Genomic DNA, 72,089 nt, shown 5'->3' on the forward strand with positions numbered 1-72,089 from the left:
GATTTGGAATTGGCTGCAGTAATATATGCTTTGAAGATATGGCGGCACTACTTATACGGCGTCCATGTTGACATCTACACAGATCTCAAGAGTTTACAATACATCTTCAAGCAGAAAGAGTTGAATTTGAGGCAGCGTAGGTGGCTTGAATTATTGAAAGACTACGACGTCGAGATATTGTATCATCCCGGTAAAGCCAATGTTGTGGCAGACGCTCTCAGCCGTAAATCAATGGGAAGCTTAGTACATATTGAGGCAGGGAGATGGGGGTTGATTAAAGAGCTTCATCAGCTAGCCAATATGAGAATCAGATTGTTAGACTCTGATAACGGAGGTGTTACTGTACAGAATACATCAGAATCATCTTTGGTAGCCGAGGTAAAAGCACGACAATATGAAGATCCTATCTTAGTACGATTAAGAGAAAGCATTCAACAGTGTAAAAGTATGGCTTTTGGGATAGGAAAAGATGGGGCACTGAGATACCAGAGTCGATTGTGTGTGCCTAATATGGCAGGGTTGCGAGAGAAGATTATGAATGAGATTCATCAATCCCGATATTCCATCCATCCCGGCTCGACAAAGATGTATCATGATGTCAAGGAGCAGTATTGGTGGGATAATATGAAGAAGTCTATTACAGAATTTGTAGCCCAGTGTCCCAATTGTCAACAAGTAAAGATAGAACATCAGAAACCCGGTGGATTGCTTCAAAATATAGAGTTTCCGACCTGGAAGTGGGAGGTGATTAATATGGACTTCATTATTGGATTACCTCGCTCTTATCATAAGTTTGACTCCATCTGGGTGATAATTGATCGACTTACAAAATGTGCCCATTTTCTGCCAGTAAAGACAACTTACACGGCTGAAGATTATGCGAAGTTGTATATCAAGGAGATTGTTAGGCTTCATGGTGTGCCCGTATCTATTATATCAGACCGAGGAGCTCAATTTACGGCTAACTTTTGGAGGTCTTTCCATAAGGGTTTAGGCACACAAGTAAATCTCAGCACTGCATTTCATCTGCAGACTGACGGACAGGCTGAACGTACCATTCAGACACTGGAAGATATGCTACGAGCATGTGTTCTAGATTTTAAGGGGAATTGGGATGATCATCTTCCACTCATAGAATTCGCCTACAATAATAGCTACCATTCCAGTATTAAAATGGCCTCATACGAGGCACTATATGGGAGGAGATGTAGATCACCAGTTGGATGGTTCGAAGTCGGTGAAACAGAATTATATGGGCCAGATTTGATTCACCAAGCTATTGAGAAGGTGAAAGTGATACAGGAGCGATTGAGGACGGCACAAAGCAGGCAAAAATCTTATTCTGATGTCCGACGTCGTGATCTAGAGTTTGAGGTTGGTGATTGGGTTTTCCTGAGGATCTCACCAACGAAGGGTATTATGCGTTTTGGGAAGAAAGGTAAGCTGAGTCCAAGGTATATCGGGCCGTATAAAATTCTTTGACGAATTGGACAGGTTGCTTATGAGTTAGAATTGCCATCCAAATTGGAATTTGTCCACCCGGTATTCCATGTATCTATGTTGAGAAAATGTATTGGAGACCCTTTTTGAGTCGTCCCTATCAAAGATGTACAAGTTACAGAGGACCTATCATATGAAGAAGTGACAATGGCGATATTAGATCGGCAAGTCCGCAAGCTGAGAACAAAAGATGTAGCTTCCGTCAAAGTATTGTGGAGGAACAAAAATATGGAAGAAATGATATGGGAAGCAGAAGAGGAGATGAAGTCTAAATACCCTTACTTATTCCAGAATGAAGATAACAAGGATGCTGGTGGAAGACAGGATACATTGGAAGGTGAAACGGCTCTATGAGGTAAGCAATAATTTGAGAATACTCCTCCTTAATACAAAATGGTGATATGTAGATAGTGTAAATACGCATAATGCTTTGTGTAGCCTTGTGAAGCCATATGTTGGGCTTAATTACTTGCAAGTTTTGCTAGTGACCATTTTATAGGGGAAAATTGATCGGAAATTTCCATTGGAATCCACGATGATTTAAACTCCCCATAAACCCTTACATTCGAGGACGAAAGTTCCTAAGGGGGGGAGGGTGTTACAACCCATATCCACATGTGTTAGTTCATGTCATATATTAGTTAACATAAATCCAAGAAGGAATTATCTTTGAGATGATAAGAAGTCAATCCTATTGGTCTTAAGTGATACAAGAGTGTATAAGGGTGATTAACAAGTATTAGAAGTTAAATGAATCAAGGATGTTGTAACTCATATTTTCAAGTAATCTAGCGGTGCTTAATAAACTTAAGAGTTCATTTATTAAGGTATTTTAATCATATAATATCCGTATCATAAGTCTTGTAGTCAAACGAGTTATGAAACAAAAGTCGACAAAACTTGTCGCAACTTAGGTTCATAATTTTACTTAAACATTAGGTCAAATGTTTCTAATCTTTTCTCCTAATTTACAAGGAATTACGGAGTGATCTACCAACAAAATTAAATATCTATGAGTCTAGTTTAAAACGCATTAAACCGTTCATCAATACGATCTCAGAGTAGAGAGATATTCGCGTTTTCGCGAGACTGCGCCAAGCACCTCTCTATGGGGCCCACTAAGGCGGTTTAAGATATTTGAACCTATATAGGATGCCCCCAACCCGTTTTAAGTCATTTATTCTCACTATTTTCAGACCTTAGAACCCTAGGAACATCCTCTCAAGGTTCTCTCAAGATTCAAGACCCAAAAAGGGGCAAACAACACAAATCAAGTGTCGGGAATTCCGTGGCGCTAGTAAGTCTCTTGTTCTTCTTGTTGTTGCTCATTTTTGTGTCGTTCCAGCTCGTGTGGGAGGTTATTTTAAAGGGTTTATGTTCTGTAAATACTCCCTCATGTTCTTAATATCAATCCTAGGTGATTTCAAGCCTTCTAAAGTGATTCTAGTGCCGAAAAACACTAATTGATCGCTAGTTTCGATTTTTTGTTGTTGTGGCAGCATTGGAGGGATATTTCATGGAAATTTAAGGTCAAATTGGAGTTGTTATTTCTATATAAAGGTAAGGAACCTCTTACTCTATATGTATTTAAGATTATCCAAGTTGCGGCTAAGCCATTGAAGCTAGAACTTGTGAAATATATATCGAAAGGCTTGGTAGTAATGTTTTTGTTTTGTGGACTATTTTGCGTTGATGTTGGGCTGCATATTTTACTACTGTTTTGTGGAGTTTTGGAGGAGGAAGGGTGTGGAGAAACACCATATATATGTAGGGTTATGGGCTGATAGTTATTCGTAACATTTCCAGGTTATTTGACACGACTACGGTGGTCGTCGTATGTATGGAGTGATTAGGCTGTGTGTGGACTATTTTGGGAGGCTCAATATGTTTATTATTGATGTTGTTTGGGCTGTTTGGTGACTGTTTTGAATGGTGTGAGGTCATATATATAGGGGAGGTGCTGTCCGTTTCATCGTAAAATAGGTTGTGGTCGATACATAATAGTTATGACGCTTAAATGATAACGATAGTATCGTTTCTCTTATTGTAGACTAAGGAGTTTTGACAATTGCATAGCTTGAGATTGGGGCAGTATATACAAGGTATGTGAGGCTATACCTTTCCTTCTTTTGCACGACTCCGATTGTACATAATGTAATGAACGAGCTTCCAAGATACTCTACTCTTAGAAGCTAGCAGTACTTACATTGTTTTCCCTCTTATGGAACGATTGATGTTAACGTTGCTTCTCTTATTCTTATGTTATCAATGTTGTTGGTACTTCCTGATTCTTATAAGGTTCATAGTGAAGAGTTAGTCCTAATAACGTGTATAGAGGATACCGACCTTACGTCACTCCAAAAGGTTTAGAATGTGATTCCATGAGTCGAGCATGCATTATATATATGTATCTATTTTACTCTACCGAGCCACGCTATAGTTGGCCGGGTACGGCACCTATTGTGCAACCACTGATCAGTTGGGTTTTACCGAGCTCCACGTGGCCGGGTACGATTCTACCGAGCCTTATGATGGCCGGGTACGTTTTTTTACCGAGCCTATTATGGCCGGGTACGATATAATGATGATGATGCCCACAGAGGCGAATGTTTTAAGGGTTTATGTATTTATACATATGTATCATGCATTTCATGTAAGTAGCCCTCAGAGGTACTAAGATGTTACAGGTTGTATATTCTCTATCCTTGCTTACATTACTGATCGTATTTATGGTTCCCTGCCTTACATACTCAGTACTTTATTCGTACTGACGTCCTTTTATTTGTGGACGCTGCATGTCGTGTTGCAGGTCCTGATAGACAGGCAGGTGCAGCTCCCCCACCACAGTAGGCTGTCCAGTTCAGCGGTGATTGGCGAGATCCCTTCTCCGGACTTGCCTTGGTCTTGGTATGCATTTTTGTTATAGACATTATGGGTATGTCGGGGTCCTGTTCCGGCTATGTTGCAGCACTTATGTTCCTTTAGAGGCTCATAGACAGGTGTCGACTCATGTATAGTTTGGTATGCCTTATCGGCTAGTTTTTGTTGTATAGTCTTTCATAGTAGCGTGGTAGCTCATACCTTATATGTAGTTTCTTGATTGTCTGGTCATCCTCTGCTATGTATGTTTATGCCGTCATATTTTATTGTTGGTTGTCCATGATCCAGGTCTACCATTTATATTGATCTCGTCAGCCCTAAAAGATAATAATGAAGGTTAGATGAAATGTACGTTGGTGCTCGGCAAGTGTGGTCGGGTGCTAGTCATGGCCCTCCAGTTTGGGTCGTGACAGCACCCCACCTTCATGAACCTGGTAGAAGATGTGTGGAACTCTAATATTAGTGGGAATGCTTTGTGGATACTTCAACAGAAACTTAAAAAACTTAGCAAAAGGCTTACACAATGGTCTAAGGAGGAGATTGGAAATGTGTATGAGCATGTTCAACACTAGGAAGCCAAAATGATTGCCCTTGAAGAACTTGATCTACAAAACAATACTGACCTATCTAGAGAAGAGCTTAATCGAGGGCAAGCTGAATACATCAAATGGATGACCATGCAAGACTCTATTCTTAAACATAAATCAAACATCAAGTGGTTCGAAGAAGGTGATTCTAATACCAAGTACTTCCATAGCCTAATCAGGGAAAGAAGAAAAAGGCTACAACTTCACAAGATCAAAGATCATAGAGACAGATGGGTGGAAGGTGATGATAACATTGTAAAATCCGCAATTAGACACTTCCACAAGAGATTCAACATCAAGCATCAATTCAATGATAATGACATATTGGAATGCATCCCCAGGATTATTACTGAAGAAGACAACATTGTCCTGACTTCCATACCTAACACAGAGGAAACCAGGGATGCTATTTTTGATATGGGAGCTAATAGTGCAGCTAGTCTTGATGGCTTTAACGATATCTTTTTTCAGAAATGTTGGGATATAATCAAAGATGATATCACTGACTTCGTGCAAGAAATTTTCAATGGAAAGAGACTAACCAAGTTCTTCTCCCACACTTTCCTAGTTCTACTTCCTAAAGTAGAATCTCTCAGTAGCTTTTCAGAACTTAGACCCATCAGTCTAAGCAATTTCACCGCCAAGATCATATCCAAAATTCTTTCGAGAAGGCTAAATCCAATGCTTCATAGAATCATTTCAGAGAACCAAAGTGGGTTCGTCAAAGGAAGATCCATTATTGAAAATATTTTGCTAGCACAAGAGATCACACAGAACATCAAGAATAAAAACTGCGGGGGAAATGTTATTATCAAATTAGACATGGAGAAAGCATATGATAGAATCTCCTGGAGCTTTATCATGTTAGTTTTGAGGAAATTTGGCTTCTCGGAGGAATGGGTTGACATCATTTGGGGTCTGATTAATGATGTCTGGTACTCTATTATTATTAATGGCAATAGGAAAGGCTTCTTTACCTCATCTCATGGCTTGAAACAGGGAGATCCACTGTCACCTTCTTTGTTCATTATTAGTGCTGAAGTGCTAACCAGGTCCTTGAATAATCTCTTCAATTGTGAAAACTTTACCCCTTTCAGCATGAATAACAGAGGTCCAAAGATCAATCACCTTGCATATGCTGATGACATTGTCATATTCTGTGGGGGTAACAATAAATCCATTAAACTTATCAAGAAACAAATCGGGAGGTATGAAAAGGCTTCGGGGAAAAAAGTCAACAATGGCAAGAGTTATTTCATCACTTCTCATAATACCTCTGCCTCCAGGATCAGTAGAATTAGGCAAGCATCAGGGTTCATGGATAAAAAGTTTCCTTTCAATTATCTGAGGTGCCCAATTTATCATGGAAGGAAAAACACAGTCTTATTTGATGAAATGTTAGCGAAGATTGTTAAAAGGATCAATGGATGGCAAGGTAAAATTCTATCTCCAGGGGGGAAATCACACTTATCAAGCATGTATTACAATATCTCCCCACTTACACTCTGTCTGCTATGAGTCCTCCCAAAGGCACTATTACTCTCATGGAAAAACATTTTGCAAACTTCTTCTAGGGGTCGACAGATGGGTCAAACAAATATCATTGGAGTTCTTGGCATAATATGTGTCTTCCCAAAGACGAAGGTGGCATTGGAATTAGGAAGATGCAAGATATTATTGATACTTTTAGTATTAAGAGATGGTGGAGGTTTAGAACATAGAACTCTCTATGGGCCACCTTTCTCAGGGCCAAATACTGCATAAGATCTCACCCGGTAGGTAAAATCATGGCTTCGACTGACTCTCATAGTTGGAAAAACCTGTTAAAGACCAGGCACAAGGTGGAAGTTCACATCAAATGGAGCATTCAAAATAGCTCATCAAGCTTCTGGTAGGATAATTGGATGGGTGAAGGTCCACTTGCTCACCAGGTCCAAGGTATCAGGAAATCGGCCAAAACTCAGGTGAAGGAATTTTTAACAAATGGGCAATGGGACATCAACAGGTTAAACCAGTTTCTTCCTTCTCACATCACTGATTTTATTTGTAGAATTGATATAGGTAATGATGCGGAAGATGATTTCCCTATTTGGACCTTGTCGGATGATGGAAAGTTCTCAAATAATTCAGCGTGGCATTTAATTAGATATAAAAAAACCAAAAAACAATTTTTTAAAGAATGTTTGGCATCAGGCAATCCCTTTTAAAATGTCCTTTCTAACTTGGAGAATTATGAAAAGAAAATTACCTTTTGACGACATGATTAGTAAGCTTGGTACTAATATAGCTTCGAGATGTTTTTGTTGTAGTGTCTCACAGGTGGAATCCATGCAGCATGTTTTCGTGGAAAGTGAAACTGCAAAGCACATTTGGAGGAATATTGGCAGCCCCTTGGGTATTATTCACCCAAATGCACCTATTACAGCGATTTTCAAGAATTGGTGGGATGCAAAAACAAAGAATAAAATTCATGGCTTGGTTCAACAAGCTGCACCAACTCTTATTTGCTGGGAAATTTGGAAATAAAGAAGTTCATGTAGATATGGCACACAAAGGAAATTTCATCTCAATGTCATGAAACACCAGGTGATATGGAACCTCAAATCCATAGTAACCAAGCTCATACCAAATGGAGACACCCCACACCACTGGCTTTCTCTTTGCTACAAAATTGAAGGATTGAAACCTGTCCAAACATGGAGGCAAGTTTAGTGGCATCCTCCGCTGCATGGCAAGGTCAAAATTAACACAGATGGAAGTTACATCAAGGAAAGTGGGAAAGCTGGTATAGGAGGAATCATCAGAGATGAGGATGGAAATTGTATCATGGAATTTGCAATGTCAATTGATTGTGGCAGTCATAACATGGCCGAAGCTCGAGCTGCTAAGTTCGGAGGAAAATGGTGTAACCAGTTAGGTTTCACTAATTTTGTTCTCGAACTTGACTCAAATATCATAGTAAACATGGTCAATCAAGATGGAAACAAGAACATGAAACTAAAGATGGTGGTGGATAGAATTACAAGATTGGTCCAGCATGCAAATGCAACAGTCCAACACTGTTATAGAGAAGGCAACCAGGTAGCTGATGCTTTAGCTAAAATCGCCTCCATCTCTAGCACGAATTGATATGCCAATCCTTCGAACAACTACCAAAAGAAGCTAAAGGCGCCTTCATTATGGATAAGTAGCAAATGCCTAGTATCAGAACAAAATATGAGAAGAACAATTTTTTTGTTAGTTGAATTTGATGTGTATATATAGTTATGACAGTAGATTGGTAGATTAATTTGCTGTCCTTTTTTGGGTGATAGGAATCACCATGTTGTATTTGGTTCTGAGGTAAGGCATGGCCCCTCTCACTGATCTTTTTTTGCAATACAACACCCAGACCTCTGTCTGGGGAACTTTACATAAAAAAAAAGAGTCAAATATGCATATCGAAAAATAAAGGGACCAAAAAGATCAATATCATCTTTTTTACATTTTTTTCATTGTTCTTTGGGGTGCTTTTCATAACAAGCTCAAGTATATGATACTCATATGAAGAGGAATATAATTTATAATTAAATTTGTACGTAGTACAAGTATGTGTTTACTGCAACTTGTCATGAATCGTAGCATTGACATGTGTTTCACACTTTAATTTGATGCATATTTCCAATTTATACGCAAGCACACAATGTAGCATAAGCTACTTCTAGGTAGACTAGAGTTGCTAATTGATGACACGGTCCGGTCCAGATTATGGGTATCTCGCAATTAACTTTTTTTTTACTTTCTTAGTACGAAAAAAAAAAATTAGGAATTATCAAACATGTAGCTAGAAAGTAGATTTTGTGGATAATTGCACCGAGTCTGTTAAAATGATACCACGGTAGAAAATGCGAAAATAATGAAAAAAGTTTAACATCCATGTAGAAACACAAAAAAATCTTATACTATTACGTACAATTATCCTTAAAAAATGGAATTCATAGTTCAGAAATTAATTAATACGAGTTTCCTGTTATAACAAGCACACGTATACTAGCATTACATTGTTGATGTTTATAAGTTAAAGCGGTAAATAGGAAATACACATGCCCCTACATAGCATAACTCTATAAAAGGCAGTGGAAGCAGAGGGTTGAGGAACATGTACAGGGAAAGAACAAGTTGAGCAAAGCTGCAAATACTTAGTTTTCTCAAGCTTTGTGGTGAAGTAACAAAAGAATGGCTACTAAACCTGGCATTCTCACAAAGTGGCCATGGGCACGCCTTGGGAACTTCAAGGTACTCTTTTTTGAATTCCCAACTATCTGCGACCTATACCTATCACATAATAGCGAAGGCGAACTTTTTACGTGTTTGTTTTGTATTGGCTGGTCTTTTCCTTACTTCTTCGAAGAATATTCTATACTGGAACGGAGATGTACGGTTAACCAGAAGAGGGAGAAAAATATTTCATAGACTACTTATATTTTACAATACCACATATCAGATTTCTACGTGCAACTTAAAATAATTTTGGAGCTATCCTTGCCACTACAATATCAACTTCTCTTGTGCTGAATGGATTCAAAGATTTAAATATTAGTACAAAAAACATTTGCTTTTAACGGGGAGTGTTCTATCGAATATCAAAATGCATGTAGCTCATGAGCCCTACTTCCACGCAAATATTTATTCTTGTTAATATTCTAGACTAAGTGATTCTTGTTAGGATCACACCGGGTATGTTGTTATATTCTAGACTAAGTGGTTAGTATTTTCAAAAGTTCTACTAAACTGTCTCTTTTGGAGAAATCCACATAGTACTCGTAAATCCCTCTGTTTCATATTAAATGAGGTACTTTCCTTTTTAGTTTGTTCCAAAATAAATGACACATTTCTAAATTTGGAAATAGTTCAACTTTAAACTCTTTCATTTTACCCATTTACTCTTAATGAGAAGCTTTTATAGCCACACAAATGTCATGGCCCCACAAACTTTTTACCCCTTAAGCTTTTAAGACCACAAGTTTTAAAAGTTCCTTCTGTTTTCTTAAATTCCGTGGCGAGTCAAACTACCTGAGAAATTTTATTCTGTATGAGACTCACCTATTATGTGGCAGACACAACTTATATGAGACTCCATTAGAATTTTGCCACGTTGATTTTGGGCCCCACTTTCAATAAAATTTTGTCAACTCCCCGTCGTTGCTCTTTTACTCTCTCCTCTTCCAAATTTCTGCAACTGCTTAACTCAATGTTTCCATCTACCAGACTTCATTGTTTTTTGTTCGTTCTCTAATTTTTCAAAGACACTCAAATATCAAGCGAATAAAACACTTTAAAAAAAGAAGAAGAAAAAATCAGTAGGGAAAAAAAAAAAAGCACCATTAATATTGATATATAATTAAGTTTTTGCATTGTCCATGAAACCAACAAATGCAGACACAACATATATCATCTTTATTTTCTCCCTTTTACTCTCTGTTTTATTGTTCTAATTCCTCTGTCCTCTTTCTCTTTTCTTTTTATCTATAGAAATAATGAAAAGATGTAGAACAGTAGAACAATACATCTGAAAAAATTTCAAATAAGATTGGTATATATTTTGTTTTCATTTTGATTTCACTGTTAGGAAGAGCTGGAGTAAAAAAAAAAAGTCAAATTTTTCCTCTCAATAAACATCTTTTTTTCTAAAAATAATTCTGCAACAAATTGACTTTATTTGGGTCAAGTTTCTCAAAACCTCAAGGAGTGGGTGAGAGAGACTCCAAGATCCCAATTAAAATAAAAATGCATAAGTAGTACCTCAAAGCGGAGGGAGTACTTTTTTGCGCCTCTAAGGTAAAAGTGACTAGTTAACATCATGTGACAAGTTAACATTTTCATAGAGCCTGTATTACGCAGTGCATGAAGTTTGCATTGTCAATCTGCTACGATACTCTACTTTTTATTATCTTCGCCCTGAATCATGAGGTTATTCTTGCTAGAATTATGCTAACTACTCTCTTTTACAAAATAATTTGTGTGGGATGAAGTACTTGGTTTTGGCACCATTTGTGGGTCATAGAATATACTCATTATTCATAAGCAAAGATGACAGAGAAAGGAGCATTTTTACCCGTACTCCCATTATTACTCTCGAGGATGGTTCACAATCAGATATGAATATCTCTATCCCGTTACGTGACTGCCAAGGGTAATAAGCGGATTCTTGATAGGAGCATCGAATTTGATCAAGTTGACAGAGAAAGCAACTGGTACCCACTTTTCACCCTCACACTTTCATTCTTCACCCGCTACATATATAGTAGTAAGTGCTAACATACTCACTATTGTTCTAAAAAATATTGACTTGCACTTGATGCTTACACCAAACCAACCAGTTTAACCTTTAGCAATTCCAAATTAAAGTGAAATTTATATAACATAACCATGGTGGAAGAAAGACACATGTTGTGCATTTCTTAATTTAGTGTAAACATCTAAGTGCCTGTAAATTTTTACCATTCTGGATTCCCCACTTCTTTCCACAAAGAAAGTTTAAAATGAAAGAGTTACTATTTTGACGAGCTGCTCTTCACTGCTTTGTACGGGAGGTTTAGGCAGCAAAATTGAACCCCTATTGGTTGTTAAGGCCCTTTACTATAGATTTCGTGTAAGCTAAAATAGTTTGAAAGCTTTGTCTCATAATATAAGCTTTACCTTAAAAAACCTCAACCTTGTGCTTGATATATAGTTTCTGTATCTACAGAGGGATCGAACAAAAGGAAAAGACACTGTACATGCATGATTGATTTAAGGTTGAACACATATATGGTTTTGTAGGGATGATCAGATCATACTTAATGGGCTGTTTTACTATATCGGATACCTGATGCTGGAACAAGCTCATCACATGCCTTTGTGGAGGACTGATGACATCATTATTATGGCCTTGCTTCATATTGGTCCTGTCGAGTTCCTCTATTATTGGCTTCACAGAGCTCTGCACCACCATTTTCTCTACTCTCGTTATCATTCCCATCACCAGTCACCACTCCTCCATTGTTACTGAGCCCATCACTTGTAAGTCGTCTTTCAAATGATCAAATTATCAAGAGTTAGAATGATCAATCCTGGAGAAAATGCATTACAGTTTTAGACAACAAAAGAAAAAAAGATGTCAGGTTAAATAAAACATATGAGAATGAAGTACTTTTAAAAAATTTCTTTCTCTAACATAAGTGACTGAATTGGTTCGGAAAGCCTTGAGGTTTAAAATTTTTGGGTATTTTATTATCAGTTCCATTTTCTTCCGAATATTTAGGATGTGGGGACATTTTCAACTTTGGCAACCTAAACAATGAGGCTTTTGGCCAATTTATAAACAATAGCATGTTACCTAAGACCCCCAACCCAACCGAAGGGATATAGTTAAAAGAAAAAGACAATCAATTACCAATTTGTGTGGAAGTAAATATTTGTATTCTTGCAGCTGTGATACATCCATTTGCTGAGATACTAGCATATTACACACTCTTTGCCATACCAACGCTCACAACTGTATTCACTGGGACTGCTTCTATAGCTGCATTTGGTGCTTATGCCACCTATGTTGATTTCATGAACAACATGGGTCATTGCAACTTCGAGCTCATTCCTAAGTGGATGTTATCTATGTTTCCCCCTCTCAAATACTTGATGTATACGCCCTCGTGAGTCTTCTTCCACATACTTAATAAGATTAAGTTCTATGATACAACGATTTTTACGCCATCATGTCATTTATACGATAATTACAAGTAAATTTTTATGATAAATTAAACACTAACTAGTAACCTGATAAAAATGGTAACTAACCTACTATTATGGGCTGTAAAAGATCTTTATCCTATTAGTACATATAATTTTTATCATATCTAAATTTTTATATTTGTTTCAAAAAAATTATGAGTACATTTCTATAGGATGGCTACACAGTTTACTAGACCTTTATGTAAGCCTGCAGCTAAGAAATTTTTTGGTGGAACTTCTGAAACATCTCGAAATTTATTTAGATATAGAATCACAGAATCAAGAATACTTCATGTTCATGGAACCCCAAGGTGTAACTAATCATGCATGTCTAAACGGTTGTACGGTGGCCTGATTAAAGTTACAAGAGAGATGCAGCTCTTGTACCTACTAAAGAGGGCACGGCCAGCAGGAAAGTTCTATCAAATTTGGCTTCTGCTTCCAACTTTACTTACTCAGGGAAATAAATAGAAACAGTAGAAATTAAATTCTTCTCTTAAAAGTACTTTTCCTATAGATTGAGCAGGTCAGGTGAAGTTTTTTTTGAGATGGAACAATCATTGACGTTTTGTATTTGTGAAGATCCTGTTTATTCTTTTGCCCCTAAGATCAATGTTTTGGTGGCACAGGTACCACTCACTACATCACACTCAATTCAGGACAATTCTCTTTTCATGCCAATGTATGACTATATCTATGATACAGCCGACAAGTCGTCAGACACATTATACGAAAAGTCACTTGAGAGGGAAGCTGAAGTGCCTGATGTGGTGCACCTTACACATCTAACAACCCCAGAATCCATCTACCATCTTCGACTAGGGTTTGCATCTCTGGCCTCGAAGCCTCACACCTCTAAGTGGTATTTCTGGTCACTGTGGCCCATCACACTATGGTCAACAATGATTACTTGGATTTATGGTCACGCATTTGTTGTCGAGAGAAATTTATTCAAGAATCTCGAATTACAAACGTGCGCTATCCCAAAGTATCGCATACAAGTAATTTATTATCATTCAAGGCTGCTTTTAGATTTTGCAGGTCCGGTGTTAAAATGATTATTTCACCTAACTCTAGATTTTGTTGCAGTACTTTATGAAATGGCAAAGAGAGACTATTAACAGTTTGATCGAGGAAGCCATCATTGAAGAAGATCAGAAAGGCATAAAGGTTTTGAGCCTTGGACTCTTAAATTAGGCAAGTCAAAATATATGCCTAAAAAGTCCAATAATACTCATCTTTACTTTATTTATGAGAAAAATTCATGATATATTCTTAACTGGTAATTTTCTTGCGAACTTCTCAAAAAATGTTTACTAAGCTACTACAATATTATTATTATGGAGAATTAAGATTTGAATAGAATTCACGCCTCACCTGATATCAATATTTGTAGGCTGAACCACAGAGGGGGTGGGCTAATACCTAAGCTTTTGTACAAATGTAAACTTTATAAATACAAATGTAACTTTCCAGGAAGAGCAGCTGAATAGCTATGGTGAACTTTACATAAAGAGGTATCCTCACCTGAAAGTGAAGGTGGTAGATGGAAGTAGCCTAGCTGTTGCTTTGGTCATAAAATCCATTCCTAATGGAACTTCCCAAGTTGTACTTCGAGGCCGTTTGTCCAAAGTTGCTTACTTCGTCGCCCTAGCCTTGTGCCTAGAAAGAATTCAGGTATCTCTGACTATTAATCTCCTCCTTCATTTTGGTTTCCTTTTTTCTCATTGGCTATAATTTTTATATATAGGTTCTTGTGTTAGATGAAGAAGAGTACAAGAGACATAAAACAAGGCTTAACCCCGAGGCTGCAACTAATTTGATCCTGTCAAAAACTTATTTATCAAAGGTATAAACCATATTACATTGAAAATACTAACCTCAATCTTGATAATTTATAACAATTCCTTTCGCCTCCCCCCTCCCTCCTCTCCTAACCCAAAGTTTTGTCATTTTGTCGAGCTTTCAACAATCCTGGAGTTTAGCAAGTCCAAATATAGAAAAGAATCCTCCCCCCACATCTCCTGTCTTCTGTCTATATATTTAAAAAGAGATTGAATGAAGTATTTTACTGCAGACATGGCTAGTAGGCGATGGATTGAGTGAAGATGAACAATTGAAAGCACCAAAAGGAACATTATTTATTCCCTTTTCACAATTTCCACCAAGAAAAGCTCGCAAAGACTGCTTCTACTTCAACACACCAGCCATGATTACTCCAAAATATCTTGAAAATGTAGACTCTTGCGAGGTTAGAAAAGATCATTTAATCTTCTTAATTCTCTATATCAATTTGATTGTGTTTTGATAACTAAAGAAATTCATGAGTGATTTTTTCCTAGAATTGGCTGCCAAGAAGAGTGATGAGTGCCTGGAGAATAGCTGGAATTTTGCATGCATTGGAAGGTTGGAATGAACAGGAATGTGGTGACATGGTGCTTGATATTGAGAAAGTGTGGAAAGCAAGTCTTCATCATGGATTTCACCCATTAACCATGACTTCGGCTGCTTATTCAAAGGGTTAAAATTATATATAAATAGTCTGCTCCTACTATTATGGGATCTTGGATCTATGGTGACTTAGAAGCTTGTAAAATATTTCCTCCAACACTTATGCAACAGAACTATTTTGTTGCACAAGGTGTTGCCTTCTAGAAGTTGTTCCAAGAAAATTTACACTTACATTGTATAAATAAAAAGTTGGTACAATGCTAACCTACTAGAGGCATGTTGTAGGTTAGCAAAACTCATATATATATATAATTATACATATCAAAAAAAAAAAAACTTATGTATATAATTATATAAAAGTTAAGGCATCTTGCTAAGATTTGGCTTAAGGCCACCCGAGAGGCCGCTGTGGTCCAGCTATCTCTTTCCCCAGCCCATGCTCCCCCACCCAACCCCCTACAGATGTTGTGACAATCTATGTTGCTCGGACTCTCTGAAAATGTGGCCGGATACGTGTCAGATCCTCCCAAAGTAGTGCATTTTTGAATGATCCGACACGGATGCGGCTACATTTTGGAGAGTCCGCGCAAACATAGGTGACAATTGGTTACTGTGAGCTACAATGCTTATGTTCTTAGTACAGATTGGCACTCACAACTGATAGAGTTTCACTTATTATGATTCAACATCATTCTTGTAATTGTACTAGATGCGTGTGACCCGTGAAGCTCTGCTAAAACATCAAAGCAACTATATTTATTTTCGGATGGATATGTGATGAAGCACTCATTCTTTTCATCAACTATATATGTTGTTCAACTTAAATACTGAGGTGCAGAACAAGTTCCAAGCAAAAGGCAAAGGAAAATCAAATAGATCCAACATCTAAAACATATTAGAATTCGCTCACTCAAGATAGACATGTGCATGACTCCTATACTTAAAAATTAATACTAGAATATAATTAATTAGACTACAGATGGGGATACGCTCAAAAAACATATTGCATTATAGGAATTAGGCTGACTAAAAGAAAGCTCAACTTTCTTGAATGTGGACAACAGGCCATGACAATTTGCACTTGTGATTATTTTATACCACCGTGAAGCAGGGCATATTTTAATTGGTATGAAAAATCGTCGTGATCCTATATATGGCATTTATAATTTACAAAGCACAAGGTGAAATTTCACCTATTCCAGTTGGACTTCAAATACAAATTTCTCTGATTCGTCATTCAAATTATGAAAAACAAAAGGTAGGCCTTTTAGCTCCACATAATATCCGAAGAGAAATATGGAAAACATAAATATTGGACCAAAAAAGATCAACTTTCTTTTTTGCTTCATCTACTGAACACGTACACAAACTCTGTTGGACAAAATAGAGCCAAAGGTCAATAACAAAGTAATAAGAAACAGAAGTTGGGGAAGCTTACCAGAAAGGCAAAAACGAGCAAATTGTAGGGAGTCGGTCGCGAGCAGCAACGGCAGAACACAGAGAATAGCAAAAAGAGTGATAAAGGATCAACAAAAGAAGGTCGAAGGGAAGAAGAAAATGGAGATACCAGAGGTGTTATGGGATATACGAAAGAAATTAGAGAAAATGACAAAACTGATCCCTTACTTTTGAGGAAAGGTTCAAAATAGTTTCTTAAATTAAATATACCCCTTAATAATTTTGGTACTTTATGTGTTGTCAAAAGTGAACATTTTTCGTCTCCAGCAAATATTTAACAAACTTTGTTTGTTTCATTTCATGGAAATTGTGAGAAAAATAATTAAGATGTAACAGGAATTAACATCTTGAGGTGTAGTTTTAACAGTATTTCTATTTCTAGTTTGGTACAATATTTAGAGGTGCAGTTTCTAGAATTTGACATGATTTTCTTGTCATTTTTGGTTACATCTTTTTTTCCTTTCCAAAGTTTAAATCTAACAGTCAATTTTGTGAAGTATTTAACGAACCAAATATGGTTACTTTCACTTAAACGACCAAAACTGGTAATAAGAAGTATATTCAAAGAATTATTTTGAACCTAGCTACCTCACACATAAGGACCTTTTTGCATTATTCCTTGAACTATCTTGAGACGGACGGAATCGAGGTTGAGATGGTTCGGGCATGTGAAGAGGAGAGATATAAATGCTCCAGTCAGGAGGTGTGAGGGCTTGTCCATGGCGGGTCTGAGGAAGGGAAGAGGTAGGCCTAAGAAGTATCGGGAAGAGGTAATTAGGCAGGACATGTCGTTGCTTCAGCTTATTGAGGATATGACCCACGATAGGAAGGTGTGGAGATCGAGGATTAGAGTTGTAGGTTGACCGATAGTAGTGTGTTCCTCCTAGACTTGCTAGTAGTACTAGGAGTAAGGTCTATCGGAAACAGTCTCTCTATCTATATAAGGTACGGGTAAGGTGTGCGTACGCACTACCCTCCCCAGACCCCATATATGGGATTACACTGAGTTTGTTGTTGTTGTTGTTGTTGTTATCTTCAACTGCTCTAAACATAGGACTAAGCAATACGCACTAAAGGATCGTTTGGCTGGTCGGATAAAGGATAACAATTCCGGGATAAAATGCAGGATTATTTTATCCCGTGTTTGGTTATGAGTATTAATTAGTCTCGGGAACCATTTTATACTAAAATGGTAGAATTAACTATCCTTTATAGAAGGTGGGATAGCTAATCTCATAGTATTGTCTATCACATCCTCGCAACCTAAGGACCCCTAAGGTTTTCTTTTTTGATAAGATGACCCCTAAGGTTTTCTAGAGGCGAATAGAAACACAATACATGCATGCTTTCAAGTATTCCACTAGAATTCATCTTCCTAATTAGGCAAAATCTCTAATTGAATCCCCTCACAAATTTAATCCCCCAAATGACCTTCTTCTTCCTTCAATTATATGCGCGAACTCTCTACCCTACCCCTTCTTTTTCCTCTTTTGGCTCTCTCTCTCTCAAAATCTAATATATACTCTTGTGTATCTCTCCCATTATCTTGAAAAGGAGAGAGAGATAGATGTATTGATCAAAAACTTTCCTAAAATTTAATTTGTATTATCGGAGTTTTACAATCTATCATGCATATGTTGAGCTAAAAAGACTCAATTGTAACAAAAACAGAGATGAGATTAATGAATAATATGATATTACTATTCACTATGTGAGTTGTATTCATTACCTTTATTTGTGGGTGTGTTTTTTCTATGACAAACAATATTTTTAGGGAAAATGACTTATTTTCTGAAAAATGTTTTATGGTATTCGATTGGGAGTGAAAAATATATTTCAAAAAAGTATTTACTAAAATATTGATAATATTGATAGCAAAAACAAATTATCACATTTTGATGTTCATGTCTAATTAACCGTTGATAGAATTAATGATATAAAGTTGAAAATTGAGATAGTTGTGAAAGAATATGTTTTCCACCCAAAAGTGGGTATAATCATTTCTTCCTATTTGATGGGAAAAAAAAATTTCACGTATTTTCTGAAATGTATCTTATTGATACCAAATGCTAAGTTGTTGTAGTTTGACATTTGCTTTAAACACACTAGTAGTCTAGTTCTAAAGACTGTGAAGCACAATTAAGCACTCGCAGCAACAAGTAGGTAGCTAACAAGCGGCGTTAGGATTTTAAATTTATGAATTTCTAAATTTTAATAAAGGTACTATTTTTTTGAATTCTGGATATATGCATTTTTAATACGAATACAGATGTTGAGTTCTTCTGAACTCTACGCGGAACTGTAGCTCCCCTACTCCTGTACCCGGTTCCCCCATCCCTATATTTTTCATCTCTCCTTTCGCATTTGAGAATAATAAATGTATGAATCAAAAGTCAACAATTTACAAAAATTGGTGCTAAAGGACGGCTATGTGTGAGCTAGAAAAGGGACTCACTTAAAATCTGTGTGCCTTTCAGTAGGTTTGTTAGTTTGTAAACGAGTAATTGGCTATCCGAGGAAATTTATTTTATACTAAATTAGACTTTTTCAAACGGTCACAATAACATTGATTTCTCTTGATATCAGTTAAATCCAAATAACATCTGATATTTTATTTAAAATATAAAACTCATAAAAATCTCAATGATACAACAATTTCTCATTTGTTAAACTAAACATTAGTAAGAAAATTGTTTTAACACCTCTACCTCTTGGTCGAAATATTTTAATCCGGGAGCTTTGAAAACTTTAACATCATTATTTTTTATCATTATCATTATTTCTATCATTTTAATTTGTTATGATGTATATTAGCCCCTTTTCCTGTTAGCTGCAACTTGAACTGGACCGCAACATTGATATGATCTAATACACTTTCAATACATAAATTTCAAACTTCCTACACAAAAACACACTAGATGGACTCAAAGTTGCGTATCCATTGGTCTCCCGGTCCTGAAAAAGCAAAAGGTTATGACTCAATTAACAATGACCAAGGGCTATAATTCCGACTTTCGTTAACAAGACAATTGAACAAAAACATTTGGTTAGAAAGGATATTTTGTTGAGATAGGTGAACTGCTGTGGTCAGACCAATGGTACATCATGCTTCAAAGTGAAATGCAAAAAGAGATACGTCCATCAGGATTGAGTTACAGGTAATTTGAAAGGACATTCGACACACTTTTAATACGTACTTCCAACTTTCTACGCAAACACACCATTAATGTAGCATAATCTATTGCTAGGTGGAGTTATAGTTGCTTATCCCCTGGTCACACCAACCCAAAGAAAGAAGGTTAAGCTTCATTTAAGCATGACAAGGGCTACAATATCTTGACTTTCATTAAAAAAATAAAACATGAATCAAGCTTGTACATAATTAGACAGGATATTTTGTTCCTGCATACTAAATTATCACATGGTGATTAGGATTGACTTTGAGAAAGTTCAAAAGAATATTATTCATTGGCAGAAGCTATAGGTTGAAAATGCAAACACACAATGTAGCATAAGCTATAGCTAGGTGGGCCCGTTGTTGGAAAAATAACACAGAAATAATATTCACCGTCTATGACAACAATATTAATGGAGCACTAAGACATGGTAATCAACAAGAATAGAAAGATAACAAAGGATAAAAAGATGACAAACCAAAAAGAACAAATTAACTACTATAGTAAGGAACATTACACTTGCTAGTCCCGAGTAAAATTCAAGAGACTACAGACTCAAATAAAAGAACCCGCTTTACTTACGAATTATTTTCTTACCGTGCTTGTGATACTTCTCACTGCTTTTGCTCTATCTCGGCGTGTCTTCAACTAAGGTCTGAGGAGAATCTACTTACATTACAGCTGAGCAGAGTCGTGGGCTCAAAGAATACTACCTTCCATCACATATACCAAACTTGGTCATCATGAACCTCCGCCAACCAAGTTAATTGGCACAGGCCAATTAACGAGTCACAGTTGCTAATTAATGAAACGGTATAGATTGTGGTTACCTATATAGTAGCGAATTTTATATAAAGCCGTGGAAGCAGAGGCTTTTAGAGAACAACGAATGGGGCAAAGCTACAACTAAGTACCTAGTTTCTCAAGATTTGTGGTGAAGGAACAAAACAATGGCTACTAAACCTGGCATTCTCACAGAGTGGCCATGGGCACGCCTTGGGAACTTCAAGGTACTCTTTCTTGAATTCCCAACTATTTTTTCTCCTTTCTTTTGCTGTCAAAACATGTTATGTTTAAAGTATATTCAAAAGCGCGTATTTAAAATGAGGTGTCTTTTAGAAGTAATGTCAGTATTGAGTTACATGCATCGCTTTCTTTTCTTTTTCTTTTTTTTGCTGTTGGAAAACATATTCCTCGATTGATGCATCAGTACTATGATCTTGCACTGAGTTATTTCCGGTCCCACATAAAAGTGAACAAGAAGATTGTGCGTGTTCACTTTGTTTTGCCTATTGTTTCCCTATTTCTTTGGGGGGAAAAGTACTATATTATCATGGGAGGATGATATATGGTTGTCCAGAAGAGAAAGGAAGAAAAGGACTTCCGTTTAGTGCTTCAATTCTAATATAGTAGTAATTAAATTTGACAGATTTAAGGAAAAAATTCTTTCTTATTAATATAAGTATCTGGTGTTTTCAAAACCTGTATATTTGCTGGCTGTTTTGATAAAATTCTTATAGTACTCGTAAGATATTACCTTTTCTAGCTTCTACTTTTTAAGGTAAAAAGTAACAACCTAATTAGCTCCATGCAAAACTTTAATGTTTTCAGATTATGGTTACGTTTATGTAGTATTGGCATTGACAAGCTTAATGCATTCAACTTTTGTATTCTTTTCTTCCTTCTATTTCTTTTTCGATACGATTTTGTGCTAAATATATCATGAAGTTATTATAGCTAGAATTTTGCTAAACTCTTTACTTTTTCTTTTTGAAATAATTTGTTGGGATGAAGTACTTGCTTTTGGCACCATTTGTGGGTCATAGCATATACTCTTTCATCATGAGCAAAGATGAAAGCCAAAGGGACATCTCATACATATTCATACTTCCATATCTACTCTCGAGAATGATTCACAATCAGATATGGACATCTCTATCTCGCTACAGGACTGCTAAGGGTAATAATCGAATTCTAGACAAGAGCATTGAATTTGATCAAGTTGATCGAGAAACCAACTGGTATGTACTTCCCACCCTCAAGCCTTCATTCTTTCACCCACTCCACAGTAGTAGTAAGTGAAATATATATACTATCATACATGTCCCTGTCCCCCGCTGGCTGGCGCCCACACTTCCTTCCCAAAAGAAAGTAAAAGAAGAGAAAAGTTATTTCAATGAGCTGCCCCTTCTTCTTTAAGAAAGGTTTGATTTTGGAGCGCATACTTAAACCACTATAAACTCGGAGCAAATTCAACATCGGCCAATCAATCCATAGACCCTTATGACACGTTTTAAGGTCATTTGGGCCTAGATTCAAAGCGGACAGTATCCATTAGTAGGCTAGACTGCTACAAATGTTATCAAAACCACTCAACCTACAACTTTTGGTGATGGTGGGACAAATCTTAGTGCGCAGTTGAGTTTATGCAAAACCCACAACATTGGGAGTTGTGGTGGCGCAGAACTCCAACTGAGCTTAGGTGAATCCCACATCTTCGAAATGATGGCGGGGTAAACATCAACACCGTTGAATCCCTAAGAGGGATTGTGTATGTTACAATTTAGACAAATCTCACATCGGCAAAACGCATACGAGATGTTGGGTATATAAGCAAGCAAGTCTTAGACCCTAGTGACGTCTTTTAAGACCAATCGGACCAAAGCCCAAAGCTGAGAATATCACTGGTGGCCAAAGCTGCTACAACTAAGGCCATTTTGAGCTCTAAAATTTATGATGCAACATTTAGGTTTTGTCCAGCCGAGTATGTTATTGGAAAGTTTCAGTCAGAAGATAAGCTATACCTTACAAGAGTCAGAATCATGTACTAGGTTGCACATGTCTAAACCATGCTTTGGACAGTACTAATTAGATTTTGATAGTGTCCAAAAGGAATCCACCAAGCGAAAAGAATATGCAAATAAAGTACATGGCATGATTTGTTTAAGGTTGAAGTGTTTTCTGTAGGGATGATCAGATCATACTTAATGGGGTGGTATTCTACATTGCGTACCTGAAGTTCCAACAGACACATCACTTGCCTTTGTGGAGAACTGATGGGATCATAATAACTGCCTTGATGCATATCGGTCCAGTGGAGTTTCTCTATTACTGGCTTCACAGAGCTTTTCACCACCATTTTCTCTACTCTCGTTATCATTCCCATCATCACTCCTCCATTGTTACTGAGCCCATCACCTGTAAGTCGTCTTCAGAAATGTTCTGTATCATTTGTTTTATTTGATGTAGTTTTCAGAGGTAGAACGATCAGTCTTGGAGAAAATACATCAGATATTTAAACGAGGAGCTTATGTTCTGTACACTGATAATGTAAATATTTTTATAGCTATCAGGTTAAGTTGACCTACAACAATAGGCAGCTCTCCATATTAAGCCTGACATAGTAACCTACAAAATAATATCTGCACACATAATGTGGAAAAATCTTTATGCTGTCAGTAAATATGATTTAAATTCTTAAGCAAATAACTATCTCAAGTAAAATGAGATGAATGAGAATGTAAGTACTTTGTAGAATGGTTTTCTGCATGTTAAAGACCTTCCCGCTAGCCTCAGTTTAATTTCAATGACAATCAATTACCTATATGCAAAGACTTACAAAGCAAAGTTCTTTTATTTTGGCAGCTGTCATTCATCCGTTTGCTGAGATCGTAGCATATTTGACGCTCTTTCTTATACCAATGACCACAACACTTTTCACTGGAACTGCTTCTATAGCTTCACTTGGTGCTTACACCACCTATATTGATTTCATGAACTACATGGGGCATTGCAACTTTGAGCTCATTCCTAAGTGGATGTTCTCTATGTTTCCCCCTCTCAAGTACTTGATGTATACGCCCACGTGAGTCTGTTTCCCTATATTTCAATTTTTATATTTACAGCATCAACAATGCTTTAGTTTTGGTTTTGCCTCGCCAAGACTTAACTAATCATGTGTTTTTCCATTCTGCAGTTTCTTTTTGTAATTTTATTTTAATTAAGTCGCCTTTGGGGCTGGGGGTTGGTATAGATGCCTACCATGTAAATAAACATCCCAAAAGGTCAAAATATGAATGAGGGGTAATAAAACTGAACGTCCTCAAAAAATAAAAGAGAGTTACTCCCAATTATTTACAATATGATTGCAGAAATTGATGTTGTGTTGTGTGATATGCAGTGGAGTTACATGCAGGTCGAGATCACTTCTCTGTGTAACACGGATAAACATATAACAAAAATTAGCGTCACAATTAGCCTATCCATTAGCATCATACACAAAAGTACTTTTGGTTTCATATTCAACTTTCATTTACAATAGCTATCTCTAGAAGTGATTTGAAATCTATGTTGCACGGACTCTCCAAAATAGCTGCCGCACCCGTATTGGATCCTCCAAAAAATACACTATTTTTGGAGGATCCGACATGCACCCATCGATATTTTCGGCGAGTCTGAACAGCATAGTTTGAAATATCATAGGAAATTAATTGGGTGATGAAATAGTATTCGAGACTATTGCAAGTAAAAAGGAAATTTACTAGAAACCTATAAGGATTAACTTCACGTACTTTATCCATGATAATGGTAAAGTTAGAAATTTATTTTTTATCACTAAAGTAATTGAAACTTTACCCACTATAACACTGAAGCTATAAGTCACATAACTTTTTTCTCACATTAACGTAATTGAAATTTACCCACTATACTAGTAAAGTTACTAAACTTTACCACTATAATCGCAAAACCTACCTATTAAGATGATTTTACTGTTAAAATGGTAAGTTCATTGACCACAAAATGTTGTTTGGAAGTTTGGCTTGGAGATGACTGATCATCAGAAAACACTCAAATCAAGTATGTAAACACAAAAACCTAGCTCATTTGAAGGAATAGTGCAACGTAAAAGGTTCAAATGCACAGCCCCCCCCCCCCCCCAGAATCTCCTTAGAAACAGAATCTACAACAAAGATACTCTACGCATAGTTATAACTTTTCATTTTTTTCACTTCCAGAACATTAATGTTTCTTCATATTCAGGGGACCCAAGATGTAATTCGTCATGTCCTTCTCAAAAGAAAAAAGATGTAATTCGTCATGCATATCTACAAGGTAGCAGAACAGTTTAATTAAAAGTGACAAGAGAGATACAACTTGGGTACAACCAAAGTTAAGAGGCCTCAGTGAACAGAACTTTTGTATTTGCTTCTAACTTTTGTTCACCGGGCCCCGGGGAAATAAAGGGGAAAATGTAGAAGTCTTCTTTCAAATGTATTTTTTCCTACAGACTAAACAGAATAGTATCCTTGAATTTTGTTTTACTTTTTTAACACTAATGTCAAATCTTTGATGGCACAGGTTCCACTCACTACATCACACTCAATTTAGAACAAATTATTCGCTTTTCGTGCCAATGTATGACCATCTGTATGGTACAGTGGACAAGTCGTTAGATACATTGTATGAAAAGTCACTTGAGAGGAAAGCTGAATTACCTGACGTTGTGCACCTAACACATCTAACAACCCCAGAATCTATCTACCATCTCAGACTAGGGTTTGCATCCTTGGCCTCGAGGCCTCACGCTTCCAAGTGGTATATCTTGTTAATGTGGCCTGTTACGCTATGGTCATTTTTTATTACTTGGATTTATGGTCAAACATTTGTTGTCGAGAGAAATTTATTCAGGAATATTAAACTACAAACTTGGGCTATCCTAAAGTACAGGAAACAAGTAAGAACTTATTGTTAATCATGACTAGTTATATGTTCTGGATTGCTAAAGCGACTTGCCTAATTTTTTATTTTGTTCAGTACTTTATGCAAGGGCAAAGAGATACTATTAACAATTTGATTGAGGAAGCCATCATGGAAGCTGATCAGAAAGGCATAAAAGTTTTGAGCCTTGGACTCCTAAATCAGGTAAGTAAAACTATAGAAAATCAAATAATTCTCATCCTTACTTTATATGATATATAAGAAAAATGCATGATCTCTACCTAAAATGCAATTTTCTTGAGAAAAACATTATGTTAGCTATGGTAGATATTTACTATTACAGAGAAAATAAATTAAAAAGAATTCTCCCATCACCCTATATCCAATGTTTGTTGACTGGACGAAAGAGGGTTCCAGTTGATACTTACAATTATACACAAATTCAACGTTCTAGCAGGAAGAGCAGCTGAACAATAATGGTGAACTTTACATAAGGAAAAATCCTCAGTTGAAAGTGAAGGTGGTTGATGGAAGTAGTCTAGTTGTTGCTGTGGTCCTAAACTCCATTCCTAAAGGAACTTCCCAAGTGGTCCTTAGAGGTCGTTTGTCCAAAGTTTCTTGCTCCATCGCCCTTGTATTGTGCCAAAGAGGAATTCAGGTATCTCTTACTATTAATCTCCTCGATCACCTTCGTTTCCCTTTTTCTCATTCATTGCAATATTTATATATAGGTTATCATGTTAGATGAAGAAGAGTACAAGAGACTTAAAGCAAGGCTTACCCCTGAGGCTGCAACTAATTTGGTCCAGTCAAAGACCTATTTACCAAAGGTATAAACCAAAATACATTGAAAAATACTAACCTAAATCTTGATGATTTATAACAATTCCTTTCATCTCCCCCCTCCCTCTCCTAACCTAAAGTTTTGTCATTATGTCGAGCTTCGAACAATTCCGGATTTTAGAAAGTTCAATATTAAGAATCCTCCCCCACATCTCCTGTCTCCTGTCTATAGATTTAAATGAAGGTTCTTGATTGAAGTATTATATTGCAGATATGGCTAGTAGATGATGGATTGAGCGAAGACGAACAACTGAAAGCGCCAAAAGGAACATTATATATTCCTTTTTCACAATTTCCACCAAGAAAAGTTCGCAAGAATTGCTTCTACTTCAACACACCAGCCATGCTTACTCCAAAACATCTTGAAAATGTAGACTCTTGTGAGGTTGAAAAGGATCATTTAATTTACTTAATTTCTCTATACTAATTTGATTGTGCGTGAATAACAAAAGAAATTCATAAGTGATATTGTTCTAATTCTAGAATTGGCTGCCAAGAAGAGTGATGAGTGCCTGGAGAATAGCTGGAATTTTGCATGCATTGGAAGGTTGGAATGAGCATGAATGTGGTGACATGATGCTTGATATTGAGAAAGCGTGGAAAGCTAGTCTTGATCATGGTTTTCGCCCATTAAAAATGACTTCTGCTGCTTAATCAAAGGGTTAAAATTATATTTAGACTGCTCCTATTGTTATTGTAAACCTTGTAAAATATTTCCTCCAACACTTTTGCAACAGAACTAGTTTGTTGCTCATGGTGTTGCCTTCTAGAAGTTCTTCCAAGAAAATTTACACTTTCGTCCCCTAAATAAAAAGCAAGTACAATGCTAATCTACTAGAGCCATGTAGTAGGTTAGCAAAACTCATATATATTAATATATTAAATTTTAAGGCATGTTATTCAGATTTGGCTTAAGGCCACCTATTCTATTGAGATGCCCCTAGGCCAACCCTATTTTCCCCCGGCCCATGATCCTCCACCCAACCCCCTAAAACGTTGTGACAATGGGTTACTATGAGCTACTAGGATAGTACGTTTATGTTCTTAGTACAGATTGGCACTCACAACTGGGAGACTCTCACTTATTATGATTCAACCTCATTCTTGTAATTGTACTAGATGAGTCGCAGCCCGTGCTAAGCACAAAGTATTTGACTGGTGGTCCGGAGTACAAGGTCTAATCCCAAGAAAGTTAAAAGAAAGGTTGTCAATAAGTTTGCATTCACACGAAAGAACATGAGATCTCAATGTCGGTATTGTAGTAGTTATTTCAATTATTACTTACCATCAAACCAATATTTTTATCTGTTTTTTTAAAATAATATGTGCTTTGACAGAAAATCATATGAAGTGAAGCTCTGCTAATTAAGCAACTATATTTAGTTTAGGATGGATATGTGATACAGCGCTCAATTGTTTCATCTACTATATATGCTCTTCAACGTAAATCAGAACAAGTTACAAGAAAAAGGCAAAGGAAAATCAAACAGCCCAACAGCAAAAACATAAGATTGCACAAAATATATATTGCAAAATTAGGCTGACTGATTGAAAGCTCAACTTTCTTGAATGTGGACAAAAGAGCTTGCCACTTTGCACTTGTGACTGTATAGTGAAGCAGGGGACAATTTCTATTGGCATCAAAATCATTATGATCCTGTATATGTAATATCATTGACAAAGCACAATGTGAAATTTCACCTTTTCCAGTAGGACTTCAAAAACTAATTGCTTTGATTCGACATTCAAATTATGAAAACTAATTGCTTTCGCTCCACAATACTTGAAGAGAATTGTACAAAAGGAAAATATTGGACCAAAAAAGATCATCCTTTTGTGTACCTATTGAACAGTTGACTGCAATCTGTTAACTAATGCCATTCTAAATGGAAAACCAAAAATTGCATACTCAAATGCTAAGAACGAAATTAAAATTTTAAAAAAAAAGGACAGAAACAAATAAAAGAAATCACATAGAACCACGAAGAAATTCAAGAGGCAAATCCACTTACATTAAGGAACCCAGAAATAATGAAACAGAAGTTGGAGAAAGCTTACCAGAAAGGAAAAAAGGAGCAAATCTTAGCACCAGCAAAAAGGGCAATGCCCTTAAAACCTTTGGGAATTATAAATCTTCTAAAGCCCCGACCAAACGCTACACGGAGTAACAGTTAATTCCCTAAAAAGTCAACTTTTCTGATTTTTTAAAATTATATTTTACCCCTGTCACACCTCCTTTTTCTACGGAAGGAGTGTATAAGGGAGTTTTTTCAATTAAAGTGACATCATTCGAAATGAAATTATTTTATTTAATTTAATCAGAGTCGCCACTTGGAATAATTTATTTGGTGTCCCAAGTCACCGATTTATTTTTAAAATCTCAAATCGAGGAAATTTCGACTTTATTTTAAAAGTCTGCGAACCAGAAATTCTAAGTAAGGAATTCTGTTAACCCGGAAGAAGGTGTTAGGCATTCCCGGGTTTCGTGGTTCTAGCACGGTCGCTTAAACTATTAATAATTGGCCTATTATCCGACTTACTACATGTTTTAAACCTATTGTGCATTTTTAACTTTAAACCGCTTTTAATTATTTTATGGAATTATTCTGGAACAAGTTACGATTGTCGTACACTTGTTTGTTTGATACACATCGCGAATCATGTCACGTGAACCGTACTCACGATCTACAACATGTTTAATTTATTAAAATTATTAGTTGTTGTGGCCGGGTCACATAAATGTACCCCGAATTTGAAAATTAGGTGTCACAACTACGTCACGGGAACCGTACCCGTAGCTATGATGATTTACTATTAATCGCGCCTAAAGCAAGCTACGATGTTTGAAAAGGTATTTTTCTATACTAAGTTAATATTAATGTGAGGGCCATAGGTTATGGATTTTGTTTGCGTATGGCACACCTCAATTTATTTTTAAAAGAAAAGATTTGTATTTTTCTCTAAGGCAAACTAAAGATGTTCCTACTTTAATCTAATTTAAAATTAGGTATCACAACCACGTCACGGAAACCGTACCCACAGTTGTAATAATTTTAATTGCGTGCCTAAAGCAAACTACTTTGTTCAAAGATTAATTCTTTAATGTAAAGCTTTGGTTCTGAAAAGTAGAAACCTTGTGGCGCATCCCATGAATTTTACTATTGATATAAGTTACGATCTTATCACCCAATACTCTTAACATGATCTAGAAAATAGTTTTCTGAGTGAACATGGAAATGTTGTTTCAGAACACAATTTACAACCCATCACAATAGTATAATGTGGGATTGGGACATCCGGGAGGTGCTTTATATGATAATATTGAGTATAAAGATGGAAACTGTTATGCATTGGTTGAAGCAAGAAAATGGACGAGTTAACAATTGTAAAGAAAAATGATTCACGTGCATCAATGTAAGTCAATTTCCCCCATTTGGTGAAAACATGTTTTCTTTTGCAAAAAAAAAAAAAAAAAAAAAAAAACATTATCCACATCTTAACAACATCCAAACAGTAGAAGATGCTTTTACCAAGGAAAATACTTTCTGTAATATGCGTTAAACCATGCCAAACACAACTCCTAATGCTGATAACATTAAATTTCAAAAAAAAAAAAAAAAAAACATGCCTCAAGAAAGTATGCATTTTGAGCTAAACAAGCTATCACCTTGAGTAAACCCAATATTTCACATTCTATAAAGTTTATTAGTCTAATTCAGCTGCCAACAGAAACAAATTGAGAACTACAGGCTTCATATAAGGGAAATGGCACAATAGTTTATAGCATTACCTTAGATTGCAATTAGCAGAACTGCAGAATACAATATTACTCGAGAAACATCACCAAAAATCATAGACAAATAATATGGGAAGCATATAGAGAAGAAGAAAACACTTAACTCAAGAGCAGAATGATAAAATAGGAGATGAACTTACCTATTGAAAGTGAAACACTGAAATAAGCTCAAATATGGTAGAATCAGCAAATGTAACTCCAGCAACAATTTCCACAGCGATAATTACACAATGAGATAACTGAAATGAACGAACCAAATCGAGGCAAATACAAATTCGAATGAAGCTCAAAACGATTCCAATAGCTAGTTGCGCAAGAACCAGTTCTAATTAACAAAGGCCGAGATTTAGAAGGCAATGAAACCAAATGAAGGCTTGAAAAGAGGATTGGAGCTCAGCTAGCAACAGGGGAGTAATAGCAGCAGCAAATCACGGATTCATTCGTTGATGGCTTAGTTCTCGGCAGAAGGGCGTTGTCGAATTTCGGCGAGATGGTGGTGACCGGCGTCTGTGCTTCTTGGTCTGGGCGGAGGGCTATGTAGCGTGGAGATGGGGAAAAAAATGGGGTGATTTGCGACTGATTTGATTTTTTAGATCGGGAGATCCGCCGTTTTGGTGTGATGTGAACTTGTTTGGCCGGGGAGTTTTAAGGAAAAAATAAAGTTTTGGCCCAAAACTAAGAACCCTAATTTTACACCTATAAATACCGGCGTTTGGATGCTATTTCAGACAATCTTGAACTCCCTCCTTTAACCTTAAACTTCAGCTGCATCCTTTCCCTCAAATACCACTGGTCGCAAACATTTTGAAACCCAAGCTTTCTTCAAATTTCTTTTTCGTTCCGTTCGGACTTGAGGCATAAAAGAGCAGAAATCTTTTCGTGTTTGCTCGCCGATTCGCTGAGCCGAGACCTGTGCCTTAAGTTCACTGCACCGCAAAAGTGGTAGCGGCGATAGCTCCTTCTGATTTTTGGGTCGTGGTATTTTCTGTGTTTTCAGGAATTCTCGGAGTATTGGAGACAAGTTGGGCGCGCGAGCACTGGCTAAGGAGAGCAACCTGGGCGAGTGTCAGCAAGGGTGGTAGGAAGTGGGCAGGAGCATACAACTACATCGAGCACAACAAATCAGCCACAGGTTTTGTTATCGGGAGTTGGTACCTCCTGTTTTACTTCCCTTTTGGTGTTAGCTAAATTACTGTTAATTTACTTCGCAATAGTTAAACTTTTAAACTAGGATACTAGTTACCACGTGTTTCCTTCTAGTTTGATTTGTGTACGTTGTGTACTAGCGAGTATTCTCTAGATTGTTGTAGGTGTAGTGGCTGCAGTCTGGGATGATAGAATAAGGGCATGTCCTCGGGTGGGGCGGAGTGTGGGGTGGGGTTCAGGGGGTGGGTCGGGTAGCAGGGGAGGTAGAGGGGGCAAGGGAGCCTATAAGTTGAGAATCGGGTCATGGAACATAGGTTCACTAACGAGTAAATCCATAGAGTTGGCGAAAATCCTGCAGAAGAGGAAGATTAATATAGCGTGTGTCTAGGAGACTAGGTGGGTCGGATCGAGGGCGAAAAATGTGGATGGGTATAAGTTGTGGTACTCTGGTGTCCTGAGGGGTAAGAATGGAGTGGGTATCCTGGTAGATAGCCATCTTAGGGAGTCCGTGGTGGAGGTCAGACGGGTGAATGATAGGCTAATGACTATTAAGTTGGTGGTGGGTGAGGGTACTTTAAATGTCGTTAGCGCGTACGCACCACAAGCAGGCTTGGATGAGGATATTAAAAGGCAATTTTGGGAGGGGTTGGATGAGATTGTTCGTAGTATACCGCCTTCTGAGAGGTTATTCATAGGAGGAGATTTCAATGGTCATATTGGGTTATCTGCAGGTGGGTACACTGAGGTGCATGGCGGATTTGGTTTCGGAGAGCGGAACGGAGGGGGCATTGCGCTGTTGGACTTTGCCAAGGCTTTCGATCTAGTCATTGCAAACTCGAGTTTTACGAAGCGGGATGGACATTTGGTTACTTACCAAAGTTCGGTGGCGAAGACTCAGATTGACTATCTCCTCCTCAAGAGATGCGACAGAAGGTTGTGCGAGGACTGCAAGGTTATCCCAAGTGAGACCCTCTCAACGCGGCATAGGCTTTTGGTGATGGACATTTGTATTAGGATAAGGAGGAAGAAGAAGTCAGTACGAGGACGCCCCAGGATTAGGTGGGGTGCCTTAACTAAGGATAAGGCTAAAGAGTTGGAAGGAAGGTTATCGGCAATGAGAGCTTGGAGAAGTAGTGGGGACGCAAACACAATGTGGTCGACGACGGCGGACTGTATAAGAAAGGCGGCGAGAGAGGTGTTAGGGATATCTACGGGCCACTATGGTGGACACAAAGGAGATTGGTGGTGGAATGCAGTGGTCCAAGGTAAAGTGGAAGCAAAGAAGGCGGCTTACCTAAGGTTAGTAGGGAGCACTGACGAGGAGGAGAAGAGAGAGAACAGTCAAAGGTATAAGGTAGCTAGGAAGGAGACGAAGATGGCAGTGACGGACGCTAAGACGACAGCTTTTGCTCGTCTGTATGGGGAACTAAGGAACAAAGGCGGGGAGAAGAAGTTATTCCGACTCGCTAAGGCGAGAGAGAGGACAACTCGGGATCTAGACCAAGTGAGGTGCATAAAAGATGATGACGGCAAAGTTTTGATGGGAGATGACCAGATTAAGAGGAGGTGGCAGACCTATTTTCATAAACTTCTAAGTGAAGAAGGGGATCAGGATACTATACTTGGGGAATCGAGGAATGCCGATAGTCACCATGAAGTAAGTAATTGTAGGGACATTGAGATCGATGAAGTCATGGAGGCAATGCGTAAGATGAGAAGGGGCAGAGCTACCGGGCCAGACGAAATTCCGGTTGAACTGTGGAGGTGTGTGGGTAGAGCATGCTTGGAATGGCTTACTGCATTGTTTAGTGTTATATTCAAGACTAAGAGAATGCCTGAAGAGTGGAGGTGGAGTACAATGGTCCCGCTGTATAAGAACAAAGGTGATGTCCAGAGCTGTAACAACTATAGGGGCATCAAATTATTAAGTCATACCATGAAAGTTTGGGAGAGAGTGGTAGAAATGAGAGTGCGAAGGACGGTGTCTATTTCAGACAACCAGTTCGGGTTCATGCCGGGACGATCTACCACAGAAGCTATCCACCTTATTAGGAGGATGGCGGAACAGTACAGAGATAAGAAGAAGGATCTCCACATTGTGTTTATTGATCTGGAGAAAGCGTACGATAAGGTGCCTAGGAAGGTCTTGTGGAGCTGCTTAGAGGATAAAGGGGTCCCGAGTAACTATATTAGGGTGATTAAAGACATGTATGAGGGAGCTAAGACTCGGGTTAGGTCAGTAGGAGGCAACTCTGAACAGTTTCCAGTTATTACGGGGTTGCACCAAGGGTCTGCGCTCAGCCCATTCCTATTTGCCCTGGTAATGGATGCACTGACTCATCATATTCAAGGGGAGGTTCCATGGTGCATGTTTTTTGTTGATGACATTATTCTAATTGACGAGACAAGAGGCGGCGTCAACGGGAGGCTAGAGATTTGGAGACATGCTCTTGAGTCGAAAGGTTTCAAGTTGAGTAGGACGAAGACGGAATACCTCGAGTGCAAATTTGGAGTTGAGCCGACGGAAGCGGGAGTTGAAGTGAGGCTTGACTCTCAAGTCATTCCCAAGAGAGGTAGTTTCAAGTACCTTGGATCGGTTATGCAGGGGATCGGGGAGATTGACGAGGATGTCACACACCGTATAGGGGTGGGGTGGATGAAGTGGAGGTTAGCGTCGGGAGTCTTGTGTGACAAGAAAGTGCCACCGTTACTAAAAGGTAAGTTTTATAGAGCAGTGGTTAGGCCTGCCATGTTGTATGGAACTGAATGTTGGCCGGTAAAGAACTCACACATCCAGAAGATGAAAGTAGCAGAGATGAGGATGTTGAGGTGGATGTTGCGGGCATACAAGGATGGATAAGATTAGGAATGAAGATATTCGAGAGAAGGTGGGTGTGGCCCCCATGGAGGACAAGATGCGGGAAGTAAGACTCAGATGGTTCGGGCACATTCAGAGGAGGAGCACTGATGCACCGGTGAGGAGGTGTGAGCGACTGGCTGTAGTAGGCACGCGGAGAGGTAGAGGAAGACCTAAGAAGTATTGGGGAGAGGTGATCAGACAGGACATGGCGCGACTTAGGATTACTGAGGACATGGCCCTTGATAGGGAATTATGGAGGTCGAGCATTAAGGTTGTAGGTTAGGGGAGAGTGTGAATATTTCTACAGCGCAATAGAGGGAGACTATCCAGTTAGGAGTTAGACTAGGAATGTCATTGGTCGTCTATTGATGCAGGGCTTTCCCTTCTAGTTGTACTATACCAGCCATCTATTTCGTATTTCGTATTTTGTATCCTGTATTCCATATTTCGTATCTCTTATATATTGTTGTTGTTATTGTTGTTATTTTTATTACGCATTTCTATGGTACTAATATATCATCTCCTATTGCTTTTTTGAGCCGAGGGTCTCCTGGAAACAGCCTCTCTACCCTTCGGGGTAGGGGTAAGGTCTGCGTACATATTACCCTCCCCAGACCCGACTTGTCGGATTATACTGGGTCGTTGTCGTTGTTGTTGTTGGAATTTGTGGTTGAGATGTTTCAGAGTATTTGTGTGGTTATAAAAGTTTGTTATTAAGGGTAAAATTGTAAGTTTAAGCTAAATTGTTATCAAATTTAGAAATGGTGTAAAACAGGTCGCGTAGGGAGATTGGGTTTTGGGGCTGATTGTGAGGAGTTGTATATTGTATTTGGGCTAGCTAGACTTTGGCCCAATATACTAATAGCCGTTTGGTCAAGCTTATTTTTGGCCAAAAATGTTTTTTTCTCCAAAAACACTTTTGGCCTCAATTTGAGGTGTTTGGCCAAGCTTCTGGAAGGAAAAAGTGCTTTTGAGGAGAAGAAGAAGCAGTTTTGGAAAAACAGAAAAAAGTAGCTTCTCTTCAAAAGCACTTTTTTGAGAAGCACTTTTGAAAAAAAATACACTTAGAAGCAGTTTTTTAAAGCTTGGTCAAACATTAATTGCTGCTTAGAAGTGTTTTTCAAACTAATTAGCCAAACACAAACTGATTCTCACCAAAAGTACTTTTGAGAAAAGCACTTTTAAAAAAAACATTTCTCAAAATAAGTTAATTTTCGCAGCTTGGCCAAACGGGCTATAAGACTAGATTAAATTCTTTGCCTATTTTCCTTTCTCTTTGTTTTCTTTTTCTTTTCTTTAATTAAAAATCCTAATTAAATTAATTAAAATTCTAAATCATTCTATTTTGTAGAAATTAAAATTCTTTATTTATTTTTTGACATTAAAACGACTAATTAACTTAAAACTAAAGAGAAATGCTAATTTTAAAGGCTAAAATCTAAATATGTAAAAAATGACCATTTTGTGACTTTTGCTTAAAAAAATTAATTCTCATATGAAAATTGAACCTAAGATGGCATGACATTAAAATGTGACAACAACTTTTTTTTTATGATTTTTCTGTTATTCTAAAATATTAAAAAATGCATGAAAATGCAACTAAATAAAGAAAAAACTCTTAAAAATCAATTAAAATTATTTTGGTCTAATTTTTAGGAGTTATTTTCATGTAGGGCAAAAATTAGGTGTTCACAACCTCTACAACAGCTTTGCATAGCAATGAAGGTTAATAATAATTCTAAAAATCTGCATTTATTTTTTTTCATTGAACAAGTTTTGTATATAACAGCTCAGCTAAAAGGTATTTAAACGTTAGATACTATTGTAGGTATATAATAACTATTCACGATAAAAGCCAAAAAAATATCGGGATGAACAATACTGTTACAGAAAGGATTGACTGTATATGAAAGAAATAACGAAAGATCTTTGGTCTTTTTCTCGCAACATACAAGTTACCTTGTTCCAATACATTTTACTATGTGAGTCACATAACCAACCTTACTTATATGAGTCTAGTTTATTCCATGACAAATAGACTCATGTTCTTATTTATTTATTTTAAAATATAAGCTAAAATGACAATGTTTAAGACTACTCTTTTTCCCAATTAGAGGCTTAATTGGTGGACAATAAAACGAAAATAAAACAGAAAAAGATCTTTTTCATTATATTATTATGTAAACTCTTTCCTAAAAAACTTTTTTATTAAAAATCTTGCAATTTTGGATCCACCATATCTTAGAGTTAGTCAACCAAAGAAAATTTTGATAAACAGTTAATAGGTGAAAAGAAAGTAGAAACTTAAAAATGTAAATTTGTAATTTTCATTTAAAAAGTACTCGTTAGTTGATCACGGATAAAACTTATAATTTCACCAAGAAATTAGTCAAACTTATATGTTAAAAATCATAACATTTCACCAACTTTTATTTTGTCCTTTAAGCTTGTAGTGTCAATTTTGCAAATTAGGGTAGCCGTAAACTAGCTCAATAATATAAAGTAAAGACAATCTAGGCATGCAACACAAAGTACGACATCAATAATAAAGTGTACTAATATAAACAAGCTATGGTGAAAATATAATTAAAGAGATCTTTTTCTGTTATTGTTCACTAATTAAGCCTCTAATTAGAAAAAATAGTAGATTTAAACATTTGTTATAAAATATTAAACTATGGAAGATGTCCATAACCACCAAAGGAGTAATGCTCCCTACTCTTCTCCATTATCTTCATAACTTTCACTACTCTAATACTTATGGAATTATGATTGTAATTCCATAATAACCCCTGTGATCTTCCTCCATCATTTAATGTATGGTGATTATTCCCCCCACTATTTTAGTGTCCATTCCTACCATTATTTTATAATAGTGATTCACTTTTCATGCCTATATAAAGGCTTTGTAACATATGGATAAATGGATACAATTGAAGAGGAAAAACTCCTCTTTCTTTCTATCTTTATTTATTATTTACTAAATTGCTTTTATTTTCATAACACATTATTAGCACGGAGGCTCTAATATTACTAACTCACCAATTCATAGTATATTTTGCATAAGTAACAAAACTTTAGTCGCAACTGTGAGCACTTTTCATATCCAAGGAAAAGAAAAGGTAAGTAGATGCTTTATTTTGCTAATTGATACCTCTGGTCGTTGTCGTTGCATGAATAGCCAATCTATTCACGAACCTCTCTGTAAATTATTGTTCATCCCTCTTGTTGGCAAGTAAATTAATTTTGAACTTCGTTCATAAGTTTTTGCCAAGACACCTTAGAAAATTATATCGCATGTTTTTCTATTTTAGTTTAAAATACATACATCTATTTTTAATGGTATGTATTGTGGTTAAAATTTTCAGAATTGTGTAGCGTAATATCAACATATTTGGAAGCTATATTTTAGCATTCTAAACACAAAATTCACTATAAATAATTAACGAAAACACATGAAGAATTTTTCTCCTTTGTTATAATTTCAAGCTTAAGATTTGTTGCAAGTATCTTTAAGTAAGCCTCCTACTAACATGGCTTTCAATTTGGTAATTAATGAGTAAGGAGAGATCTGACAAAATAAAAATGAAAATATTGGTTAGGATTGAGTTATGCTCATTTATACTCAAATCAATCTTAAAAATAAGAGTTTACATGGACATTTTACCCGTTTTGAAAGTAAAATTTGTATTCCGAGGTCTTAAAAATCTCTTTTTGTCCTACCTCGATTTACGTGCCTAGTCTGGGCGCCTTTCCGGAAAGTTTTTATGTGAAATCTAAGTAAAATAAGGAAATTGACCTTTAAAATTGATTAAAGTTGACTTTGATCAACATTCTTGGTAAACGGACCCGGACCCGTGATCCGATGATCTTGTAGGGTCCATAGTAAAATACGGGACTTGGGCGCATGCCGGGATTCGAATTTCGAGGTCCCAATCTCGAGAAATAAATTTTTAAAGAAAATTATTTGCTGGAAAATATAAAGGTTTTTAGAAGTAAATTGATGTAATTTCTTGATGGTATCGGGCCCGTATTTTGGTTTCGGAGGCCGGTACAAGTTTAAAATAATAAATTGGTTGAGTTTGTTGAATTTGATAAGAATCGGAGTTCGTTTGGTATAAAACGGACCTATAGTTGAGAAAATAGAAATTTCAATGTTCTTGAGTGATTTCATGAATTTGAGGTTTAATTCATAGTTGTTGATGTTATTTTGATGATTTGATCGCATGAGCAAGTCCGTATGATATTTTTGACTTGCGTGCATGTTTGATTTGGAGCCCCGAGGGCTCGGGTGAGCTTTGGATAGGCCACAGAGTGTATTTGGACTTGGGAAAATTGTTGCAGGTTCAGTTCTAGTATTTTGGCCTCTGATCTCGCAATTGCGAGAGCATGGATGGCAAATGCGATATCTGATGGCATGGGAATTGCGAAGGGCTGATCGCAATTGTGAAACAAGCTCTGGCCAGCCTAGCTTGCAATTGCGAGCCTTTCTTCGCAAATGCGAAAATCCCAGAGGTCGCAAATGCGACCCTCTCCTTCGCAATTACGAAGATGATAGGAATTTGTCAGGGTCGCAAATGCGACAGTTTCTTCGCAAACTGTCGCATTTGCGAAGCTAGTAGGAATTCACAAGGTTTGCAATTGCGAACCCCTGGTCGCAATTGCGACAACTGCACCTGATAAGTGGGATTTCAGACGGGATTTCATCCATTTTAACAACTCTTCAAACCCTAAAACATCTTTGGGCGATTTTTCAAAGGCACATACTCTTCCAAATCATTAATAAGTCATTTTTAACTCATTTCTTTTAATCTAATCCATCTTTATACATGATTTTATTTTAAAATCAAGGGTTTTTCATGGGAAATTGGGTGATTTTGGGTAGAACTTAAGATTTTCAAATTATGGGGATTTGGACCTCGATTTGAGGTCCGATTCAAAAAAATTATATATTTGAGTTCGTGGATGAATGGGTGATTGGGTTTTGGTTCGAACTTCGGGTTTTGACCAAGCGGGCCCGAGATCGATTTTTGACTTTTTGGGGAAATCATTTGAAAACCTATTTTCATGCATTAGAATTTGTTTACTTAGCATTTACTAATGTTATTAAGTAAATTGTGGCTAGATACAAGCGGGTTGGTGGTGGAATCAAGAGGTAAAGCGGTAGTTGAGGCTTGATTGTGTTCGTGGCATTGAGGTAAGTGTTTGGTCTAACCTTAGCTTGAGGGAGTAGGAGTTGTGGTCTTATTTGCTATGTGTTAATTGTTGAGTACGACGTATAGGTGTGGTGACGGGTATCTATACGTTGGTGTCAAGCATGCCCGTGAGTCTTATACTATGATTGTTGTGACTCTGTTATGTATTGTCCATGCTTAATATGATGATTATCTATGTTGAACAAAGCTGATGGAAGTATTCTTGGTAATTGAACATTGTAGAGCATTAGCTCAAGTTGAGATTATGTTGTGAAGTGATTGTAGAAATGAGGAGAGGTTTATGATATTATTTCCCTTGTCAGGATGTTATTGCTTATGATATTGTTCCCTTGCCGAGATATTATTGTTATACTATTGTTCCCTTGCCGAGATTCTATTGTAATTTTATTGATTCCCTTGCCCAAATTGATTGTGATTGTTGCTTGGGTAAGGAAGAGTGGAAAACACGAAGGGTAATGTCGTGCGTGATATTGGTGAGTGAGTGTTAATGTACGAAGGGTGATGCCGTGCCGATATTGTGAATGTAAAAGCACGAAGGGTGATGATGTGCCATGATATGAGTGATAATGCACGAAGGTTAATGCAATGCCATGATTATGTGAGGTAAAAGAGCGAAGGGTGATGTTATGCCGAATCTATTGATTTTATTGTTAGAACGAGAGTAAAAGAACGAAGGGTGATGTCGTGCACTTGTTACTGTTTTCCTTATTATTGCTCATAATTGAATTTCGGTGTTCTTTGTGCTCCTCTACTGAAATTCTGTTAGTACTTGGTGTCCCCCCGCAGCATGTTCCCCCTTCCCATCTATAACTGCTAGTTTCTGTTGTAATTATTTGCGGTATATGATATAACTGCACATGTTTATTTGGTAGTCTTGACCTAGCCTCGTCACTACTTCGCCGAGGTTAGGCTTAACACTTACCAGCACTTAGGGTCAGTTGTACTAATACTACACTCTGCACTGTGTACATATTCCGGTTCTAGAGCATTTGGACCATAGAGAGGTTGTTGCCTTCAGTCCAGCGGAGACCCGAGGTAGTCCTGCAGACGTCCGCAAGCCTTGGCGTCCCCTTCTATCTTTTACATTCTGTTTTTATTTACTTCAGAGACAGATTTGTATTTTCCATTCAGACCACTGTTTGTAGTATTCGTAGATGGTCCGTGACATTGTGACACCAATTCTGGGTAGAGTTGTATGGATTTTGTACTAGTACTTAGTTAAATTATCAGATTTCGTCTTCCGCATTTCTTTTGTTATTATGGACATTCTGCCGTTGATCATATGTTAACATGGAATTGTTAAAAGGTTAAGGAAAAAAGGGTAATAAAATCTGTAACACTCGGCTTGCCTAGTTTTTATGAGTAGGTACCATCACGACTCCCGAGGATGGGAAAACCGGGTTGTGACAAGTTGGTATCAGAGCTCTAGGTTGCTTAGGTCTCACAGTTCACGGACAAGCTTAGTAGAGTCTGAGGGATCGGTACAGAGTCGTTTATGTCTATCCCCTAGAGGCTACAGAGTTTAGGAAAAACTTTACATCTATTCTTTCTTGTCGTAGGACTTAATTTCTCAATGCTAATTGAACTTCCACTCTGTTCTTTCGCAAATGGTGAGAACACGTACTGCTTCATCAACTGACCAGTAGCCCGAGCCCCCAGTAGCAGCTCTTGTAAGGGGTAGAGTCCGAGGCCATGCTAGGGCCCGATGTAGAGGCAAGGCTCAGCCTAGAACTTAAGTAGCAACACCAGCGGCGGAGCCTCAGGTTGAGTTTGACGATGAGGTTCCAGCCCAAACAGTTCCAGCTAGACCAGCTCAGGTCCAAGAGGGGTTCATCGCCACCCCGTTACTTCAGGATGCTCTGGTCCATCTAGTGGGCCTTATGGAGAATGTCGCCCAGGCAGGCTTACTTCCTGTAGCACCAGACGTCTCTCAAGCTGGGGGAGGAGTACAAACTCCTGCTACTCGCACTCCGGAGTAGATGGCTCCCAGTTTCAGACTCCAGCAGCTCAGCCGATTGGGGTAGTTCATCCAGGTATTGTGGCATAGACCAGTGAGGGGCCAGCTATGTTTGTTGATGCCTTGTGGAGATTGGATAGGTTCACCAAGCTTTTTACTACCACTTTTGGTGGTACATCTTCTGAGGATCCCCAGGATTATTTGGACAGCTGTCAGGAGGTTCTATGGAACATGGGGATAGTGGAGACAAATGGGGTCGACTTTGTTGTTTTTCATCTATCTGGATCCGCCAAAACTTGGTGGAGGGATTATTGTTTGGCTAGACTAGTTGGGTCACCGGCTTTAACTTGGGATTAGTTCTCTCAACTATTTCTGGAGAAGTTTCTTCCTATCACTCAGAGGGAGAACTATTGGAGGCAGTTTGAGTGTCTCCAACAGGGTTCTATGACTATCACTCATTACGAGACCAGATTTGTTGACTTAGCCCGTCATACTTTTCTTATACTTCCTACTGAGAGAGAGAAAGTGAGGAGGTTCATTGAGGGACTCGTCCAGCCTATTCGATTGTAGATGGCTAAGGAGACGGGCAGCGAGATTTCTTTTCAGGATGCGGCCAATGTGGCTAGGAGAGTTAAGATGGTTCTATCACAGGGGAGTGGTCAGGGGTCTGACAAGAGGCCTCGTCATTCGGGCAGGTTTAGTAGTGCCTCGTCTGGAGGCAGGGATCTTTTGGTAGGGGACATCCTTCCAGGTTGTTTCATTCAGCACTACAGGCTTCTCACGGTGCTCCAGGTGCTCGTGGTTCTCATATGCAATATTCTTATCAGCTGCCCTACAGTGCATCGCCAACTCCTATCAGTGCACCTCCGCTCTAGAGCTTTCAAGGTCGTCAGTCCCAGCAGTCGAGGGCTTGTTATACTTGTGGCGACACGATGCATATTGCTAGATTTTGCCCCTGAGCACCAAGCAGCTCTCAGCATTAGGGTTCCCGTGCCATGGTTCAGGCAGCGAGTGTTCCATCGCCTGCTCAGCCAGCTAGAGGTGGAGGTAGAGGTGCTAGAGGTGGAGGTAGAGGTATTAGAGGTGAAGTCCAGCCAGCAGGAGGCCGTCCTAGAGATGTAGTTCAGAGTGGTGGGGCCCAACCCCGATGTTATGCTTCCAGCCAGGCCTGAGGCTGAGGACTCTTATGCAGTTATCATAGGTACTGTCCTAGTTTGTAGTAGAGATACTTCAGTTCTATTTGATCCAATATCTACATACTCCTATGTGTCATCTTATTTTACACCGTATTTGGTCATGCCCAGTGATTCCTTGAGTGTTCCTATATATGTGTCTACACCGTTCGGTGATTCTATTGTGGTAGATCGTGTCCATCATTCATGTGTAGTTGTGATTGAGGGTCTTGAGACCCGAGTAGATCTGTTACTTTTGGATATGGTTGATTTTGATCTCATATTGGGGATGGACTAGTTATCACCTTACCATGCTATCTTGGACTGTCATGCCAAGACTGTGACCTTAGCCTTGCCGGGTCTACCTCGTTTAGAGTGGAGAGGGACTCCTGGTCATTCCACTCGTAGGGTTATCTCATATATGAAGGCTCGACATATGGTTGATAAGGGATGTTTGGCCTGCTTGGAATATGTTCGTGATTCTAGTGCCGAAGTTCCTTCTATGGATTCTGTGCATGTTGTTCGTGAGTTTCCTGAGGTATTTCCTTCAAACCTGTCGGGTATGCCACCTGACAAGGATATTAACTTTTGCATTGATTTGGCTTCGGGCACTCAGCCCATTTCTATTCCGCCATATCGTATGGCCCCGCTGAGTTGAAAGAATTGAAGGAGCAGTTGCAAGACTTGCTTGATAAGGGCTTTATTAGACCAAGTGTCTCGCCTTAGGGTGCACCAGTGTTGTTTGTTAAGAAGAAGGATGGGTCCGTGAAGATGTGTATAGATTATCGGCAGTTGAACAAGGTCACAATCAAGATTAAGTATCCATTGCCAATAGGGTGCCAAGGTATTTTTGAAGATCGACTTGAGGTCTGGCTACCATCAGTTGAGGATTAGGGCATCCGATGTCCTTAAGACAGCTTTCCGCACTCGGTACGAGCATTATGAGTTCTTGGTGATGTCATTAGGGTTGACAAATGCCCCAGAAACTTTCATGGATTTGATGAACCGAGTGTTCAAGCCCTACTTGGATTCATTCATGATAGTCTTCATTGATGATATTTTGATCTATTCCCGCAGCCGGAAGGAGCATGAGCAGCATCAGAGAGTCGTTCTTCAAACTTTGAGAGATAGTCAGTTGTATGCTAAGTTTTTGAAGTGTGAGTTTTGGTTGGGATCAGTTGCTTTCTTGGGTCACGTTATATTAGCAGAGGGTATTCAGGTGGATCCGAAGAAGATAGAGGCAATCAAGGACTAGCCTAGACCCGCATCAGCTACAAAGATCCAGAGTATCTTGGGTTTGACAGGCTATTACCTTGGTTTGTGGAGGGATTTTCATCTATTGCAGCACCGATGACCAGGTTGACCCAGAAGGGTGCCTAGTTCAGGTGGTCGGACGAGTGTGAGGCGAGCTTTCAGAAGCTCAAGATAGCTTTGACTATGGCACTAGTGTTGGTTTTGCCCACAGGTTTAGGGCCATGTACAATTTATTGTGATGCATCTCATATTGGACTTGGTGCAGTGTTGATGCAGGATGTCAAGGTCATTGCTTATGCTTCGCGATAGTTGAAGATTCATGAGAAGAATTATCTAGTTCATGATTTGGAGTTAGCAGCCATTGTTCACGCGCTAAAGATCCGGAGGCACTATTTATACGGCGTGTCATGTGAGGTGTTCACGGATCACAAGAGTCTACATTACTTATTCGAGCAGAAGGAGCTAAATTTGAGGCAGAGAATGTGGTTGGAGATACAAAAAGACTATGATATCACCATCTTATACCATCCAGGGAAGGCCAATGTAGTGGCCGATGCTTTGAGTAGAAGGTCAGTCAACATGGGCAGTCTTGCGTATATTCCAGTCAGTGAGAGACCGCTTGCTTTGGATGTTCAAGCTTTAGCCAATCAGTTTGTGAGGTTGGATGTTTCTGAGCCCAGCCGTATGTTAGCTTGTACAATCGCTCATTCTTCATTATTTGAGCGTATAAGAGATCAGTAGTATAATGATCCTCATTTGTGTGTCCTTAGGGACACATTGAGACCGTGCCAAGCAAGTTACATTAGGAGATGATGGAGTTTTGAGGATGCAGAGACAAGTTTGTGTGCCTAATGTGGATGGACTTCGGGAGTTGATTCTAGAGGAGACCTAAAGCTCCCGGTACTCTATTCATTCGGGCGCCGCTAAAATTTATCAGGATTTGCGGCAACATTAATGGTGGAGGAGGATGAAGAAGGATATTGTTGCATATATGGCTCGGTGTTTGAATTGTCAGTAGGTAAAGTACGAGCATCAGAGACCTGGTGGTTTGTTTTAGAAGATTAAGATTCCTGAGTGGAAGTGAGAGCGTATCACTATAGACTTCATTGTTGGACTCCCACAGGCTTAGAGGAAGTTCGACGCAGTGTGGGTTATTTAGATAGGCTGACTAAGTCAACGCATTTCATTCCCACGGCAGTTTCCTATTCTTCTGAGCGGTTGGCAAAGATTTATATCCGGGAGATTGTTCGTCTTCATGGTGTGCCCGTGTCTATCATTTCTGACTGAGGTATGTATTTTTCCTCACATTTCTGGAGGGCAATTTAGCGTGAGTTGGGCACACGGGTCGAGTTGAGCACAACATTTCATCCTCAGACAAACGGGCAGTCCGAGTGTACTATTCAGATTTTGGAGGATATGCTCTGAGCTTGTGTTATTGACTTTAAAGGCTCGTGGGATCAGTTCTTGCCTTTAGCGGAGTTCGGTTACAACAACAGTTACCAGTCGAGCATCCAGATGGCTTCCTATGAGGCTTTATATGGTAGGCGGTGTTGGTTGCCGATTGGGTGGTTTGAGCCGGGAGAGGCTCGATTGTTGTGTACGAATCTAGTATAGGATGCCTTGGTCAAGGTTAAGATCATTCAGGATAGGCTTCGTACAGCTCCGTCCAGACAAAAGAGTTATACCGACCGTAAGGATCGTGATGTGGCATTCATGGTTGGCGAGCGGGTGTTGCTTCGGGTGTCGCCTATGAAGGGCGTGATGAGATTTGGAAAGAAGCGCAAGCTAAGCCCTAGATTCATTGGCCCTTTTGAGATTCTTGATTGAGTGGGAGAGGTGGCTTACAAACTTGCGTTGCCACCGAGTTTATCAGCCGTGCATCCAGTGTTTCATGTGTCCATGCTTCGGAAGTATCACGGTAATCCATCCCACAAGTTAGACTTCAGCATTGTCTAGTTGGACAAGGACTTGTCCTATGAGGAGAAGACGATAGCTATTATAGACCGGCATGTTCATCAATTGAGATCGAAGAGTTTTCCTTCGGTTCGTGTTCAGTGGAGGGGTCAACCTGTTGAGGCAGCGATCTAGGAGTCCGATTCCGATATGTGGAGCCGATATCCCCATCTTTTCTCCAACTCAAGTACATTTCTTATGTCTGTTTGAGGACGAACGATTGTTTTAGAGGTGGAGATTGTGATGACTTCTATGTTCCAAGGCCTTAAAAACCTCTTTTTGTCCCACCTTGATTTGCGTGTGCAGACTGGGCGCCTTTCCGAAAAGCTTTTATGTGAAATCTAAGTAAAATAAGGAAATTAGCCTTTAAAATTGATTAAAGTTGACTTTGGTCAACATTCTTGGTAAACGAACCCGGACCCGTGATCCGACGGTCTCGTAGGGTCCGTAGTAAAATATGGGACTTGGGCGTATGCCCGAAATCGAATTCCGAGGTCCCAAGCCCGAGAAATGAATTTTTAAAGAAAATTATTTGCTGGAAAATATAAAAGTTTTTAGAAGTGAATTGATGTAAATTTTTGATGGTATCGGGCACGTATCTTGGTTCCGGAGCCCGGTACAAGTTTAAAATAATAAATTGGTTGAGTTTGTGGAATTTGGTAAGAATCAGAGTTCGTTTGGTATAAAATGGACCTATAGTTGAGAAAGTAAAAATTTCAATGTTCCTAAGTGATTTCATGAATTTGAGGTTTAATTCATAGTTGTTGATGTTATTTTGATGATTTGATTGCACGAGCAAGTATGTATGATATTTTTGGACTTACGTGCATGTTTGGTTTGGAGCCCCGAGGACTCGGGTGAGTTTTGGATAGGCCACGAACTGTATTTGGACTTAGGAAAATTGTTGCAGGTTCAGTTCTGGTATTTTGGCCTCTAGTCTCGCAATTGCGAGATCAGGGATCGCAAATGCGATGCCTGATGGCATGGGAATTGTGAAGGGCCGATCGCAATTGCGAAACAAGCCCTGACCAGCTTAGCTCGTAATTGCTAGCCTTTCTTCGCAAATGCGAAAACCCCAGAAATCCCAGAGGTCGCAAAGGCGACCCTCTCCTTCATAATTGTGAAGATGACAGGAATTTGTGAGGGTCGCAACTGTGATAGTTTCTTCGCATTTGCGAAGCTAGTAGGAATTCTCAAGGTTCGCAATTGCGAACCTCTGGTCACAATTGCGACATCTGCACCTGATAAGTAGGATTTCAGACGGGATTTCATCCATTTTTACAACTCTTCAAACCCTAAAACATCTTTGGGCGATTTTTCAAAGGTACATACTCTTCCAAATCATTAGTAAGTCATTTCTAACTCATTTCTTTCAATCTAATCCATCTTTTTACATGATTTCATTTCAAAATCAAGGGTTTTTCATGGGAAAATTGGGTAATTTTGGGTAGAACTTAGGATTTTCAAATTTTGGGGATTTGGACCTCGATTTGAGTTCCGATTTCAAAACAAATTATATATTTGAGTTCATGGGTGAATGGATGATCGGGTTTTGGTTCGAACCTCGGGTTTTGACCCAGCGAACCCGGGGTCGATTTTTGACTTTTTGGGGAAATCATTTGAAAACCTATTTTCATGCATTAGAATTGGTTTATTTAACATTTATTAATGTTATTAAGTAAATTGTGGCTAGATACAAGCGGGTTGGTGGTGGAATCAAGAGGTAAAACGGTAGTTGAGGCTTGATTGTGTTCGTGGCATTGAGGTAAGTGTTTGGTGGTCTAACCTTAGCTTGAGGCAATAGGAGTTGTGGTCTTATTTGCTATGTGTTAATTGTTGAGTACGGCGTATAGGTATAGTGACGGGTATCTATACATTGGTATCAAGCATGCCCGTGAGTCTTATACTATGATTATTGTGACTCCGTTATGTATTGTCCATGCTTAATATTATGATTATCAATATTGAACAAATCTTATGGAAGTATTCTTGGTAATTGAACATTATAGAGCATTGGCTCAAGTTGAGATTATGTTGTGAAGTGATTGTAGAAATTAGGAGAGGCTTATGATATTGTTTCCCTTTTCGGGATATTATTGCTTATGATATCGTTCCCTTGCCTGGATATTATTATTACACTATTGTTCTCTTGCAGGGATTCTATTATGATTTTATTGATTCCCTTGCCCGAATTTCTTGTGATTGTTGCTTGGGTAAGGAAGAGTGGAAAGCACGAAGGGTGATACCGTGCATGATATTGGTGAGTGAGTGTTAATGCATGAAGGGTGATGTCGTACCGATATTGTGAATGTAAAAGCATGAAGGGTGATGTCGTGCCATGATATGAGTGATAATGCACGAAGGTTAATGTCGTGCCATGATTATGTGAGGTAAAAGCACGAAGGGTGATGCCGTGCCGAATCAATTAATTTTATGGTGAGAACGAGAGTAAAAGCACGAAGGGTGATGTCGTGCACTTGTTACTGTTTTCCTTATTTTTGCTCATAATTGAATTATGGTGTTCTTTGTGCTTCTCTACTGAAATTCTGTTAGTACTTGGTGTCCCACCGTAGCATGTTCCCCCTTCCCATCTATAATTGCTAGTTTCTGTTGTTATTATTTGTTGTATATGTTATAACTGCACAGGTTTATTTGGTAGTCTTGTCCTAGCCTCGTCACTACTTCGCCGAGGTTAGGAACAACACTTACCAGCACATGGGGTCGGTTGTGTTGATACTACACTCTGCACTATGTACAGATCCCGGTTCTAGAGCATTTGGACCATAGAGAGGTTGCTGCCTTCAGTCCAGCGGAGACTCGAGGTAGTCCTGCAGATGTCCGCAGGCCTTGGCGTCCCCTTCTACATTTTCCATTCTATTTTTATGTACTTCAGAGACAGATTTGTATTTTTCATTCAGACCACTGTTTGTAGTATTCTTAGATGGTCCGTGACATTGTGACACCAATTCTGGGTAGAGTTGTATGTTGGATTTTGTACTAGTACTTAGTTAAATTATCAGATTTCGTCTTCCTCATTTCTTTTGTTATTATGGACATTCCGATGTTGATCACATGTTAATTTGGAATTGTTAAGAGGTTAAGGAAAAAGGGTAATAAAATCTGTAACACTCGGCTTGCCTAGTTTTCATGAGTAGGCGCCATCACGACTCCCAATGGTGGGAATATCATTATTTAAAAGTAAGCAACCAAGGAACCTTTCTTTCATTAGTGAAATTCTATGTTATATAGTTGTTGCATATTCTTATTAATATTAATCAAGTGCACATATATTACTATATACATACATCATTGTAAATAAAATCAAGAGTATTAGGGCATAAGATCGGGTAGAGATCTACATCTACATCATTATGAACCTATCAAAGTGATAATACTTTTTAAAGGCTCAGGGGTGAGTAATAGTGCATTTTGCTCTATTATGACATTGTTAAGGGTAAGATTGTGGGTTTAAGTCCCAACCACCATGATGGTAAGACATTAGGTTTGAGTCCCAATGTACCTTATTGATGATATAATGATGACTGAAGAAAAATAATATATTTTTCATGAAAAGGCATGAAGCTTGTCCCACTTGATTTGCTCCATTCTTGAATTGAATATGATAGCGGGTGTATAATAAGTCTAAATGAAGACAAGTGATTCACGAATTAATGTGGGCATTCCAAAGACCATAATAATAATAATTATCATTATGGTAATTGTAATAAGGAGAACAATGAGGGTTCTCAAAATAATTTTTCAAAAGTGAAGGAAATATGTATCAATATGGTCTGTAAATATGAGACACATTCACATGATTATAGTCCATTTCTTGAAAATGTGACTTCTTATAAGCATTGTAAATGCTTACTCATTCTTGAAAGTGAATATGAAAATATATATATATGATAAAGATTATGTATAATAATGTGCTTATGTATGGTTGGATAAATACCACAACTCACCTCTAAGGGAAGTTTGAGAGAAATAAATATAATGAACATTTTGTGTGGTTACATGAATATATCATTAGTCGCGTACATGTGGTACGCCAAAAAATATTTTGTTATGTATTTTAAAAAATTATTAAAGGCAAAATTAAAGCAAGAAATGATTTTGCTTATGATGATTTTGACCATGACAATTTATTATGATATGATTTTCTCTGTGAAGGAGATATTTGCCATATGAATGGTGTGACAAAAGATCTTGTAGTACAAAAGCAGTTAAGAGCTCCGGAAGAGCTAATTCTTTACTACCCAGATAAATAAAATTGTTCACGATATTGATATTGTAGTAAGTCTTAAAAATAAACCTTTTGAGTTTCAAATATATTAGTCAAAGCGTTGGCATATTGAGGCTATAAGTAAAAGAAAGATTGAATATCTTTAAATTACTATAATCATACCGGAAAAATATGAAAGGCTGCCTGACTTTCCTTTTATTTGTACTACACAAGTATAAGCATGATGATTGAATCACATTCCACAAGTAAACTAGAGCTTTACTGAAACAAATATAAGTTGGCATGACCGCTTGGCCATCCCGGTTCAATTATAATGTGAAAAATTAATTGGGAATTCACATTGGCAAATATTGAAGAAATAGAAGATTCTTCAAGAATTCTCTTGTGCAGCTTATTCTCATGATGTACCAGTTAAGGTTGGGATTGAATCTCTTGATTTTTGGAACAAATATGTAGTAACCCAACCAGTTATTTTGAGTGTTATGGTCCCGTTCCCCCATTTACTGCTCATTTTCTTCTTAATTGTTGTTATGTGACTTCTCGGGGTGGTTGATTCGATTCCGGGGAGGTTTCGAAATGAGTTAAGACACTTAGTCTCAAGGTTGGAAGCTTAAGTTGAAAAGATTGACCGGATATTGACTTATGTGTAAATGACTCTAGAATGGAGTTCCGATAGCTCCGTTGGATGATTTTGGACTTAGGAATGTGTTTGGATAGTGATTTGGAGGTCCATAGTTAAATTAGGCTTGAAATGACGAAAGTTGAAAAATTTGAAGTTTTGGAAATTGAAAAGTTTGACCGAGAGTTGACTTTGTGATTACTGGGCTCATATTTTAGGTTCGAAAGATAGAGTAGGTCTGTTGTGTCATTTATAATTTGTGTGCGAAATTTGATGTCAATCGGATGTGAGATTTGATATGTTTCAACATCGATTGTAGAAGTTGAAGTTTCCTACTTTTCATTAGGCTTGAATTGAGGTGCGATTCGTATTATCGATGTTGTTTGATGTGATTTGAGGGCTCGACTAAGTTCATATCGTGTTTTAAGAATTGTTGGTATATTTTATTGAGGTCCCAAGGGCTTTCGGTGGAGTTCGGATGGTTAACAAATCAAGTTTGAAATTTGAAAGACTACTGTAGTGCACCAGGTCTGGTGTGATAGCACCTGCGGATTTTTGATCGCAGGGGAGAGTAGATGCGGTCTGGAGAGGGGTGTGCAGTGGTCGTAGGTGCTAGAGTATTTTCGCACATGCGTGGTCGCAAATGCGGGGTATGGGCACAATAGTGGGCAGTGAGGCAGCTGTGGAGCGCAAATGCGGAGGAAGTTTCGCAGATGCTGACTCACACCTGTGCATGTGGGATCGCAGAAGTGAAGGTAGAGATCTCAGGTTTAACCGCAGAAATGGAGAAGTGTCCGCAGCTGTGTGACCGCATATGAGGTTAAGTGGGTCGCAGGTGCGAAAGCACTAGCAGTGTTAAATCCAAAGGGTTTTGTGATTTTTCTCATGTTGGACTTTGCAAACTCGAACCAAGGCAATTTTTTGAGAGGGACTTCGAAGGGTTTCTTGAGGTAAGTCACTTGTGGTCATTTTTATTCAATAATCTTGTTTCCCCATTGAATTTCCCACCTAGTTTGTGTGTTTCTGAGGTGGAATTTAGGAGTTTGGGGTTAGGGATTTGGAGAGTTAATTTAGGGGATTTGAGTGCCTATTTGGTGTTGGAATTTGGTAAATTTTATATGGTTGGACTCATGGTTGAATGGGATTCCGAATCTTGTGACTTTTATCGGATTTTGAGACGTGGACCTGGGGGTCGACTTTTGAGTTGACTTTTTGACTTTTGATTAAGAACATAGTATTTTCTTGTGGAATTGATTCTTTTAGCTCGCGTTGATTGTATCGAATTGTTTGTGGATAGATTCGAGGTATTTGGAGGCCGATTCACGAGGCAAGGACGTGTTGGAGTAGAGATTTGTACGGTTTAAGGTAAGTAACACTTCTAAACTTGGTTCTGAGGGTATAAAACCCCGAATTACGTGTTATGTGATTTTTGTTGGAGTGACGCACATGCTAGGTGAAGGGCGTGTGGGCGTGAACCATAAGAATTGTGACTTGGTCGATTCCATGGAACTATATAGTTGATTAATCTTGTCGTTACACGTATTTTCACCATGTGTTAGAGAAATTTAGCTACCAGTCATGTTAGAAATCCTGCTTAGGCTATGTATTGGTGCTGTTGGTACCTACAGAGGTCGTGTTACATGTTGAATTATTTGCTTAATTTGCCATTTTATACTCAGTTACAACTATTATTTGCATATTATACCTCATCTCTCTTGTCCTTTATTGATACATTATATCATCATTGTTTTGGGCTGATTATCATGATTCTGGAGAGCCCGAGAGACTGGAGAGATTAATGACTGAGTGAGCTGATGGCCTGATTGTGAGGATATTTATGGGATCGGATTTCACGCCGCAGTATGTTATGTGATTCATGCCATGTTTGGCTTATTATATCGCTTGGGCTGGAATTGCCCCTCCGGAGTCTGCACATTCATAGTGAGCGCATGTACCTACTGAGTGCGAGTGTGAGTGTGAGTGCCGGGCGGTTGTGAGGATGGAGTGATTGTGAGGAACGAGTGACTGTGAGGATGGAGTGAATGGGAGGACTGAGCGGCTAATATTCTAAGAGTATGCATATGATTTCATTACTATCTTGTACCTCAGTTGGCATATATGACTGTCATGTAGATACTGAGATGTACCATATCTTGTTTCAATTGAACTTGACATGACTTACCTATTTTGAGATTTAATTGTTGAACTTGAAAGCTTGCCAACATTTCTGTACTATAATTCTGTAATTGAACTGTACCTGTGAAGCTCGTCACTACTTTCAACCCAATAGTTGGACTTGTTACTTACTGAGTTGGTTGTACTGACACTACACCCTGCACTTCGTGTGCAGATCCAGGTATTTCCGGACACGCTGGTTGCTAATTCTCAGAGTTTACTGTCATTCGGAGATATTTGAGATAGTTGTCTGGCATCCGCAGACCTTGACTTTCCTCCCTTATCCCTCAGTCTTATTTATTTAGTTTCAGTTTTCTTAGACAGTATTTCAGACTTGTGTTGTATATATGCTCATGTTCTCAGTGACACCCTAGTTTTGGGAAACTTTTGTATTGAGTTATGACATTTTATCCAGTTTTATGAGAGTTTTACTTATTTAAACCTGTTTTAATATCTTTTTCATTTGGAAGTGTTGGTCATGTCTAGTTGTCGACTTGCTTAGTACCATGATAGGTGCCATCACGATAGGTTGAGTTTTCGGTCATGACAAGTTGGTACCAGAGCCTACGTTATATAGGTCTCACGAGTCATGAGCAGGTTTAGTAGAGTCTTGCGGATCAGTACGAAGACGTCTGTACTTATCTTCGAGAGGCTGCCGAACCCTTAGGAAAACTTCACATTCTTGTATTCTTGTCGTGCGAATTTGTTGATTCTGGGAACTAAACTTTTGTTATTTTATTTTCTCATAGATGGTAAGGACACGTACTACCGTATAGGACAGACAACTCACAATACCACCATCTAGGTCCACGAGAGGTCGGGGTTCGCGATAGGGGCCAAGGTGTAGCTCGTACTGCAGCTAGAGAAACACCCGCATATCCACCAGTTGCTCCAGCCCAAGAGTAAGTACCAGTTGTGGTTGAGCCAGTGGGGCCAGCTCAGGCACCAGCTGTGCCCGTTGTGATTTCCAAGCCTTCGAGAGGCTTTGGCTCAGATATTGACTATCTTCACTAGCCTTGCTCAGGCGGTTTCTGTTGTGAACGCGCCAACCACTTCTCAGGCAGGGGGATGTACTCAGACTCCCGTCGCCCGTACTCCAGAGCAGGTGATACAGGGACTTCAGACACCGGGGGTACTACTCGCCCAACCGATTGTAGTTGCTTAAGCCCAGGTGGGTCCTATTATGAGTGATGATGAGCAGATGAAACTAGAGAGATTTGGGAGGCTTCAGCCTCCATCATTTAATGTGGTTGAGTCGGAGAATGCCCAGGACTTCTTGGATAGGTGCTAGAAGATTCTTTGCATGGCGGGTATTCTGGAAACCAGTATGGTCTCATTCACTACTTTTTAGTTTATTGGGTCTGCCTTCAGATGGTGGGAGGCCTATGAGAGGCGCAGGCCAGTCGGTGCAACACAACTTACATGGCATGAGTTCTCCGTTCTCTTCATGGAGAAGTTTGTGCCACACACCCGCAAAGAGGAGCTGCATAAGCAGTTCGAGCAGCTATGTCAGGATGGCATATCTGTGACCTAGTACGAGATGAGGTTTTTAGATTTGGCTCGTCACACAGTTTGGTTGGAGAGGATTAGGAGATTCATTGATGGCCTACACTATTAGTTACATTTTTTTATGACTCAGGAGAGTGTATCAGGTGCTACGTTCGACGAGGTGGTTGATATTGCTCGGTAGCTAGAGATGGTTTGTACTCATGAGCATGAGGAGAGGGAGGCCAAGAGGCCTCATGGTTCTTGGTTTTAGTGGTGTTCCTTCTAAAGGCAGTCCTATCACATCAGGGTTCGTCCTTATAGGCCTGCTCAGATGGCTCGTCCAGTTCATCGTAGTGCATTATATAACCATGTTTCGTAAAGTGCTAGACCGGGTCAGTTATCTCTCAGTGCTCTCCCAGCTCATAGTTTATCTCGTGCACCTTTAGTTCAGGGTTCATCTGCACCTGGTTCCTTTGGTAGTTATTCTAGTTCTCGGGGTCTGCCTCAGTATTTGCCACCATTTTTCGAGAGGGGAGGTTTCGAGTATGGAGAGTTAGGTCATGTGAAGAAGTTTTGTTCCTCGTCTTACGGGAGGGCCAGTTCAGCAGAGGAGTCAGGCCACGACTTCAGCACCAGTTACTTCACCACCCACCCACCCAGCTCAAGGTGGGGCTCAGGCATCTAGGCCGATCAGGTGGTGGCCAGACTTGATTCTATGCTATTCCTTCTAGGTCAGATATTATTGCTTCAGACACAGTGATCACAGGTATTGTCTCAGTGTGCCACAAAGATGCTTCCACATTATTTGACCCTGGTTCTACTTATTCTTATGTATCATCCTATTTTACTCGTTATTTGGATATGCCCCGTGAGTCATTGATCTCTTATTGCTTAGTATGGTCAATTTTGACGTAAGTGTCTCCATATCATGCTATTTTGGATTGTCACGCCAAGACTATGGCGTTGGCGATGCCTAGGTTGCCAAGGCTCAAGTGGAGAGGTTCTCTAGATTATGTTCCCAACAGGGTGATTTCATATTTGAAAGCCCAAAGGATGGTTGGGAAGGGGTGTTTGTCTTATTTTCCCTTTGTGAGGGATGTTGATGTTGATACTCCTACTATTGATTCTGTTCCAGTGGTGCGAGACTTTCCGGATATGTTTCCTGCAGACCTGCTGGGTATGCCGCTCGATAGGGATATTGAATTTGGTATTGACTTGGTGCCGAGCACTCAGACCATTTCTATTCCTCCTTATCGTATAGCACCAGCTGCATTGAAAGAATTGAAAGAGCAGCTTCAGGAACTTCTTGATAAGGGGTTTATTAGGCCTAGTGTGTCGCCTTGGAGTGCACCAGTCCTGTTTGTGAAGAAGAAAGATGGTACTATGCGGATGTGCATTGACTATAGGCAGTTGAACAAAGTTACAATCAAGAACAAGTATCCTTTGTCGTGCCTTTTATAATTTATTTGACCAGCTTCAGGGAGCGAGGGTATTCTCTAAGATTGATTTGAGGTTTGGGTATTGTCGCGCTCTCTTTTTCCCTTTTCGCGGGGAAGTCCGGGTTTCGACATTCATGGGAGAAATAATTTATTTCCTTTTGGGAATTGGGTATTTGAAGAGTCGTCACCCAATGGATTATGGTGCGTTAGGGTACCTAGAGTAATTAACTCTTGGACTAGTTTGCATTACCAGAGATTAGGGAGGGCTCGAAATAACCTTGAGGGAAAGGTATTAGGTACCCCTCGTGGTCCGCAACGGTGGGTCCCGACCGAACTTAAACTATGTGAATTAGTCATTTTAACAAACAAACATTTTTAACATGTACTCACAAATAAAGACATGTCTTGACATTCTAAGTGCATGTATGATTCAAGTAATGAAAATAAGGGAAAAGGTTGAACGATTTGCATATATGTAAAGGGAAATAAACTCATTTAAACAACAGAAATTGGGAAAGAGGGGTCCTAGGTTGGCTAGCCTACAAGATCATACCCACACATTGCCTGGTAGTCACTCCTCAATGAGTGGCTACACGTGGCATTAGCGCGTAGTTATCATATCCTTACTACCCAATTCCCTCCCCTTGGTCATAGCCTAAAGCGTTCTAGCAACCTTGAAAGATATCCTATGCGTGCATTACCCGTCCCTTCCTTGTGGCCATGGAGGTATTTAGGACTCTAATTTAGGTAGTTCTAGACCATCCTAAGGTACTTAAAAGGGAAAAGTCTAGGTGTCAATCAAAACAGTTAGGACTGCATTAAAGAGAGAACAATTAAAGGCCCACATCTTTACCTCCACAAATAGAACAAGTAAGTGCACGTCTCAAACAACAGTTTCAGGTATTTAAGAGAAAACCTTAGAACATGATATCTAGGTGAGCAGAGAGTATACAGTATTGAATTAGGACCAAAGTGTCAGCGACCTGTTCAGTTTGCCTACTGAATTTAGACCTGTTGAATATGAGCAGTTACAAATACGAGGCATAGTTTTATAGTTGCAGGACTTTTAATCTCTGTACAGGCTTGCCTATGCATATAATAGTGATGTCCTATGAGCATGGTATCTATTATTGATTAGGAATCTAGTAAATCAGTAAATAATTTTTAAACGGGCAATTTGAATCCTATAGGCATGCTTTCTGGTGATATTTATTAACACGAAAAGAGTAGGTTATTTAATTTGATTCAGTTAAACTGATTTTAAGTCTAACTAAACAAGTTTTAGATCCTATAGGCATGATTTCTAATTGAACATAAGGTGAAGCAAGCAGAATTTATTTGACCAACGCGAAATCCCTATAGGCATGATTTCTATTACAGCTAATTTTAAATCCTATAGGCATGGTATCTAATTATTAAAAGCTGATTTTGATCTTATAGGCATGATGTCCAATTATATAAAGCAAGCGAAATTCATTGAAACCAAGCAGATCCTATAGGCATACTATCTAACAAACACATTTGAACCAAACGAGCCCCTATAGGCATGTCATCTAACAAACACATTTGAATGGAAATAGTACCTATAGGCATGTTATCTATCTAATTTTACCCACAATATACAACTACCCTCTCCTTTTCACTAATCCCCCCACTGTTTATTTACAATTAATTATTACAGACCAAGAATTGAATGAATTACATAAATAGAATAGAAATTAAGCTATAGGGAGCATGAAGTGGGCCCAAAGTGATTTCCAAGCCTCGAGTAGCCTCAAATGCTCAAAGTTCCATAGCTAATTTCATGTCTAGGTGTGTTAGAGTTCCCTAAGGACCTCAAGGATCCCGGGAAGTGCGCACACCTAGACCTTTCTCAAATAATAACTGATTTATGTGTAGTGTGGAAGTGCCATCCCTGGTATACCAGAGTTCAAAGAGATCTCAAGGGTCTCTAAGTAGTACACATACCAGAGGGGCAAGACTTAGTAGTCTAGGAGTAAGTGAAAGTGCATAATGGTTTGAAAGAGTTTAAAAGAAAGGTCTTAGGATTGAAAAGAATTTCTGAAAACCATTAGTGATAAAACAGTTTGGGGAAAGCGTAAAGGAACAATTTGCGATCAGAACACAAGTCATAGAACAAACAATTTTAGGGAGTACTTTGGAAAGCAGCTTTTAAGGGAAGAGGGGTTGGGAACACAGAGAATACACCTTAATGGAACACATAAACAATAGGATACATAGAGTTCTTAAGGGGTTCTACAGAACTAGTAGGTTAGATAGAATGCAGGCCATGTAGCAAAGATCATAGCAGAAGCATGTTGAAGCCACTCTAGGGAGAGTAACTAGCTTAGCAGGAGTGAGGTAGAACATGCAAAGACTTGGATGGGCATTCTAGGCAAGTATTAACAGGTGAGGGCATGATAATTACACAAAGGCAGAGTTTAGGCATGCTAAGATAAACAATAGTCAATCAAATAGGCTAGTTACACATGTAGACATGTTAAACAAGATAGCAAACAAGCAAGTAAAGTGGAAATATGCTAATCACAAATTTGAATAGGCAGCATTAGGCATGCTAGGTAAGCAGTAAATAGAAGCAAGAGTGGACTCAGGCCATATGAACTAAGGCAGTAAATAAGCACATAGGTTTAGATTCTTAAAATTAATCAGAAGCATACCTAGTTAAGAAAGAAAACACAAGATGTGAGAAAGGTATTGTGCAATTTCCAACCTTGGCTTACAGCTGGCTAGAATAACAGAGATCACAAGTAGCAGAGAGAGCCTATTTTAGAGTGTAAAAGTGGTAGTTTCTTAACTATTGTTCGTGTTCAGAAGTGAGAATAGGTAAGGGCATATATAGTAATCAAGAGTTAAACAAAATAAGGTAAAGAATCAATTATGTAGCAATTAAAATTCAAAGAATCAGTCACGCACGTGAAATCAGTAATGTCTTCCCCTTAATCAAGGGATAATCACTCAACGGTAAAAGCAGGACAAATATTTAAGGAAGAAAATCAAGTAAGACTTAGGTATAGAGTAGGTAATTAGGGATGACTGAAAAGGAGTTCAATTAAGGAAACAATTAGTAAGAATCAACAAGTAACATAGTTGATTCAAATAAGGCAAGAGAAAACTAATTAAGGCAAGAAGTTCAATCAAGCTGAGTGAAGAAGTAAGAATTAGAGGTTTGCTAAGAAAAATAGTTCAAATCAAACAAGAAAATAAGAATTTCAGAACAGTCAAGGGTTCAATTAAAGAGAAAATCACGTAAAGAGTCAGCAAATATCGTAGACAATTCAAACAGGCAAGGAAGGAATAGTCAAGGCTCAACACATAGTTTTTAATGAAGCAAATTGGTAAATCAAAATTCAAAACAACCCTGATTTAAGGAGAAAAATATTGGTTTACCATGAATAGCCGGAATGAACATAGACATATAGAATCAGTAGAAAAGCTAAACCAAGAAACTTAGTTGTCATGCCCCGAACCTGGGCCTGGTTTACCATGAACATAGACATATAGAATCAGTAGAAAAGCTGAACCAAGAAACTTAGTTGTCATGCCCCGAACCTGGGCCTGGACGTAACACGACACTCGGTGCCTGACTACATGTGACCTAGTGAATCAACCGGTTGGCTGAATCAACATGTGGTATCATAACATACTGAATGCGGAAGATAAACTAACATATGCTGATATACTGAAAGTCTGGATGATATAAATCAAAGTACGAAAATACTAATACAATTCTGAAACATATTTGTAGCCAACATAGCTTAATATGAAAAGCCCGTGACTTTGTCTAGCTGTTACTCTAGTCTATGAAGCCTCTATTGAAGTACTGAAAACACTAATTATCTGTAAATACTGAAAGGCTGTAAAGTAATGATAATGCCCCTAAAGAACTGGGGATCACCAAACAGCTGATACGAGAGTCCTAGCGCTCTGAATCGTCAACCTGTAAATCATTGCTTGCATTGTGAGACGCAGGCCCTAGGAAAAAGGGACGTCAGTACATTTGAATTGTATTGGTATGTAAAGCAACTAAAAGAAAGAATTAAAAATGCTAAAACTAAAACTAAGCTGATAACTGAGAATTGATAATTAATAACTGAAATGATAACTATTGAAACTGAAACTGAAATGATAACTGATAACAGATAACTGAACTGATAACTGATAACTGAACTAATAGCTGGTAACTGAACTGATAACTGATAACTGAAATGATAAAGGAAGTAAGGATATGAATACTCCCTCTTCTGAATGATGAACAACCTGTTTACCTGTTTATCTGAACAACCTTATATATATATATATATATATATATATATATATATGTGTGTGTGTGTGTGTGTGTGTGTGTGTGTGTGTGTGTTTGCACAAACTGTGGCCTCAGGCCCAAGTATATGTATACATAATTGCGACCTCAGGTCCAAAATGCATAAAGCATAAACTGCAGCCTCAGGCCCAAAGATGCATAAAGCATTAACTGCGGTCTCAGGCCCAAAGATGCATAAAGCATTAACTGCAGCCTCAGGCCCAAATACAGGTGTTCAACATTCAGGGATTTAAAATTAGGAATTGAGAATCATACTGCAATACATAATAGTGAAATACTGAATCACGCTGAGTTACATGATACTGAAATACTAGATCACACTGAGTTACATAATACTGGAATATTGAATCATACTGAGTTACATAATACTGGAATACTGAATAAGACTAGAATGAGACATGTATTCTTGAACTGATTATGAATACTGAAACTTCAACTATTTATGACATGCTGAGTAAGCTATATTGAGACTTAGGGACATCAAACCCAAGTCTATATTGAATACGAACTGAGCTCACAACGTTCAGAATGAGAGTCATGAACGAGTTACGAAGCTAGAGAATAGAAGTTCTACAACTATTCAAGGAACTAGGCTTAACTATATTTCTGAGGCAATTGATACGTCGTAAAAGAAACGTAATGTAGGGAGAATCATTAACATTCCCAAACATAGAGAGTTAGCCTCACATACCTTAACTTCCTTCTCTTGATCATAATACAACATTCTCCAACCCTTTCAACTTTAATCTATATCAATACAAGTCAAAGGGATTCCAAATTAGCAACAATAGTCATGTTTTGGTCACTTAGGCATTTTATCAAACACTCGGTGGCATAAAGCTTCATAGCCCTTATTAATGGTGTTTCTACACCCAATAACTCATTCTCTTGCTCTTAGATAAATTCTAAAGTCTCAAATAGTTATAAACAATATTATTCTTTATCATCTATAAGGTAATCAACACCCATAACCAATAATAACCTATCAACAACCCAAACCTATCACCGTTCATGCTTTTCTATCAAACCCATCAACTCATATCTCATGAAATAGAGTCTATAATCATTAATTCAATGATAGAATCAACTAGAGGGTGAAGATATTACCTTTTTGGCATTCAATCGTCTTGAATTCGAGTTCTAGGGTTTCTTCTCTCAATAATGGTATCCCAAATCGAATATCTAATGATATGGAGGGTTTACCCATGTTAATAAGATGTTGTAAAATTGAAATTAACTTAGAATCACCATCAAAACTTACCTTGGATGGTAGAGGGACCCTTGAGGAGTTAGGTTTTCGAGAGTTTTCCTTTGTAGAGCAAGTTTTTATGTTTTGGGAATGTGGGGGACGAAATAGGGCTAAAAAATGACTTCCCAAGTCATCCACAGCGTCCCGGTTGGTGCGGACGTGGTCTCGACCGCGGTAAATCGCTGGAACACTGCCTCGCCACCGCGATCGCGGTAAAACATGGCAGGACCGTGGTGGTTGCATACCATTCTGTAAAACGGACAGAACTGTTTGCACAAAGCTCCGTGTGGGCTCCTTAATATATTGTTGGAAAGCTATTTCAATGTCCTACAACTTTTGTTCTTTGAGTTTTTCCATATTCCTTACACATTTTCACTAAAACCTGCTCGAAAATAGACCTTCTGCAAACTTAGTCGATTTTGCCAAATCTTATGCACCTCACTTTCCATCTTGATTTTGAAACAACTGTTTTCACCCATAATCATCCCGATGGGACTTCACATGTTCAAAATATATCCTTACTACTCCTTTAACTCATTTATACCTAAGCCGAATTTTTATGGGGTGTTACATTATCTCCCCCTTGGGATCATTCGTCCTCGAATGATTGTCCTGACTGTAACTTCTGCTAACTCCAGATCTTAAACGGGTCTGGTGCAACCATGAACTTTCATCAACACTTGCATACTAAACATAATGAATACATGATTACTAAACTGTTGAGATACTGAACTGAATTGCATTGACTGAATATTAATCTGCCATGAATACGTGAATACTAAACTAATATGGATATCTGAATATTGAACTGGCACGAATATTTGAGAATTGAACTAACATCAATATCTAAGTATTGGACTGACATGAGTAGCTGAGTATTGAACGGACTTGAATATCTGAGTACTGAACTGACATGAGTATCTGAGTACTGAACTGACATGAATATCTGAGTACTGAACTAACATGAGTATTTGAGTGCTGGAAACTTGAATGTTATAACATTACACGCGAAATACTGGTTGTACCACCACTAATTCTGGTGGCAACTCCAACTCATAAGCTAATTGATCGATCCTTCGCAAGATTCTATATGGCCCAATATAGTCGGGACTATGTTTTCCCTTCTTCTCAAATCTCATAATGCTTTTCATAGGCGAAACTTTCAAAAACACCCAATCATCAACTTGAAACTCTAGGTCTCTATGTCGCACGCTCGAATAGGACATTTTGGCGGCTCTGAGTTTTCTTCAAACGCTCTTGAATCAACTTAACTTTCTCTATAGTCTTATAGACCAAATAAGGTCCTAACAACTCTACTTCTCCAACTTCGAACCAACCAATTGGTGATCTACACCTTCCCCCACATATTACTAGCAAGACCAATAAGAGGTATGTGATCATCCCAATTACTTTTAACATCAAGGAAATATCCTCAATTATTTGAACAATGTGCTCTGCCTGGCCATCTTTTTGAGGATGAAAAACATGTGCCTAATCATTTCTGAAAGAACTTCTAAAAGTTCATTTTAAACTGAGCACCACAGTCCCAAATGACGGACCATGGAGTCCCATATAATTAGATGATTTCCTGAATGTATAACTTGGTATATTCTTCTGTTGAATCTGTAGTCTTTACTGGCAAGAAATGTGCTGACTTGGTAAGTCGATTTACAATCATCCAATCATAACATGCTTTTAAAATGAGAAAGATAATACCGTTTATAAATTTCATATTTACCATCTCCACACAAAATATGTGTATTCTGTGATAAAATACTAGGCTTTCTGCTACTCGACTTTCACTTGCTGACAATTAAGACAATTGGCCGCAAGTCTTTGACGTTCTTTTTCATGTAGTTCATCCAATCAATCTCCTTGGTCATGATGCATATTTGGGGGACCTGGATGGAAATAATACCGGGAATTATAGGCTTCTAACATGATCTTCCCTTTTTAAGTCCATCTATGTCTGGAACACACAATCTTGGTACCTCAAAGTACCATCATCTCCCCTTATTCAAAAGCCATCATCTTATACTTGTGAATCTCCTCTTTCAGCTACAACAAGTTGGGATCATCAAACTATTTCTCCTTCACTTCGCCTACTAAGGGTGAACAAGTCATATTCTAGACAACAACTCTGTCATCTTTTAGATTTCGAAGTCGAACTCCTATCTTGGCTGGTGAACTTCTTTTACCAGAGTTCTCTTATCTACCTCAATCATGAGTTATACTTCCCACACTTTATCTTCTTAAGAACTTCCTAAAAATACTTATAGAATTGTTGTGAGCTAAGTCTTTAACCAGTACTCCGGAGACTAGAGTCTCGTGTAATGGTACTACCCTCGTGATACATAACTGGGCATGATTCTATAGCTTTCTATGATCATTTTATCATCAATAACTAAACTTGGTGATCATTCTACTCACTTTGTTTTTCTTATACTTGCTAGACATAATCCGTGTGGTAATTATACAATTTTCCCTCATTATCGAGATGGTTTTCTTTCATATCCCATGCTACTATTCGAGTTTCAGATCTCCAACTGGACTTACTGAAAATTTTCACATCACCCCTTACACCACAGGTCTTATACTTGTGGATCCTTCTATTTTTGCTGGGATCCAAATAACTTTCCTTATTCTCTGCAATTCTTTGCACTCTACGTCAATGACGACTCATCTTCCAACTTACTTCTGAGAAATCTTTCTTACTAGGAAAAACTAAATTATTCACTTAACGGAAAGCTAATGTATTCACAGCTATCATGTACAATCTTAATAATTTAACTCTGCTCACACTATCAATCCTGGAGAAACCACATTACGATAATTCCTAAAGGCTATTCTTCTATAGTTTGTGCTCTCACTGCTAGCTAATATTTTTTTCCCACTGCTACTGTACTTCGAGTTTAACTTAAACTCTTTGGGTTCTAACACACATTCGGTATTTCAAACTGTCATCCACTCACTAGAGTTAACCTAGCTAAGTGAATCAAATTGTACCCCTACTAGCTCTGCTGAAAGTGCAAATTCACTGTATCAACTCAAAACTTACTTACTATTTGTCACACCTCCCTTTTCACCTACACCCCCATAAAGGAGTGCATAAGGGAGTTTTTCCAATTAAAGGACAATCGAAATGAGATTTATTTATTATTAACTTCAGAGACGCCACTTGGGATATTTACGGTGTCCCAAGTCACCGGTTCAAATCCCGAATCGAGGAAAGATTGACTCTATTTCACAGTCTGTGAACACAAAAATCCGGGTAAGGAATTCTATTAACCCGGGAGAAATTATTAGGCATTCCCAAGTTCCGTGGTTCTAGCACGGTCGCTCAACTGTTATATTCAGCTTAATTATCTGATTTTAAACAATTATGAACCTATGTGCGAATTTTAACTTTAACCGCTTTTAATTAATTTCTAAAGAAGATTTAACGTCGTCTAAAACATGTCTTTGGATCGCGCCACATGAAATGCACCCGCAATCCGAAACACATTTTATTCAACGTTATTAAGATTTGGATTTGGGTCACATGAAATGCACACCCAAGTTTAAGGAAGTTAATTATTAAAATAACGCGCCTAAAGTGACTACGCGTTTGCAACTTTGCGAGGGCCATGGAATTTCAACTAAACGACACGCCTCGAATTCTAAAGATCAAAACAAGATTAATTAAATGAGGGTCATGCAATTGTCATTTTTGTTTGGAATGGCGTACCTCAATTTCAATTTTAAAGGGTATTCAAGCTAGATTTAGGAGGACCATAAACTATTTTTATTGTCTAATATGGCACACCTCCAATCTACTTTTGAGATAGTCTAGCTTAATTAAAGAAAAAGCCAAAAGGAACTCAAGAGGTGTTTTATGTTAAAGTTTAAACTCAAAAATGGAATAAGTAAACAAAGGTCCATTTCCTTTTTAAAACTGAGCCCAATAATGTACTGTGACTAGGGAACCATCGACTTTAAAACGACTTGGGCCAAACCTCAGTAACAGGCCCAATTCGAAAACATTGCAGCTGAAGGACGGGAGCTCAGGATCGAATCCCTTTGAGCCTAAATTAATTCCATTAGAAATTGGGCTCCAGATGGCCACTATGTAGTCCAAATTAAGCTACTGATCTTTAACATTTTTTACATAACGAAATATCAATGGCTGCTTAAACAAACAAATACCCAGATTAAATCAAATACATTGTCTAGGATGTATTTACCATGCCTTATACACCATCAAATTAATACCCCGCATACTAACACAATTTCCATACTCAATGTACATATGTTGACATACGTTCCCCTGTACCTCATTCCCCTTATCTTAGATACCCATTAATAAAGACTTGACATCAACAACTACCTAACAAAACAATCAGAGGTTAAATACAACATATTCTTATGCTAATAGACTCAAAGCATGACCCAGCTAATGGTCCACTAACCAATTTCGAACTCTCAGCAATGCAAGATTATCCAATTTATACAAACTCAACAAAACTAACTCCAATTACAACTCACTCTTAAATGAATACATCCGCCAGAATCTTTCTCAAACCAAGTATTACAAGTTAATTACTAAATTGAAAGAAGAGAAGATGATTCAGATTCACAACATCAAAATTTATCTTATTTTTCAAATCCATACTTCGAGCTACATCAAAGGGCATCCATATGATCGAGGAATACCTGGAAATGAGCAAAGCAAACAAACGATGTGAAGAATTTGCAGTCAAGTAGTAGCAGTACAACATAATCAACACCAACAGAATCAGCTCAAACCAAAATGAGTATGAAAGCAGTAAAAACAGTCCCCCTCTAACAGTAACCACAACAACTTCACAAACTAAACCTTAAAGACACACTTCAATCCATTTTAACACTAGAAAAATTAGAAATCCTTTTCAGAAATTGAAAACTTGAGAAATCACAGGATGATTTTCAATGAAACAGTAACTTCATTCCTATTTTTCAGTTGTTTTTGTTTTTCTGCAATTTTTTATCAAAAATCTCTGACTTGAGTCTCAAGTTAGGATGCCTTTATAGGCAAGCTATTAGGGCAGCTTAAAGAAGATCAGATTTGTAATTAGACCCTTTTCAGCTTCTTTTTCTTTGCTTTTTAGTCCTGCCTTTTGACTTTTTAACCAAGTAAGTGTACTATGCAGCTTCTAGGAAGCTTCATGGGTGGCTACTTGAGAGATTCTCTCAGTAACTTCCCCAGTTTACCCTTAATACCCCCTGAATTTTACTTTGAGAACCAGACCAAGATGGGTCAAAATTTGGCCCAATACTAAACCAAATCAGGTGGGCTGCTCCTTGCCAAATGGATCAAAGACAGCCCAAAGCCTAAGCGAGCACTTATCCAATTGAAAAGAATACACTACAGACCTAGATATCATGAAATGATTTCAACAACAATCCTAATTCAATAACTGATCAATTCACAGCTAGGTGAAGGATTAACTAAATTACTAAATCAATATAAACTAATTAACCTAAGCTAAAGAACTAACAAGAAGGAAATCAGAGACTTAACTCTAAAACTAAACAGACGGGCAAACAAGGTTAGTGAACAAGTTTTAGGAGTTGAAAAGAAAATTAAAAACGACCAGAATCAGATACCAAAGCCAAATTAATCTAAAGGAGGGAAAACTAAACCTAAGTCTATTCACAGAAGACAAAATTAGTCAAGGCAAACGGAAAAGAAAAGAAGAAGATCAAGAGATAAAACGGACATACATAAGAACTCACCAAGCAAACTTGAAACCAAACCAAATTTCTTGGTTTAACGAAATTGATGCTATTCACTTGTTCTTTGTTAAGAACAAGTGAACTACATCGATTTTGCGTCGAACCAAGACTTCGAATCGTGACAACCAATATGCCTGGGCCAGTGCATGATCAGAACTGAAGGTGAAGAGATTCGGGGTTTTAGGGTCTCTCATTTGATTTGAGAATCGAGCAACTCTGCGAGGATTTGAGAGAAACTCGTTGTGGATTAGGAAAGACTGAGCCATAGGGGTTATCTAGTGTTAATTTAAGGTGGTTTGGGGAAGGTTAGGTTTTTGGTCTAGTCTTCGATTTAAGATTCGAGACGAACCAGGGGATTTGAAAGATATGGGTTAGGGACTTGGGAAGAGGAGATGAATGTGGTATTGGGGTGTAAAAATGGGGGTGAACAGAGGTGGCGCCGCCGGGTTAAGGCGACGAGAATTAGGGACGACGGGTTAGGGTTTATGTTTGGACTTTGAAGGACGAAGGTGAGAGAGAGACGAGGTTGAAGGGGGGTTCTGAGGGAGGTGGGGTTTATTCGGACACTTAAATAGCCTGGGGAGGCTACTTCCCAATCATCGGATCAATGGAGATTAACGGCTGGGATCCGGGGGAGACAAACGACGTCGTTTGGTGAGGGGGGGTTGGACCTGGACCGGGTAAGACGGGTTTTGGGCTTGGGTAAACAAGTTTCAAAGGGGTTGAGTTAATTGGGCTTGGGGAATTTCAATTAAAAAGGCCCAAAATCCGGGTTGCTTTCATTTCTTTCCCCTTTTTTTACTTTTATTTTTTATTTTTTATTTTCAATTTCTAATTTTCCTTTCTTTTTCCAAATTAAATTAGAAAAACCTAAATTAATCCCTAAATCAAATAATCCTACCAAATTAAATTAATTAACTCTAAATAATAATTAAATACCAAAATTGAAAGAAAACTACCAAAATTCGAAACTAAAAAAAAAATTAAAAAATGCAAACAATGAGTTATTTTTTGGTGATTTTTCCATTTTCGTAAAACAAACTAATTTACTAATTAATTAATTCTTAAATGCAATGCGTGATATTTTTGCTATTTTTCATGATTTAAATAAAATTAAATATGCACACAAAATGTAAACAAACACGAAAATTGGGCAATTAATTCCTAAAAACCAAATAATAAAAGAAAAACTCTAATTTGGGGATTATGTAGGAGTAATTCATGCGATGCAAAAATCACGTGCTCACAGCTGCCCCTCTTTGCCCGAAAACATGAAGAGTTTTTGTGCAAAGATAAAGTGAGTGGATACGAGCGATTTTTGCCCGTTTGAATACTTTGTGGGAAGTATTTTTGAAAGATTTGATCGCACCCTGCTTCCGAGGTTGCCTACATATCCTTGGCTATAAAGGAATCAGGTCAGTGTAGTTCGGGAAGTTTTGGTAGCTGGGACTACCATGAAGCTGTGATTTCACTGTTGCTGATGCTGCTGCTACTGCTTACTGAACCCCCTTATTACACTATGATAAAATAAAAAGAAGCTAGACTAGACTATGATCTATGCATTACAAAATCCTATCTATACCTCAAACTTGATCTTGCAGCTTTTGTTGCCATGTTGACTTGTATTTTCCCGATGGAATTCCTTTGTTGTCGACTTGAATTGTAATATGAGATGTTTTCCCTTTCTCCAGGTGAACGCCTGATTGCTGAAACTTGAATGTATTCCGTTGTTCTCCAGGTGGGCTCCTGATTGCTGAACTTGAAATGTATTCCCTTGTTCTCCAGGTGGGCACCTGATTGCTGAACTTGAAATGTATTCCCTTGTTCTCCAGGTGGGCGCCTGATTGCTGAACTTGAAAGTGTATTCCCTTGTTCTCCAGGTGGGCGCCTGATTACTAAAACTTGAAATGTATTCCCTTGTTCTCCAGGTGGGCGCCTGATTGCTGAACTTGAAAGTGTATTCCCTTGTTCTCCAGGTGGGTGCCTGATTGCCAAAACTCGAACTGTATTCCCTTGTTCTCCAGGTGGGCGCCTGATTGCTAAACTTGAAAGTATATTCCCTTGTTCTCCAGGTGGGTGTCTGATTGCCAAAACTCGAACTGTATTCCCTTGTTCTCCAGGTGGGCGTCTGATTGCCAAAACTTGAACTGCATTTCCCTTGTTCTCCAAGTGGGTGTCTGATTGCCAAAACTCGATCTGTATTCTCTTGTTCTCCAAGTAGGCGCCTGATTTCCACAAAATAAACAAAGACAAACAAAGAAAACTTCTATCCCAGTTTGGTGTTGGGCGCATCTGTGAGGGTTAATTGAATCATGTTACCAAATATCTCTATAAATTTGAAAGCTAAATCCCATTATCCAGGAGGGTCCTGAAAACTCCTAGTTAAATGACGGTTTTGAAATCTAAATTATATCTTCTAAAGGTGTTACTCCTGCTACATCTTGTTATCTAAGAAAGTCTTAAACTACATCCCATTATCCAGGAGGGTCTTGACAACAAAAAATTAAATCCCATTGTCCAGGAGGGTCCTGAAAACTTAAAATTAAATCCCATTATCCAGGCGGGTCCTGAACACCTAAAACTAAATCCCATTATCTAGGAGGGTCCTGAACACCTAAAACTAAATCCCATTATCCAGGAGGGTCCTGAAATTTAAAATCAAATCTCATCTTAAGGGTGAAAATTTCGGAGCTAAATTCTACTTCCTAACGATGAAACTTATGCTAAATCTTAGCATCTAAGGGAGATATTAAACTAAGTCTCATTATTTAGGAGGGTCCTTAAAATTTCAAATTGAATCTTATCCTAAGCATGAAAACTTCAAAGCCAAACCTAGCTAGATCTTGTTACTCATGAACGTTTTGAATTTTAACTTAGTCTCATTGTCCAGGAGGGTCCTGAGAATTTTTAAGATTAAACCCCATTATCCAGGAGGACCCTGAAATTTTAAAATTAAATCCCATTATCCAGGAGGGTCCTGAAAATTTAAAATTAAATCCCATTATCCAGGAGGGTCCTAAAAACTTAAAACTAAATCCCATTATCCAGGCGGGTCCTAAACATTTAAAATTAAATCCCATTATCCAGGAGGGTCCTCAAAATTTAAAATTAAATCCCATTATCCAGGAGGGTTCTGAACGTTTAAAATTAAATCCCATTATCCAGGAGGGTCCTGAGCACTTAAAATTAAATCCCATTATCCAGGAGGGTCCTGAGAACTTAAAATTAAATCCCATTATCCAGGAGGGTCCTGAGAACTTAAAATTAAATCCGATTATCCAGGAGGGCCCTAACAACAAAAAATTAAATCCCATTATCTAGGAGGGTCCTGAAAATCAAAAATCAAGTATTATCTTAAAAGTGACAATTTTACGGCTAAATTATATTACCCTACACCAAACTTACACTAAATGTTGTTATCTAATCGAAATCTTAAAGCTAAGTCCCATTATTCAGGAGGGTCCTGACAACTCTTAATTGAATCCTATCTTAAACATGCAAACTTTGAAACAAACTTATATTCCTTGGGGTACATTTATGCTAGATTTTGCTACTCGTGATTATTTTGAATTTTAAACTAGGTCCCATTTTCCAGGAGGATCCTGAGAATTTCAACTTAAATCCTATTATCCTGGGGGTCCTGAAAATCAAACATCAAACCTGTCTGGTGCTTGCCTTTCCCCTGCGGAGGAGTTCTCCGGAACAACCGAAATTTTCTTGCCCCTGTTTCAATCAAAGAGAAATCTTGTCAGTTTAAATGTGGTGGTTAGTTGATGGCATTCTTTGCTGAAGGTCTCTCCGCTGCCGTGCTTTGTTTTGATTGGCTCCCTCTGAACTGGCTAAGAACCGCTTGGCTTCCCGGATGACTTTCAAACCCCCATGATCTTGGATGACCCGAGTGTTCTATACCCAAACAGTTGTGTTTCATCTCTGACCCATCTGTTTGACCCTTTGCATTTCCCACGAAATTACTAAACCGTTTCACTGATGGAACTTCCACTTGACCTTTTATACCCTATTCCACATCATGCTACCTCTAGCAATGCCTTGTCTGCCCTGCGCCTTGTGCAACTTTTGAAGTTGGCAGTAAGCTTTGAAATTCTTTCTTATTTGCTTAAACAGAACTGACATTGGGAACATCTTAGAGAAATAAACCCAAAAGAAATGAAATGCAATGACTTTCAGAGTTAAGGATAAGAAAATCCAAACTGGAAGACTATCTGAAGGGGAAAAAGAAAAGAGACTTATCTGAGTGGAGCAGCTGGCACCAATGATCATGACATACATTTTGGATTAATCGGCCCAATCTGTCCAACCAATCAACTTTTAGTTGCCATACTTTGCTGCCCCGGAGTTTCCATAACCTGACTTCTTCACCAAAACCTTGACCTTGTTCGGCCTACGGTGCCTTGAAGGGTTTTCACCAACAAACCTCTCTCATTTGTTCATCTCTCAACTTACTTTCGCCTCGAGGTACCCGTGAAGGTTTTCACCAATAAGACTCTCTCATTTTAATTTCTCTCAGCTCCCGTCGCCTTACGGTGCCCATGTGGGTTTTCACCAATAAGACTCTCTCATTTTCAATATTTTCTACTTGGACCAGAGTGTTGCCCTTGATATGAATCACCTCCACCTGCTTGACTTGGCATCTCTCGAAGACTGATCGGAAGGTATTTCTCTGGACCGTAATGTGGGCTTTTGGATAGGGTTAGAAAGAAAGGATATTAAAGGCTCAAAACAATTCGAATGGGTTCAAAATTATAACTTTCGGAATTAGATTTCTAACAACAACCAAAACTTCTACCCCAGTTTCTTGTTTGGGGACTTTTGGATTTTTATTTTGATGGGACCGAACCGTGAGGCTGCCTACGTATCCTTAAAAGGAATCAGGTCGAACGTAGTTCATGTCATAGAAATTACTTTGTTGTTGTGATTTTCTCTTTTCTCTTTCTTTTCTTTCTCTTTTTTGCTTTCTTTTCTCTTTTTGTTTTTTTTTCTTTTTTTTTCTTTCTCTTTCCATTCTTTTCTTCTTTTTTCATTCTTTTTTTTTCTTTCTTTACT

General features: G+C 38.4%; 1 protein-coding gene, 1 long non-coding RNA gene and 1 pseudogene across 4 annotated transcripts; 2 read left to right on the forward strand and 1 right to left on the reverse strand.

Annotated features, from left to right (window-relative positions):
* The first annotated feature begins 9,069 nt into the window (after positions 1–9,069).
* Positions 9,070–16,111, forward strand: LOC107817100 (very-long-chain aldehyde decarbonylase GL1-5-like; annotated as a pseudogene).
* Positions 16,112–20,615: 4,504 nt separating this feature from the next.
* On the forward strand, positions 20,616–27,265 carry LOC107817101 (very-long-chain aldehyde decarbonylase CER1-like). Of its 3 annotated transcripts, none has more exons than XM_016642875.2 (10): positions 20,616–20,811; positions 21,596–21,822; positions 22,769–23,001; positions 23,447–23,666; positions 25,160–25,535; positions 25,616–25,723; positions 25,974–26,177; positions 26,251–26,349; positions 26,574–26,747; positions 26,846–27,265. In XM_016642875.2, the coding sequence occupies exons 1-10, from the start codon at positions 20,752–20,754 to the stop codon at positions 27,014–27,016; spliced, it is 1,872 nt and encodes a 623-aa protein (XP_016498361.1). In that variant the 5' UTR covers positions 20,616–20,751; the 3' UTR covers positions 27,017–27,265. The 3 variants fall into 3 exon arrangements, with proteins under 3 accessions (XP_016498361.1, XP_016498363.1, XP_016498362.1); XM_016642877.2 differs by having other exon boundaries at positions 26,574–26,732; XM_016642876.2 differs by having other exon boundaries at positions 25,977–26,177.
* A 443-nt stretch (positions 27,266–27,708) lies between these two features.
* LOC107817102 (uncharacterized) lies at positions 27,709–31,508 on the reverse strand. The gene is made up of 2 exons (XR_001655116.2): positions 30,299–31,508; positions 27,709–28,204 (listed from the first exon to the last, which is right to left on the reverse strand). It is a non-coding gene; the product is annotated as an uncharacterized LOC107817102 (long non-coding RNA).
* Positions 31,509–72,089: the final 40,581 nt, after the last annotated feature.

The sequence above is a fragment of the Nicotiana tabacum genome, chromosome 7, assembly GCF_000715075.1.
Source record: "Nicotiana tabacum cultivar K326 chromosome 7, ASM71507v2, whole genome shotgun sequence".
In the NCBI taxonomy this organism is placed as follows: domain Eukaryota; kingdom Viridiplantae; phylum Streptophyta; class Magnoliopsida; order Solanales; family Solanaceae; genus Nicotiana; species Nicotiana tabacum.

What these genes read in the sequence shown, in the direction of transcription:
- LOC107817101 (XM_016642875.2), top strand. Translation starts at nt 20,752, where the DNA reads ATGGCTACTAAACCTGGCATTCTCACAGAGTGGCCATGGGCACGCCTT. An exon ending in CACGCCTTGGGAACTTCAAG is followed by an intron (nt 20,812 to 21,595) that starts GTACTCTTTCTT and finishes GTTGGGATGAAG; the next exon opens with TACTTGCTTTTGGCACCATT. An exon ending in GCCTTGGACTCCTAAATCAG is followed by an intron (nt 25,724 to 25,973) that starts GTAAGTAAAACT and finishes TCAACGTTCTAG; the next exon opens with CAGGAAGAGCAGCTGAACAA.